This window comes from Castor canadensis, chromosome 4, assembly GCF_047511655.1.
Source record: "Castor canadensis chromosome 4, mCasCan1.hap1v2, whole genome shotgun sequence".
NCBI classification, from domain to species: domain Eukaryota; kingdom Metazoa; phylum Chordata; class Mammalia; order Rodentia; family Castoridae; genus Castor; species Castor canadensis.
The window spans coordinates 71,509,868-71,581,956 of record NC_133389.1 but is presented as its reverse complement, the minus strand read 5'-3'; positions in this window follow the sequence as shown (position 1 = coordinate 71,581,956).

The following is a 72,089-nucleotide window of genomic DNA, read 5'->3' as shown; positions in this document are numbered from 1 at the left end:
GGTCTTATAAGAGAGACATTACTGTTAACAGGAAGAGGGCCTAGCACTCTGTTGAAGATTCTCAACTGAGTTAGCTGTTGAAGGACATACTGATACCTCTCGGTGTTTTTATGTGTGAGAACCTTCAACTTTGTGCAAACTCTCCTGTGTCAAGTGACTGCACCCAGCGCTGCAGGTGTTGTGAGAAAAGTATGAATGTTACAAGCAGGAGGGTGAAGCACCTTGTCTTTGGATGAGACTTCAGTAACTTGCTCCAAGGAATACTGCCTACCACTCAGTGTTTTCAAGGATGTGCAAAATCACCTTTGTGCAACATCACCCCTTTGAAGAGAATGGAAGAAGTTCTGAGGCCCTTCTCAGAAAATTCTTTAGGTTGGAAGCAAGTCGGTCCAGCAACTTGCGTAACAGTGTGAGTAGAGTGAAGTTTACAAGGAAGACCACCTACCTCTCACGGTTTGAAAGTGTGAGGAACTTGATTTTGGGTCAAAATTTCCTGTGTCCCGGCAAGGGAAGTATTACTGTATGTCTTGTAAGCCAACCACAAATGTTACAAGAAAGATGCTCTAGCACTTTGTTCAGCAGCTTCAAGTGATGTAGCATGCAAAAGGAACACTGCCTATCTGTCAGGGTTTGAAAGTGTGAGCAATTCCATCTTTGTGCCTATGGACCCTTTCCACTGAATGGAACAGGCTCTATGTCTCTTGCAAGCAGATGTCAGGGTTCGCAGCAGGAGTTGCTGGCACATTGTTTCCCTGTGAGAGTTGAATTAGAATGTGAAAGGATTGCTTGCCAAATGAAAGCCTTTGACAATGGAGAATCATTCACTCCTTGAAAAATACCCACTTCTGAGGAAATAGACCAACACTTGTAGCTCAGAGCAGGATGCAATGTGTGAGAGGCAGGAATAGTTTGCAACTTGTCTCCCTATGAGAAATGAGTTACCTGTTGAAAGGAATACTGGCTACGCCTGAGGTTTTTCATGTGTGAGGAACACCATAGTTCGGCCAAATAGCTGCATTCAACTGAATGGAACCAGAACAGTTGAGGATGCATGAAAACCATTCATTCCAGCAGCAAGAGGGTCTGGAATGTTGTTTAAAAGTGAGAATTGAGTGAGCTTTACAAAGGAATGCGACCTGTCTCTCAGGCTTTTACAGTGTGAAGAAGATTATCTTTGTGCAAAATAGATATTTCAATGGAAGGAAGAAGCACTGTTTCCCCTGTAAGAGAAGCATAAGTGTTACAAGCAAGAGGGTCAATCACCTTGTTAAGCATGGCGAATTGAGTTACCTGTTTAAGGCAATACTGCGTAACTCTCAGTGTTTTCAGGGGGAGGAACATCAATGTGCTGCTAAATATCTCCTTTCAAGTGAATGGAGGCATACTGTAGGTCTTCTAAGACAATCATTAATGGTAGAAGCAAGAGGGTCTAGCACCCTGTTAAGCATTGTGAATTGAGTTCCCTGTTGAAGGGCATAGTGCCTAACTCTCAGTGTTTTTATGGGTGGAGTAACCTCAAGCTTCAGCAAAATGACCTCTTTCAAGTCAAAGGAACCAGCACTACATCTCTTGGAAGAGAAGTATGAATATTAGAAGCAGGAGGGTCAAGCACCTTGTTCTCTAAGGCGAATTGATATACTGCTTTAAAGGAATAATGCCTACAACTCAGTGTTTGCAAGGATGTGGAAAATCACTTTTGTGCAACATCACCACTTTGAAGAGAATGGAAGAAGTTCTGAGGCCCTTCTCAGAAAATTCTTTAGGTTGGAAGCAAGTAGGTCCAGCAACTTGTGTAACAGTGTGAGTAGAGTGAAGTTTACAAGGAAGACCACCTACCTATCACGGTTTGAAAGTGTGAGGAACTTGATTTTGGGGCAAAATTGCCTGTGTCCATGAAGGGAAGGATTACTGTATGTGTTGTAGCACAACCAAAAATGTTACAAGAAAGATGCTCTAGCACTTTGTTCAGCAGCTTCAAGTGATGTAGCATGCAAAAGGAACACTGCCTATCTGTCAGGGTTTGACAGTGTGAGCAATTCCATCTTTGTGCCAATAGACCCTTTCCACTGAATGGAACAGGCACTGTGTCTCTTGCAAGCAGGTGTCAGGGTTCCCAGCAGGAGTTGCAAGCACATTGTTTCCCTGTTAGATTTGCATTAGCATGTGAGAGGAGTGCTTGCCAAATGAAAGCCTTTGACAAGGGAGAATCATTCACTCCTTGAAAAATGCCCACTTGTGAGGAAATAGACCAACACTTGTAGCTCAGAGCAGGATGCAATGATTGAGGGGCAGGAATAGTTTGCAACTTGTCTCCTTATGAGAAATGAGTTACCTGTTGAAGGGAATACTGACTACCCCTGAGTCTTTTCATGAGTGAAGAACACGACCGTTTGGCCAAATAGCTGCATTCAACTGAATGGAATCAGAACAGTTGAGGATGCATGAAAACCATTCATTCCAGCAGCAAGAGGGTCTGGAATGTTGTTTAAAAGTGAGAATTGTGTGAGCTTTACAAAGGAATGCTACCTGTCTCTCATGCTTTTACAGTGTGAAGAAGATTATCTTTGTGCAAAATAGCCGTTTCAACGGAACGAAGAAGCACTGTTTCCCCTGTAAGAGAAGCATAAGTGTTACAAGCAAGAGGGTCAAGCACCTTGTTAAGCATGGCGAATTGAGTTACCTGTTTAAGGCAATACTGCCTAACTCTCAGTGTTTTCAGGGGGAGGAACATCAATGTGCTGCTAAATAGCTCCTTTCAAGTGAATGGAGGCATACTGTAGGTCTTCTAAGACAATCATTAATGGTAGAAGCAAGAGGGTCTAGCACCCTGTTAAGCATTGTGAATTGAGTTACCTGTTGAAGGGCATAGTGCCTAACTCTCAGTGTTTTTATGGGTGGAGGAACCTCAAGCTTGAGCAAAATGACCTCTTTCAAGTCAATGGAACCAGCACTACATCTCTTGGAAGAGAAGTATGAATGTTAGAAGCAGGAGGGTCAAGCACCTTGTTTTCTAAGGCGAATTGATATACTGCTTTAAAGGAATAATGCCTACAACTCAGTGTTTTCATGGGTGAGGAATACCACCTTTCTGCAAAATAACCCAATTAGACACAATGTTGATGTCATTAGAAAATCATTAACGTTAGAAAGAAAAGGGTCTACCACCTTGTTTAGCATTGTGTACTGAGTTAGGTGGGTAAAGGAATACTGTCTACCTCTTAGCGTTTTCATGGGTGAGGAACACAACTGTTGCAAAATATCCCATGCAATCGAATTTAAGATTCCTGGTAGCTCTTGTAAAAGAGTCATGAATGTTTGAAGCAACGGGGTCTAGCAAGTTGTTTAGCATTGTGAATTTACTTAGCTGTTTAAAGGAATATGGCCTACTTCTCAGAGTTTTCGAGCTCAGGAACCTCACCTTTGTGCAAAATTGCCTCTGTGAAGTGAATGGGCAAACACTGTACCTCTTGTAAGAAAACCATTAATGTTACAATGAAGAGGGACAAGCACCTTCTTCAGCTTTGGGAATTGAGTGAGTTATTTAATGGAATACCACCTACCTCTCAGCTTTTTCAGGGATGAGGACTACCAGGTGTTTTCAAAATTGTCCCATTCGAGTGAATGGAAGCTGCACTGTAGGTCTTACAAGAGAGACATTACTGTTAACAGGAAGAGGACCTAGCACTCTGTTGAGGATTCTCAACTGAGTTAGCTGTTGAAGGACATACTGATACCTCTCGGTGTTTTAATGTGTGATAACCTTCAACTTTGTGCAAACTCTCCTGTGTCAAGTGACTGCACCCAGCGCTGCAGGTGTTGTGAGAAAAGTATGAATGTTACAAGCAGGAGGGTGAAGCACCTTGTCTTTGGATGAGACTTGAGTAACTTGCTTCAAGGAATACTGCCTACCACTCAGTGTTTTCAAGGATGTGGAAAATCACCTTTGTGCAACACCACCCCTTTGAAGAGAATGGAAGAAGTTCTGAGGCCCTTCTCAGAAAATTCTTTAGGTTGGAAGCAAGTCGGTCCAGCAACTTGTCTAACAGTGTGAGTAGAGTGAAGTTTACAAGGAAGACCACCTACCTCTCACGGTTTGAAAGTGTGAGGAAATTGATTTTGGGGCAAAATGGTCTGTGTCAATGAAGTTAAGTATTACTGTATGTCTGTAGGACAACCACAAATGTTACAAAAAAGATGCTCTAGCACTTTCTTCAGCAGCTTGAAGTGATTTAGCATGCAAAAGGAACACTGCATATCTGTCAGGGTTTGACAGTGTGAGCAATACCATCTTTGTGCCAATGGACCCTTTTCACTTAATAGAACAGGCACTATGTCTCTTGCAAGCAGATGTCAGAGATCGCAGCAGGAGTTGAAAGCACATTGATTCCCTGTGACAGTTGATTTAGCATGTGCAAGGAGTGCTTGCCAAGTGAAAGCCTTGACAATGGAGAATCATTCACTCTTTGAAAAATACCCACTTGTGAGGAAATAACCAACACTTGTAGCTCAGAGCAGGATGCAATGTGTGAGAGGCAGGAATAATTTGCAACTTGTCTCCCTAGGAGAAATGAGTTACCTGTTGAAAGGAATACTGGGTACCCCTGAGGTTTTTCATGTGTGAGGAACACCACCGTTCGGCCAAATAGCTGCATTCAACTGAATAGTAGCAGAACAGTTGAGGATGCATGAAAACCATTCATTCCAGCAGCAAGAGGGTCTGTAATGTTGTTTAAAAGTGAGAATTGAGTGAGCTTTACAAAGGAATGCTACTTGTCTCTCAGGCTTTTACAGTGTGAACAAGATTATCTTTGTGCAAAATAGCCGTTTCAATGGAAGGAAGAAGCACTGTTTCCCTGTAAGAGAAGCATAAGTGTTACAAGCAAGAGGGTCAAACACCTTTTAAGCATGGCGAATTGAGTTACCTGTTTAAGGCAATACTGCCTAACACTCAGTGTTTTCAGGGGGAGGAACATCAATGTGCTGCTAAATAGCTCCTTTCAAGTGAATGGAGGCATACTGTAGGTCCTCTAAGACAATCATTAATGGTAGAAGCAAGAGGGTCTAGCACCCTGTTAAGCATTGTGAATTGAGTTCCCTGTTGAAGGGTATAGTGCCTAACTCTCAGTGTTTTTATGGGTGGAGGAACCTCAAGCTTGAGCAAAATGACCTCTTTCAAGTCAATGGAACCAGCACTACATCTCTTGGAAGAGAAGTATGAATGTTAGAAACAGGAGGGTCAAGCACCTTGTTTTCTAAGGCGAATTGATATACTGCTTTAAAGGAATAAAGCCTACAACTCAGTGTTTTCAAGGATGTAAAAAATCACCTTTGTGCAACACCACCCCTTTGAAGAGAATGGAAGAAGTTCTGAGGCCCTTCTCAGAAAATTCTTTAGGTTGGAAGTAAGTCGGTCCAGCAACTTGTGTAACAGTGTGAGTAGAGTGAAGTTTACAAGGAAGACCACCTACCTCTCACGGTTTGAATGTGTGAGGAACATGATTTTCGGGCAAAATGGCCTGTGTCCATGAAGGGAAGTATTACTGTATGTCTTGTAGCACAACCAAAAATGTTACAAGAAAGATGCTCTAGCACTTTGTTCAGCAGCTTCAAGTGATGTAGCATGCAAAAGGTACACTGCCTATCTGTCAGGGTTTGACAGTGTGAGCAATTCCATCTTTGTGCCAATAGACCCTTTCCACTGAATGGAACAGGCACTGTGTCTCTTGCAAGCAGGTGTCAGGGGTCCCAGCAGGAGTTGCAAGCACATTGTTTCCCTGTGAGGGATGAATTAGATTTGAAAGTAATACTTCCTGCAAATCAGACTTTTAAAGGTGGGGAAAAGATCATTTTGTTCCAGATAGGCCTATTCAGCTGAGTTTAAGAAGCACATTCAATTGCCCAAAAACAACCATCAGTGTTAGAAGCAGGAGCACCTAGCACATACTTTCCCTGTGACAGTTGAGTTACTTTTGGAAAGGAATACTTCCTGCAACGTGGAGTTTTCAAAGTGGTGATAAGCTCTCTTCATTCCAAATAGGCTTATTCAGCTGAGTTGAAGAAATGTATCTCTCCAAAGAAAGCCATCTATGTTCGAAGCTGCAGCATCTAGTACATTGTTTCTCTGTGAGAGTTGAGTTCGTTTTGGAAAGGAATACTTCCTGCAAATCACAGTTTTCAAGGTGGAGGAAGGCTTATGTTGCTCCAAGTAGGCCTATTCAGCTGAGTTGAAGAAGCCCATGTATATCCTGAGAGAAAAGTAACTGTGTTAGAAGCAGGAGCATCTAGCTCGTTGTTCACTGTGAGAATTGAGTTAGTTTTTGAAAGAAATACTTCCTATAAATCATAGTTTTCAAGGTGGAGTAAGCCTCCTGTTGCTCTAAAGGAGCTTATTCTGCTGAAGTAAAGAAAGACATGTATCTCTCTGAAGAAAACTATTTATGTTAGAAGCTGCAGCTTGTGGCAGATTGATTCCCTATGAGAAGTGAGTAAGTGTTGGAAAGGAATACACCCTGCAAATGTAGTTTTCATGTTGGAGAATGGTTCATTTTCTTCCAACAAGGAGTAGTCAGCTGAGTTGTGGAATCTCATCAATCTGTCCAGAGAAGCTATTGATGTTCGAAGATGCAGCATGTTGCAGATTGATTCCCTGGGCGAATTGAGTTAGTTTTCGAAAGGAATGTTTCCTGGAAAACATTGTTTTCATGGTGGAGAAAGGCTCATGTGAACCAAATAGGACTATTCAGCTAAGTTGAAGAAACACATGTATCTCTCGAAAGAAATCCATCAGGGCTAGAAGCCGGAGCATCTAGCACATTGTTTCACTGTGAGAGTTGAGTTACTTTTTGAAAGGAATACTTCCTTCAATGTGGGTTTTGAAAGTGGACAACCAAATAAGCCTATTCATCTGAGTTGAGGACACACAGGCATCTCTCCAACGAAAACCATCTGTGTTAGAAGCAGGAGCATCTAGAACATTTCCTCCATGTGAGAATTTAGTTAGATTTTGAAAAATTGCTTTTGGGAACTTAGGTGTTTCAAGGTGGAGATAGGCTCTGTTTTCTAAAAACACGCCTCTTCAGCAGAGATAAAGTGACACACGTATCTCTCCAAAGAATACCATCTGCATTAGTAGGTGCAGCGTGTAGTACTATGTTTCCCTGTGAGAACTGAGTTAGTTTTTGAAAGGAACACTTCATGCAAGTCATAGTTTCCAAGATGGACATAGGCTCCATTTGCTCCAAATAGTCCTATTCAGCTCTGTTCAAAGAAACACATGTATATCTCTAAAGAAAAGCATCTATTTTAGAAGGTGGAGCATTTAGTGCATTATGTCCCTGTGAAAACCAAGTTAGTTTTGGAAAGGAATACTTCTTGCAACTTAGATGTTTCGTCATGGAGATAGGCTCAGGTTGCTCAAAACAGGCCTATGCAAGTGAGTTGAAGAAATACATGTATCTTTCCAAAGGAAACCATCTACGTTACTAGCTGGAGCATGTAACACTTTCTTTCCCTGTGAGTATTGAGTTAGGTTTTGAGAGAAGTACATCATGCAAATCACCGTTTTCAAGGTGGAGATAGTCTCTGTTTGCTCTGAATAGGCCTATGACATGAGTGAAGGAATACATGTATCTCTCAGAAGAAATGCATCCATGTTAGAAGCTTCCTGAATCAAATACTTGTTTCGGTATGAGAATTGAGTTAGTTTTTCAAAGTCATACTTAAGCCAATCATAGTTTTCAAGGTGGAGATAACTTTGATCCAAAAAGGCCTACTCAGCTAAGTAATGAAATATGTGTATCTGTGGAAGAAAACCTTCAGAGTGAAAAGAATGAGCATCTAGTGCATTGTTTCCCTGTGAGAACTGAGTTACTTTTCAAAAACTATCCATCCTGCAAATGATGGTTTTCAAAGTGGAGTAAAGCTCATGTAGTTCCAAATAAGCCTATTCAACTGAGATGAAGAAACGCATGTATCTCTTGAAAGAAACTCATGTGTTGTAGAAGCAGGAACATCTAGCACATTGTTTCCCTAGGAGAACTGAGTTAGTTTTGGAAAGAAATGTTTCCCGCAAATTACAGTTTTCAAGGTGGAAAAAGCCTCATCTTCTTCCAAAGAGGCCTATACAGAGAAGTTGACAAAACACATGTATCCCTTGAAAGAGAACCCTTTGGGTTAGAAGCAGGAGCATCTAGCACATGGTTTCCCTGTGAGAATTGAGTTAGTTTTTCAAAGGAATACTTCCTACAACTAGATATTTCAAGGGGGAAGTAGGTTCTGTTTGCTCCAAGTAGGACAATTCAACTAACTTGAAGAAAGACATGTATCTCTCCAAAGAAAACCATCTATGTTACTTGAAGGATCCCTTAGCACATTGTTTCCCTGGGAGAATTGAGTTACTTTTTGAAAGGAATACTTCCTGCAAATCACAGTTCTCATTGTGGAGATAAGCAGCGTTTGCTCGAAATAGGCCTAAAAAGCTGAATTGAAGAAACACATGTACCTCTCCAAAGAAAATCATCTATGCTAGATGCTGCAACATGTAGCACTTTGTTTCACTGTGAGAACTGAGTTAAGTTTTGAAAGGAATAATTCATTCAACTTAGGCGTTTCTAGGGGTAGATACGCTCTCTTTGTTTCAAATAGGCCTATTGAGCTATGTTGAAGAAACACACGTAACTCTATAAGGTCTACGATCTGTGTTAGAAGCAGGAGAATCTAGCACATTGTTTCCCTGTGAGAATGGAATTAGTTTGTGAAAGGAATATCTCCTGCAAATCACACTTTCCTGTTGGAGAATGGAAACGTTTGCTCCAATAGGCCTAATTCAGCTAAGTTGAACAAAAACAAGAATCACTCCCAAGGAAATAATCTATGCTGGAAGCTGCCAAATCTAGTACATTGTTTCCCTGTGAGAAATGAGTTAGTTTTTGAAAGGAATATTTCCTGCAAGGTGTGTTTTTGAAACTGGTGGTGGACTCTGTTCGTTCCAAATAGGCCTGTTCAGCTGAGTTGAAAGAAACACAAGTATCTGTCCAAAGACAAGCATCAGTGGTAGAAGCAGGATCATCTAGAACAGTTTTCCCCTGTGAGAATTCAGCTAGTTTTGGAACGGAGTGCTTATTGAAAATCATAGTTCTCAAGGTGGAGATAGGCTCTGTTTGCTCCAAAGAGGAATGTTCAGCTGAGTGCAGGAAACACATGTACCCCGCAAAAGAAAACCATCAATGTTAGAAGCTGCAGCAGGTAGCACATTGTTTCTCTGTGAGAGCTGAGTTACTTTTTGAAAGGAATAGTTCCTACAAATCATAGATTTCATGGTGTAAAAAGGCTTATTTTGTTCCAAATAGGCCTCTTCAGCTGAGATGAAGAAACACATGTATCTCTCCAAAGAAATCCATGCGTGTTATAAACCGCAGCCTCCAGCACAGTGTTTCCCTGTGAGGGATGAGTTAGATTTGAAAGTAATACTTCCTGCAAATCAGACTTTTAAAGGTGGGGAAAAGATCATTTTGTTCCAGATAGGCCTATTCAGCTGAGTTTAAGAAGCACATTCAACTGTCCAAAAACAACCATCAGTGTTAGAAGCAGGAGCACCTAGCACATACTTTCCCTGTGAGAGTTGAGTTACTTTTGGAAAGGAATACTTCCTGCAACGTGGAGTTTTCAAAGTGGTGATAAGCTCTCTTCATTCCAAATAGGCTTATTCAGCTGAGTTGAAGAAATGTATCTCTCCAAAGAAAGCCATCTATGTTCGAAGCTGCAGCACCTAGTACATTGTTTCTCTGTGGGAGTTGAGTTCGTTTTGGAAAGGAATACTTCCTGCAAATCACAGTTTTCAAGGTGGAGGAAGGCTTATGTTGCTCCAAGTAGGCCTATTCAGCTGAGTTGAAGAAGCCCATGTATATCCTGAGAGAAAAGTAACTGTGTTAGAAGCAGGAGCATCTAGCTCGTTGTTCACTGTGAGAATTGAGTTAGTTTTTGAAAGAAATACTTCCTATAAATCATAGTTTTCAAGGTGGAGTAAGCCTCCTGTTGCTCTAAAGGAGCTTATTCTGCTGAAGTAAAGAAAGACATGTATCTCTCTGAAGAAAACTATTTATGTTAGAAGCTGCAGCTTGTGGCAGATTGATTCCCTATGAGAAGTGAGTAAGTGTTGGAAAGGAATACACCCTGCAAATGTAGTTTTCATGTTGGAGAATGGTTCATTTTCTTCCAATAAGGAGTAGTCAGCTGAGTTGTGGAATCTCATGAATCTGTCCAGAGAAGCTATTGATGTTCGAAGATGCAGCATGTTGCAGATTGATTCCCTGGGCGAATTGAGTTAGTTTTCGAAAGGAATGTTTCCTGGAAAACATTGTGTTCATGGTGGAGAAAGGCTCATGTGAACCAAATAGGCCTATTCAGCTAAGTTGAAGAAACACATGTATCCCTCGAAAGAAATCCATCAGGGCTAGAAGCCGGAGCATCTAGCACATTGTTTCACTGTGAGAGTTGAGTTACTTTTTGAAAGGAATACTTCCTTCAATGTGGGTTTTGAAAGTGGACAACCAAATAAGCCTATTCATCTGAGTTGAGGACACACAGGCATCTCTCCAACGAAAACCATCTGTGTTAGAAGCAGGAGCATCTAGAACATTTCCTCCATGTGAGAATTTAGTTAGATTTTGAAAAATTGCTTTTGGGAACTTAGGTGTTTCAAGGTGGAGATAGGCTCTGTTTTCTAAAAACACGCCTCTTCAGCAGAGATAAAGTGACACACGTATCTCTCCAAAGAATACCATCTGCATTAGTAGGTGCAGCGTGTAGTACTATGTTTCCCTGTGAGAACTGAGTTAGTTTTTGAAAGGAACACTTCATGCAAGTCATAGTTTCCAAGATGGACATAGGCTCCATTTGCTCCAAATAGTCCTATTCAGCTCTGTTCAAAGAAACACATGTATATCTCTAAAGAAAAGCATCTATTTTAGAAGGTGGAGCATTTAGTGCATTATGTCCCTGTGAAAACCAAGTTAGTTTTGGAAAGGAATACTTCTTGCAACTTAGATGTTTCGTCATGGAGATAGGCTCAGGTTGCTCAAAACAGGCCTATGCAAGTGAGTTGAAGAAATACATGTATCTTTCCAAAGGAAACCATCTACGTTACTAGCTGGAGCATGTAACACTTTCTTTCCCTGTGAGTATTGAGTTAGGTTTTGAGAGAAGTACATCATGCAAATCACCGTTTTCAAGGTGGAGATAGTCTCTGTTTGCTCTGAATAGGCCTATGACATGAGTGAAGGAATACATGTATCTCTCAGAAGAAATGCCTCCATGTTAGAAGCTTCCTGAATCAAATACTTGTTTCGGTATGAGAATTGAGTTAGTTTTTCAAAGTCATACTTAAGCCAATCATAGTTTTCAAGGTGGAGATAACTTTGATCCAAAAAGGCCTATTCAGCTAAGTGATGAAATATGTGTATCTGTGGAAGAAAACCTTCAGAGTGAAAAGAATGAGCATCTAGTGCATTGTTTCCCTGTGAGAACTGAGTTACTTTTCAAAAACTATCCATCCTGCAAATGATGGTTTTCAAAGTGGAGTAAAGCTCATGTAGTTCCAAATAAGCCTATTCAACTGAGATGAAGAAACGCATGTATCTCTTGAAAGAAACTCATGTGTTGTAGAAGCAGGAACATCTAGCACATTGTTTCCCTAGGAGAACTGAGTTAGTTTTGGAAAGAAATGTTTCCCGCAAATTACAGTTTTCAAGGTGGAAAAAGCCTCATCTTCTTCCAAAGAGGCCTATACAGAGAAGTTGACAAAACACATGTATCCCTTGAAAGAGAACCCTTTGGGTTAGAAGCAGGAGCATCTAGCACATGGTTTCCCTGTGAGAATTGAGTTAGTTTTTCAAAGGAATACTTCCTACAACTAGATATTTCAAGGGGGAAGTAGGTTCTGTTTGCTCCAAGTAGGACAATTCAACTAACTTGAAGAAAGACATGTATCTCTCCAAAGAAAACCATCTATGTTACTTGAAGGATCCCTTAGCACATTGTTTCCCTGGGAGAATTGAGTTACTTTTTGAAAGGAATACTTCCTGCAAATCACAGTTCTCATTGTGGAGATAAGCAGCGTTTGCTCGAAATAGGCCTAAAAAGCTGAATTGAAGAAACACATGTACCTCTCCAAAGAAAATCATCTATGCTAGATGCTGCAACATGTAGCACTTTGTTTCACTGTGAGAACTGAGTTAAGTTTTGAAAGGAATAATTCATTCAACTTAGGCGTTTCTAGGGGTAGATACGCTCTCTTTGTTTCAAATAGGCCTATTGAGCTATGTTGAAGAAACACACGTAACTCTATAAGGTCTACGATCTGTGTTAGAAGCAGGAGAATCTAGCACATTGTTTCCCTGTGAGAATGGAATTAGTTTGTGAAAGGAATATCTCCTGCAAATCACACTTTCCTGTTGGAGAATGGAAACGTTTGCTCCAATAGGCCTAATTCAGCTAAGTTGAACAAAAACAAGAATCACTCCCAAGGAAATAATCTATGCTGGAAGCTGCCGAATCTAGTACATTGTTTCCCTGTGAGAAATGAGTTAGTTTTTGAAAGGAATATTTCCTGCAAGGTGTGTTTTTGAAACTGGTGGTGGACTCTGTTCGTTCCAAATAGGCCTGTTCAGCTGAGTTGAAAGAAACACAAGTATCTGTCCAAAGACAAGCATCAGTGGTAGAAGCAGGATCATCTAGAACAGTTTTCCCCTGTGAGAATTCAGCTAGTTTTGGAACGGAGTGCTTATTGAAAATCATAGTTCTCAAGGTGGAGATAGGCTCTGTTTGCTCCAAAGAGGAATGTTCAGCTGAGTGCAAGAAACACATGTACCCCGCAAAAGAACACCATCAATGTTAGAAGCTGCAGCAGGTAGCACATTGTTTCTCTGTGAGAGCTGAGTTACTTTTTGAAAGGAATAGCTCCTACAAATCATAGATTTCATGGTGTAAAAAGGCTTATTTTGTTCCAAATAGGCCTCTTCAGCTGAGATGAAGAAACACATGTATCTCTCCAAAGAAATCCATGCGTGTTATAAACCGCAGCCTCCAGCACAGTGTTTCCCTGTGAGGGATGAGTTAGATTTGAAAGTAATACTTCCTGCAAATCAGACTTTTAAAGGTGGGGAAAAGATCATTTTGTTCCAGATAGGCCTATTCAGCTGAGTTTAAGAAGCACATTCAACTGTCCAAAAACAACCATCAGTGTTAGAAGCAGGAGCACCTAGCACATACTTTCCCTGTGAGAGTTGAGTTACTTTTGGAAAGGAATACTTCCTGCAACGTGGAGTTTTCAAAGTGGTGATAAGCTCTCTTCATTCCAAATAGGCTTATTCAGCTGAGTTGAAGAAATGTATCTCTCCAAAGAAAGCCATCTATGTTCGAAGCTGCAGCATCTACTACATTGTTTCTCTGTGGGAGTTGAGTTCGTTTTGGAAAGGAATACTTCCTGCAAATCACAGTTTTCAAGGTGGAGGAAGGCTTATGTTGCTCCAAGTAGGCCTATTCAGCTGAGTTGAAGAAGCCCATGTATATCCTGAGAGAAAAGTAACTGTGTTAGAAGCAGGAGCATCTAGCTCGTTGTTCACTGTGAGAATTGAGTTAGTTTTTGAAAGAAATACTTCCTATAAATCATAGTTTTCAAGGTGGAGTAAGCCTCCTGTTGCTCTAAAGGAGCTTATTCTTCTGAAGTAAAGAAAGACATGTATCTCTCTGAAGAAAACTATTTATGTTAGAAGCTGCAGCTTGTGGCAGATTGATTCCCTATGAGAAGTGAGTAAGTGTTGGAAAGGAATACACCCTGCAAATGTAGTTTTCATGTTGGAGAATGGTTCATTTTCTTCCAATAAGGAGTAGTCAGCTGAGTTGTGGAATCTCATGAATCTGTCCAGAGAAGCTATTGATGTTCGAAGATGCAGCATGTTGCAGATTGATTCCCTGGGCGAATTGAGTTAGTTTTCGAAAGGAATGTTTCCTGGAAAACATTGTGTTCATGGTGGAGAAAGGCTCATGTGAACCAAATAGGCCTATTCAGCTAAGTTGAAGAAACACATGTATCTCTCGAAAGAAATCCATCAGGGCTAGAAGCCGGAGCATCTAGCAAATTGTTTCACTGTGAGAGTTGAGTTACTTTTTGAAAGGAATACTTCCTTCAATGTGGGTTTTGAAAGTGGACAACCAAATAAGCCTATTCATCTGAGTTGAGGACACACAGGCATCTCTCTAAAGAAAACCATCTGTGTTAGAAGCAGGAGCATCTAGAACATTTCCTCCATGTGAGAATTTAGTTAGATTTTGAAAAATTGCTTTTGGGAACTTAGGTGTTTCAAGGTGGAGATAGGCTCTGTTTTCTAAAAACACGCCTCTTCAGCAGAGATAAAGTGACACACGTATCTCTCCAAAGAATACCATCTGCATTAGTAGGTGCAGCGTGTAGTACTATGTTTCCCTGTGAGAACTGAGTTAGTTTTTGAAAGGAACACTTCATGCAAGTCATAGTTTCCAAGATGGACATAGGCTCCATTTGCTCCAAATAGTCCTATTCAGCTCTGTTCAAAGAAACACATGTATATCTCTAAAGAAAAGCATCTATTTTAGAAGGTGGAGCATTTAGTGCATTATGTCCCTGTGAAAACCAAGTTAGTTTTGGAAAGGAATACTTCTTGCAACTTAGATGTTTCGTCATGGAGATAGGCTCAGGTTGCTCAAAACAGGCCTATGCAAGTGAGTTGAAGAAATACATGTATCTTTCCAAAGGAAACCATCTACGTTACTAGCTGGAGCATGTAACACTTTCTTTCCCTGTGAGTATTGAGTTAGGTTTTGAGAGAAGTACATCATGCAAATCACCGTTTTCAAGGTGGAGATAGTCTCTGTTTGCTCTGAATAGGCCTATGACATGAGTGAAGGAATACATGTATCTCTCAGAAGAAATGCATCCATGTTAGAAGCTTCCTGAATCAAATAGTTGTTTCGGTATGAGAATTGAGTTAGTTTTTCAAAGTCATACTTAAGCCAATCATAGTTTTCAAGGTGGAGATAACTTTGATCCAAAAAGGCCTATTCAGCTAAGTGATGAAATATGTGTATCTGTGGAAGAAAACCTTCAGAGTGAAAAGAATGAGCATCTAGTGCATTGTTTCCCTGTGAGAACTGAGTTACTTTTCAAAAACTATCCATCCTGCAAATGATGGTTTTCAAAGTGGAGTAAAGCTCATGTAGTTCCAAATAAGCCTATTCAACTGAGATGAAGAAACGCATGTATCTCTTGAAAGAAACTCATGTGTTGTAGAAGCAGGAACATCTAGCACATTGTTTCCCTAGGAGAACTGAGTTAGTTTTGGAAAGAAATGTTTCCCGCAAATTACAGTTTTCAAGGTGGAAAAAGCCTCATCTTCTTCCAAAGAGGCCTATACAGAGAAGTTGACAAAACACATGTATCCCTTGAAAGAGAACCCTTTGGGTTAGAAGCAGGAGCATCTAGCACATGGTTTCCCTGTGAGAATTGAGTTAGTTTTTCAAAGGAATACTTCCTACAACTAGATATTTCAAGGGGGAAGTAGGTTCTGTTTGCTCCAAGTAGGACAATTCAACTAACTTGAAGAAAGACATGTATCTCTCCAAAGAAAACCATCTATGTTACTTGAAGGATCCCTTAGCACATTGTTTCCCTGGGAGAATTGAGTTACTTTTTGAAAGGAATACTTCCTGCAAATCACAGTTCTCATTGTGGAGATAAGCAGCGTTTGCTCGAAATAGGCCTAAAAAGCTGAATTGAAGAAACACATGTACCTCTCCAAAGAAAATCATCTATGCTAGATGCTGCAACATGTAGCACTTTGTTTCACTGTGAGAACTGAGTTAAGTTTTGAAAGGAATAATTCATTCAACTTAGGCGTTTCTAGGGGTAGATACGCTCTCTTTGTTTCAAATAGGCCTATTGAGCTATGTTGAAGAAACACACGTAACTCTATAAGGTCTACGATCTGTGTTAGAAGCAGGAGAATCTAGCACATTGTTTCCCTGTGAGAATGGAATTAGTTTGTGAAAGGAATATCTCCTGCAAATCACACTTTCCTGTTGGAGAATGGAAACGTTTGCTCCAATAGGCCTAATTCAGCTAAGTTGAACAAAAACAAGAATCACTCCCAAGGAAATAATCTATGCTGGAAGCTGCCGAATCTAGTACATTGTTTCCCTGTGAGAAATGAGTTAGTTTTTGAAAGGAATATTTCCTGCAAGGTGTGTTTTTGAAACTGGTGGTGGACTCTGTTCGTTCCAAATAGGCCTGTTCAGCTGAGTTGAAAGAAACACAAGTATCTGTCCAAAGACAAGCATCAGTGGTAGAAGCAGGATCATCTAGAACAGTTTTCCCCTGTGAGAATTCAGCTAGTTTTGGAACGGAGTGCTTATTGAAAATCATAGTTCTCAAGGTGGAGATAGGCTCTGTTTGCTCCAAAGAGGAATGTTCAGCTGAGTGCAAGAAACACATGTACCCCGCAAAAGAAAACCATCAATGTTAGAAGCTGCAGCAGGTAGCACATTGTTTCTCTGTGAGAGCTGAGTTACTTTTTGAAAGGAATAGCTCCTACAAATCATAGATTTCATGGTGTAAAAAGGCTTATTTTGTTCCAAATAGGCCTCTTCAGCTGAGATGAAGAAACACATGTATCTCTCCAAAGAAATCCATGCGTGTTATAAACCGCAGCCTCCAGCACAGTGTTTCCCTGTGAGGGATGAGTTAGATTTGAAAGTAATACTTCCTGCAAATCAGACTTTTAAAGGTGGGGAAAAGATCATTTTGTTCCAGATAGGCCTATTCAGCTGAGTTTAAGAAGCACATTCAACTGTCCAAAAACAACCATCAGTGTTAGAAGCAGGAGCACCTAGCACATACTTTCCCTGTGAGAGTTGAGTTACTTTTGGAAAGGAATACTTCCTGCAACGTGGAGTTTTCAAAGTGGTGATAAGCTCTCTTCATTCCAAATAGGCTTATTCAGCTGAGTTGAAGAAATGTATCTCTCCAAAGAAAGCCATCTATGTTCGAAGCTGCAGCATCTACTACATTGTTTCTCTGTGGGAGTTGAGTTCGTTTTGGAAAGGAATACTTCCTGCAAATCACAGTTTTCAAGGTGGAGGAAGGCTTATGTTGCTCCAAGTAGGCCTATTCAGCTGAGTTGAAGAAGCCCATGTATATCCTGAGAGAAAAGTAACTGTGTTAGAAGCAGGAGCATCTAGCTCGTTGTTCACTGTGAGAATTGAGTTAGTTTTTGAAAGAAATACTTCCTATAAATCATAGTTTTCAAGGTGGAGTAAGCCTCCTGTTGCTCTAAAGGAGCTTATTCTGCTGAAGTAAAGAAAGACATGTATCTCTCTGAAGAAAACTATTTATGTTAGAAGCTGCAGCTTGTGGCAGATTGATTCCCTATGAGAAGTGAGTAAGTGTTGGAAAGGAATACACCCTGCAAATGTAGTTTTCATGTTGGAGAATGGTTCATTTTCTTCCAATAAGGAGTAGTCAGCTGAGTTGTGGAATCTCATGAATCTGTCCAGAGAAGCTATTGATGTTCGAAGATGCAGCATGTTGCAGATTGATTCCCTGGGCGAATTGAGTTAGTTTTCGAAAGGAATGTTTCCTGGAAAACATTGTGTTCATGGTGGAGAAAGGCTCATGTGAACCAAATAGGCCTATTCAGCTAAGTTGAAGAAACACATGTATCTCTCGAAAGAAATCCATCAGGGCTAGAAGCCGGAGCATCTAGCACATTGTTTCACTGTGAGAGTTGAGTTACTTTTTGAAAGGAATACTTCCTTCAATGTGGGTTTTGAAAGTGGACAACCAAATAAGCCTATTCATCTGAGTTGAGGACACACAGGCATCTCTCCAACGAAAACCATCTGTGTTAGAAGCAGGAGCATCTAGAACATTTCCTCCATGTGAGAATTTAGTTAGATTTTGAAAAATTGCTTTTGGGAACTTAGGTGTTTCAAGGTGGAGATAGGCTCTGTTTTCTAAAAACACGCCTCTTCAGCAGAGATAAAGTGACACACGTATCTCTCCAAAGAATACCATCTGCATTAGTAGGTGCAGCGTGTAGTACTATGTTTCCCTGTGAGAACTGAGTTAGTTTTTGAAAGGAACACTTCATGCAAGTCATAGTTTCCAAGATGGACATAGGCTCCATTTGCTCCAAATAGTCCTATTCAGCTCTGTTCAAAGAAACACATGTATATCTCTAAAGAAAAGCATCTATTTTAGAAGGTGGAGCATTTAGTGCATTATGTCCCTGTGAAAACCAAGTTAGTTTTGGAAAGGAATACTTCTTGCAACTTAGATGTTTCGTCATGGAGATAGGCTCAGGTTGCTCAAAACAGGCCTATGCAAGTGAGTTGAAGAAATACATGTATCTTTCCAAAGGAAACCATCTACGTTACTAGCTGGAGCATGTAACACTTTCTTTCCCTGTGAGTATTGAGTTAGGTTTTGAGAGAAGTACATCATGCAAATCACCGTTTTCAAGGTGGAGATAGTCTCTGTTTGCTCTGAATAGGCCTATGACATGAGTGAAGGAATACATGTATCTCTCAGAAGAAATGCCTCCATGTTAGAAGCTTCCTGAATCAAATACTTGTTTCGGTATGAGAATTGAGTTAGTTTTTCAAAGTCATACTTAAGCCAATCATAGTTTTCAAGGTGGAGATAACTTTGATCCAAAAAGGCCTATTCAGCTAAGTGATGAAATATGTGTATCTGTGGAAGAAAACCTTCAGAGTGAAAAGAATGAGCATCTAGTGCATTGTTTCCCTGTGAGAACTGAGTTACTTTTCAAAAACTATCCATCCTGCAAATGATGGTTTTCAAAGTGGAGTAAAGCTCATGTAGTTCCAAATAAGCCTATTCAACTGAGATGAAGAAACGCATGTATCTCTTGAAAGAAACTCATGTGTTGTAGAAGCAGGAACATCTAGCACATTGTTTCCCTAGGAGAACTGAGTTAGTTTTGGAAAGAAATGTTTCCCGCAAATTACAGTTTTCAAGGTGGAAAAAGCCTCATCTTCTTCCAAAGAGGCCTATACAGAGAAGTTGACAAAACACATGTATCCCTTGAAAGAGAACCCTTTGGGTTAGAAGCAGGAGCATCTAGCACATGGTTTCCCTGTGAGAATTGAGTTAGTTTTTCAAAGGAATACTTCCTACAACTAGATATTTCAAGGGGGAAGTAGGTTCTGTTTGCTCCAAGTAGGACAATTCAACTAACTTGAAGAAAGACATGTATCTCTCCAAAGAAAACCATCTATGTTACTTGAAGGATCCCTTAGCACATTGTTTCCCTGGGAGAATTGAGTTACTTTTTGAAAGGAATACTTCCTGCAAATCACAGTTCTCATTGTGGAGATAAGCAGCGTTTGCTCGAAATAGGCCTAAAAAGCTGAATTGAAGAAACACATGTACCTCTCCAAAGAAAATCATCTATGCTAGATGCTGCAACATGTAGCACTTTGTTTCACTGTGAGAACTGAGTTAAGTTTTGAAAGGAATAATTCATTCAACTTAGGCGTTTCTAGGGGTAGATACGCTCTCTTTGTTTCAAATAGGCCTATTGAGCTATGTTGAAGAAACACACGTAACTCTATAAGGTCTACGATCTGTGTTAGAAGCAGGAGAATCTAGCACATTGTTTCCCTGTGAGAATGGAATTAGTTTGTGAAAGGAATATCTCCTGCAAATCACACTTTCCTGTTGGAGAATGGAAACGTTTGCTCCAATAGGCCTAATTCAGCTAAGTTGAACAAAAACAAGAATCACTCCCAAGGAAATAATCTATGCTGGAAGCTGCCGAATCTAGTACATTGTTTCCCTGTGAGAAATGAGTTAGTTTTTGAAAGGAATATTTCCTGCAAGGTGTGTTTTTGAAACTGGTGGTGGACTCTGTTCGTTCCAAATAGGCCTGTTCAGCTGAGTTGAAAGAAACACAAGTATCTGTCCAAAGACAAGCATCAGTGGTAGAAGCAGGATCATCTAGAACAGTTTTCCCCTGTGAGAATTCAGCTAGTTTTGGAACGGAGTGCTTATTGAAAATCATAGTTCTCAAGGTGGAGATAGGCTCTGTTTGCTCCAAAGAGGAATGTTCAGCTGAGTGCAAGAAACACATGTACCCCGCAAAAGAAAACCATCAATGTTAGAAGCTGCAGCAGGTAGCACATTGTTTCTCTGTGAGAGCTGAGTTACTTTTTGAAAGGAATAGCTCCTACAAATCATAGATTTCATGGTGTAAAAAGGCTTATTTTGTTCCAAATAGGCCTCTTCAGCTGAGATGAAGAAACACATGTATCTCTCCAAAGAAATCCATGCGTGTTATAAACTGCAGCCTCCAGCACAGTGTTTCCCTGTGAGGGATGAGTTAGATTTGAAAGTAATACTTCCTGCAAATCAGACTTTTAAAGGTGGGGAAAAGATCATTTTGTTCCAGATAGGCCTATTCAGCTGAGTTTAAGAAGCACATTCAACTGTCCAAAAACAACCATCAGTGTTAGAAGCAGGAGCACCTAGCACATACTTTCCCTGTGAGAGTTGAGTTACTTTTGGAAAGGAATACTTCCTGCAACGTGGAGTTTTCAAAGTGGTGATAAGCTCTCTTCATTCCAAATAGGCTTATTCAGCTGAGTTGAAGAAATGTATCTCTCCAAAGAAAGCCATCTATGTTCGAAGCTGCAGCATCTACTACATTGTTTCTCTGTGGGAGTTGAGTTCGTTTTGGAAAGGAATACTTCCTGCAAATCACAGTTTTCAAGGTGGAGGAAGGCTTATGTTGCTCCAAGTAGGCCTATTCAGCTGAGTTGAAGAAGCCCATGTATATCCTGAGAGAAAAGTAACTGTGTTAGAAGCAGGAGCATCTAGCTCGTTGTTCACTGTGAGAATTGAGTTAGTTTTTGAAAGAAATACTTCCTATAAATCATAGTTTTCAAGGTGGAGTAAGCCTCCTGTTGCTCTAAAGGAGCTTATTCTGCTGAAGTAAAGAAAGACATGTATCTCTCTGAAGAAAACTATTTATGTTAGAAGCTGCAGCTTGTGGCAGATTGATTCCCTATGAGAAGTGAGTAAGTGTTGGAAAGGAATACACCCTGCAAATGTAGTTTTCATGTTGGAGAATGGTTCATTTTCTTCCAATAAGGAGTAGTCAGCTGAGTTGTGGAATCTCATGAATCTGTCCAGAGAAGCTATTGATGTTCGAAGATGCAGCATGTTGCAGATTGATTCCCTGGGCGAATTGAGTTAGTTTTCGAAAGGAATGTTTCCTGGAAAACATTGTGTTCATGGTGGAGAAAGGCTCATGTGAACCAAATAGGCCTATTCAGCTAAGTTGAAGAAACACATGTATCTCTCGAAAGAAATCCATCAGGGCTAGAAGCCGGAGCATCTAGCACATTGTTTCACTGTGAGAGTTGAGTTACTTTTTGAAAGGAATACTTCCTTCAATGTGGGTTTTGAAAGTGGACAACCAAATAAGCCTATTCATCTGAGTTGAGGACACACAGGCATCTCTCCAACGAAAACCATCTGTGTTAGAAGCAGGAGCATCTAGAACATTTCCTCCATGTGAGAATTTAGTTAGATTTTGAAAAATTGCTTTTGGGAACTTAGGTGTTTCAAGGTGGAGATAGGCTCTGTTTTCTAAAAACACGCCTCTTCAGCAGAGATAAAGTGACACACGTATCTCTCCAAAGAATACCATCTGCATTAGTAGGTGCAGCGTGTAGTACTATGTTTCCCTGTGAGAACTGAGTTAGTTTTTGAAAGGAACACTTCATGCAAGTCATAGTTTCCAAGATGGACATAGGCTCCATTTGCTCCAAATAGTCCTATTCAGCTCTGTTCAAAGAAACACATGTATATCTCTAAAGAAAAGCATCTATTTTAGAAGGTGGAGCATTTAGTGCATTATGTCCCTGTGAAAACCAAGTTAGTTTTGGAAAGGAATACTTCTTGCAACTTAGATGTTTCGTCATGGAGATAGGCTCAGGTTGCTCAAAACAGGCCTATGCAAGTGAGTTGAAGAAATACATGTATCTTTCCAAAGGAAACCATCTACGTTACTAGCTGGAGCATGTAACACTTTCTTTCCCTGTGAGTATTGAGTTAGGTTTTGAGAGAAGTACATCATGCAAATCACCGTTTTCAAGGTGGAGATAGTCTCTGTTTGCTCTGAATAGGCCTATGACATGAGTGAAGGAATACATGTATCTCTCAGAAGAAATGCCTCCATGTTAGAAGCTTCCTGAATCAAATACTTGTTTCGGTATGAGAATTGAGTTAGTTTTTCAAAGTCATACTTAAGCCAATCATAGTTTTCAAGGTGGAGATAACTTTGATCCAAAAAGGCCTATTCAGCTAAGTGATGAAATATGTGTATCTGTGGAAGAAAACCTTCAGAGTGAAAAGAATGAGCATCTAGTGCATTGTTTCCCTGTGAGAACTGAGTTACTTTTCAAAAACTATCCATCCTGCAAATGATGGTTTTCAAAGTGGAGTAAAGCTCATGTAGTTCCAAATAAGCCTATTCAACTGAGATGAAGAAACGCATGTATCTCTTGAAAGAAACTCATGTGTTGTAGAAGCAGGAACATCTAGCACATTGTTTCCCTAGGAGAACTGAGTTAGTTTTGGAAAGAAATGTTTCCCGCAAATTACAGTTTTCAAGGTGGAAAAAGCCTCATCTTCTTCCAAAGAGGCCTATACAGAGAAGTTGACAAAACACATGTATCCCTTGAAAGAGAACCCTTTGGGTTAGAAGCAGGAGCATCTAGCACATGGTTTCCCTGTGAGAATTGAGTTAGTTTTTCAAAGGAATACTTCCTACAACTAGATATTTCAAGGGGGAAGTAGGTTCTGTTTGCTCCAAGTAGGACAATTCAACTAACTTGAAGAAAGACATGTATCTCTCCAAAGAAAACCATCTATGTTACTTGAAGGATCCCTTAGCACATTGTTTCCCTGGGAGAATTGAGTTACTTTTTGAAAGGAATACTTCCTGCAAATCACAGTTCTCATTGTGGAGATAAGCAGCGTTTGCTCGAAATAGGCCTAAAAAGCTGAATTGAAGAAACACATGTACCTCTCCAAAGAAAATCATCTATGCTAGATGCTGCAACATGTAGCACTTTGTTTCACTGTGAGAACTGAGTTAAGTTTTGAAAGGAATAATTCATTCAACTTAGGCGTTTCTAGGGGTAGATACGCTCTCTTTGTTTCAAATAGGCCTATTGAGCTATGTTGAAGAAACACACGTAACTCTATAAGGTCTACGATCTGTGTTAGAAGCAGGAGAATCTAGCACATTGTTTCCCTGTGAGAATGGAATTAGTTTGTGAAAGGAATATCTCCTGCAAATCACACTTTCCTGTTGGAGAATGGAAACGTTTGCTCCAATAGGCCTAATTCAGCTAAGTTGAACAAAAACAAGAATCACTCCCAAGGAAATAATCTATGCTGGAAGCTGCCGAATCTAGTACATTGTTTCCCTGTGAGAAATGAGTTAGTTTTTGAAAGGAATATTTCCTGCAAGGTGTGTTTTTGAAACTGGTGGTGGACTCTGTTCGTTCCAAATAGGCCTGTTCAGCTGAGTTGAAAGAAACACAAGTATCTGTCCAAAGACAAGCATCAGTGGTAGAAGCAGGATCATCTAGAACAGTTTTCCCCTGTGAGAATTCAGCTAGTTTTGGAACGGAGTGCTTATTGAAAATCATAGTTCTCAAGGTGGAGATAGGCTCTGTTTGCTCCAAAGAGGAATGTTCAGCTGAGTGCAAGAAACACATGTACCCCGCAAAAGAAAACCATCAATGTTAGAAGCTGCAGCAGGTAGCACATTGTTTCTCTGTGAGAGCTGAGTTACTTTTTGAAAGGAATAGCTCCTACAAATCATAGATTTCATGGTGTAAAAAGGCTTATTTTGTTCCAAATAGGCCTCTTCAGCTGAGATGAAGAAACACATGTATCTCTCCAAAGAAATCCATGCGTGTTATAAACTGCAGCCTCCAGCACAGTGTTTCCCTGTGAGGGATGAGTTAGATTTGAAAGTAATACTTCCTGCAAATCAGACTTTTAAAGGTGGGGAAAAGATCATTTTGTTCCAGATAGGCCTATTCAGCTGAGTTTAAGAAGCACATTCAACTGTCCAAAAACAACCATCAGTGTTAGAAGCAGGAGCACCTAGCACATACTTTCCCTGTGAGAGTTGAGTTACTTTTGGAAAGGAATACTTCCTGCAACGTGGAGTTTTCAAAGTGGTGATAAGCTCTCTTCATTCCAAATAGGCTTATTCAGCTGAGTTGAAGAAATGTATCTCTCCAAAGAAAGCCATCTATGTTCGAAGCTGCAGCATCTACTACATTGTTTCTCTGTGGGAGTTGAGTTCGTTTTGGAAAGGAATACTTCCTGCAAATCACAGTTTTCAAGGTGGAGGAAGGCTTATGTTGCTCCAAGTAGGCCTATTCAGCTGAGTTGAAGAAGCCCATGTATATCCTGAGAGAAAAGTAACTGTGTTAGAAGCAGGAGCATCTAGCTCGTTGTTCACTGTGAGAATTGAGTTAGTTTTTGAAAGAAATACTTCCTATAAATCATAGTTTTCAAGGTGGAGTAAGCCTCCTGTTGCTCTAAAGGAGCTTATTCTGCTGAAGTAAAGAAAGACATGTATCTCTCTGAAGAAAACTATTTATGTTAGAAGCTGCAGCTTGTGGCAGATTGATTCCCTATGAGAAGTGAGTAAGTGTTGGAAAGGAATACACCCTGCAAATGTAGTTTTCATGTTGGAGAATGGTTCATTTTCTTCCAATAAGGAGTAGTCAGCTGAGTTGTGGAATCTCATGAATCTGTCCAGAGAAGCTATTGATGTTCGAAGATGCAGCATGTTGCAGATTGATTCCCTGGGCGAATTGAGTTAGTTTTCGAAAGGAATGTTTCCTGGAAAACATTGTGTTCATGGTGGAGAAAGGCTCATGTGAACCAAATAGGCCTATTCAGCTAAGTTGAAGAAACACATGTATCTCTCGAAAGAAATCCATCAGGGCTAGAAGCCGGAGCATCTAGCACATTGTTTCACTGTGAGAGTTGAGTTACTTTTTGAAAGGAATACTTCCTTCAATGTGGGTTTTGAAAGTGGACAACCAAATAAGCCTATTCATCTGAGTTGAGGACACACAGGCATCTCTCCAACGAAAACCATCTGTGTTAGAAGCAGGAGCATCTAGAACATTTCCTCCATGTGAGAATTTAGTTAGATTTTGAAAAATTGCTTTTGGGAACTTAGGTGTTTCAAGGTGGAGATAGGCTCTGTTTTCTAAAAACACGCCTCTTCAGCAGAGATAAAGTGACACACGTATCTCTCCAAAGAATACCATCTGCATTAGTAGGTGCAGCGTGTAGTACTATGTTTCCCTGTGAGAACTGAGTTAGTTTTTGAAAGGAACACTTCATGCAAGTCATAGTTTCCAAGATGGACATAGGCTCCATTTGCTCCAAATAGTCCTATTCAGCTCTGTTCAAAGAAACACATGTATATCTCTAAAGAAAAGCATCTATTTTAGAAGGTGGAGCATTTAGTGCATTATGTCCCTGTGAAAACCAAGTTAGTTTTGGAAAGGAATACTTCTTGCAACTTAGATGTTTCGTCATGGAGATAGGCTCAGGTTGCTCAAAACAGGCCTATGCAAGTGAGTTGAAGAAATACATGTATCTTTCCAAAGGAAACCATCTACGTTACTAGCTGGAGCATGTAACACTTTCTTTCCCTGTGAGTATTGAGTTAGGTTTTGAGAGAAGTACATCATGCAAATCACCGTTTTCAAGGTGGAGATAGTCTCTGTTTGCTCTGAATAGGCCTATGACATGAGTGAAGGAATACATGTATCTCTCAGAAGAAATGCCTCCATGTTAGAAGCTTCCTGAATCAAATACTTGTTTCGGTATGAGAATTGAGTTAGTTTTTCAAAGTCATACTTAAGCCAATCATAGTTTTCAAGGTGGAGATAACTTTGATCCAAAAAGGCCTATTCAGCTAAGTGATGAAATATGTGTATCTGTGGAAGAAAACCTTCAGAGTGAAAAGAATGAGCATCTAGTGCATTGTTTCCCTGTGAGAACTGAGTTACTTTTCAAAAACTATCCATCCTGCAAATGATGGTTTTCAAAGTGGAGTAAAGCTCATGTAGTTCCAAATAAGCCTATTCAACTGAGATGAAGAAACGCATGTATCTCTTGAAAGAAACTCATGTGTTGTAGAAGCAGGAACATCTAGCACATTGTTTCCCTAGGAGAACTGAGTTAGTTTTGGAAAGAAATGTTTCCCGCAAATTACAGTTTTCAAGGTGGAAAAAGCCTCATCTTCTTCCAAAGAGGCCTATACAGAGAAGTTGACAAAACACATGTATCCCTTGAAAGAGAACCCTTTGGGTTAGAAGCAGGAGCATCTAGCACATGGTTTCCCTGTGAGAATTGAGTTAGTTTTTCAAAGGAATACTTCCTACAACTAGATATTTCAAGGGGGAAGTAGGTTCTGTTTGCTCCAAGTAGGACAATTCAACTAACTTGAAGAAAGACATGTATCTCTCCAAAGAAAACCATCTATGTTACTTGAAGGATCCCTTAGCACATTGTTTCCCTGGGAGAATTGAGTTACTTTTTGAAAGGAATACTTCCTGCAAATCACAGTTCTCATTGTGGAGATAAGCAGCGTTTGCTCGAAATAGGCCTAAAAAGCTGAATTGAAGAAACACATGTACCTCTCCAAAGAAAATCATCTATGCTAGATGCTGCAACATGTAGCACTTTGTTTCACTGTGAGAACTGAGTTAAGTTTTGAAAGGAATAATTCATTCAACTTAGGCGTTTCTAGGGGTAGATACGCTCTCTTTGTTTCAAATAGGCCTATTGAGCTATGTTGAAGAAACACACGTAACTCTATAAGGTCTACGATCTGTGTTAGAAGCAGGAGAATCTAGCACATTGTTTCCCTGTGAGAATGGAATTAGTTTGTGAAAGGAATATCTCCTGCAAATCACACTTTCCTGTTGGAGAATGGAAACGTTTGCTCCAATAGGCCTAATTCAGCTAAGTTGAACAAAAACAAGAATCACTCCCAAGGAAATAATCTATGCTGGAAGCTGCCGAATCTAGTACATTGTTTCCCTGTGAGAAATGAGTTAGTTTTTGAAAGGAATATTTCCTGCAAGGTGTGTTTTTGAAACTGGTGGTGGACTCTGTTCGTTCCAAATAGGCCTGTTCAGCTGAGTTGAAAGAAACACAAGTATCTGTCCAAAGACAAGCATCAGTGGTAGAAGCAGGATCATCTAGAACAGTTTTCCCCTGTGAGAATTCAGCTAGTTTTGGAACGGAGTGCTTATTGAAAATCATAGTTCTCAAGGTGGAGATAGGCTCTGTTTGCTCCAAAGAGGAATGTTCAGCTGAGTGCAAGAAACACATGTACCCCGCAAAAGAAAACCATCAATGTTAGAAGCTGCAGCAGGTAGCACATTGTTTCTCTGTGAGAGCTGAGTTACTTTTTGAAAGGAATAGCTCCTACAAATCATAGATTTCATGGTGTAAAAAGGCTTATTTTGTTCCAAATAGGCCTCTTCAGCTGAGATGAAGAAACACATGTATCTCTCCAAAGAAATCCATGCGTGTTATAAACCGCAGCCTCCAGCACAGTGTTTCCCTGTGAGGGATGAGTTAGATTTGAAAGTAATACTTCCTGCAAATCAGACTTTTAAAGGTGGGGAAAAGATCATTTTGTTCCAGATAGGCCTATTCAGCTGAGTTTAAGAAGCACATTCAACTGTCCAAAAACAACCATCAGTGTTAGAAGCAGGAGCACCTAGCACATACTTTCCCTGTGAGAGTTGAGTTACTTTTGGAAAGGAATACTTCCTGCAACGTGGAGTTTTCAAAGTGGTGATAAGCTCTCTTCATTCCAAATAGGCTTATTCAGCTGAGTTGAAGAAATGTATCTCTCCAAAGAAAGCCATCTATGTTCGAAGCTGCAGCATCTACTACATTGTTTCTCTGTGGGAGTTGAGTTCGTTTTGGAAAGGAATACTTCCTGCAAATCACAGTTTTCAAGGTGGAGGAAGGCTTATGTTGCTCCAAGTAGGCCTATTCAGCTGAGTTGAAGAAGCCCATGTATATCCTGAGAGAAAAGTAACTGTGTTAGAAGCAGGAGCATCTAGCTCGTTGTTCACTGTGAGAATTGAGTTAGTTTTTGAAAGAAATACTTCCTATAAATCATAGTTTTCAAGGTGGAGTAAGCCTCCTGTTGCTCTAAAGGAGCTTATTCTGCTGAAGTAAAGAAAGACATGTATCTCTCTGAAGAAAACTATTTATGTTAGAAGCTGCAGCTTGTGGCAGATTGATTCCCTATGAGAAGTGAGTAAGTGTTGGAAAGGAATACACCCTGCAAATGTAGTTTTCATGTTGGAGAATGGTTCATTTTCTTCCAATAAGGAGTAGTCAGCTGAGTTGTGGAATCTCATGAATCTGTCCAGAGAAGCTATTGATGTTCGAAGATGCAGCATGTTGCAGATTGATTCCCTGGGCGAATTGAGTTAGTTTTCGAAAGGAATGTTTCCTGGAAAACATTGTGTTCATGGTGGAGAAAGGCTCATGTGAACCAAATAGGCCTATTCAGCTAAGTTGAAGAAACACATGTATCTCTCGAAAGAAATCCATCAGGGCTAGAAGCCGGAGCATCTAGCACATTGTTTCACTGTGAGAGTTGAGTTACTTTTTGAAAGGAATACTTCCTTCAATGTGGGTTTTGAAAGTGGACAACCAAATAAGCCTATTCATCTGAGTTGAGGACACACAGGCATCTCTCCAACGAAAACCATCTGTGTTAGAAGCAGGAGCATCTAGAACATTTCCTCCATGTGAGAATTTAGTTAGATTTTGAAAAATTGCTTTTGGGAACTTAGGTGTTTCAAGGTGGAGATAGGCTCTGTTTTCTAAAAACACGCCTCTTCAGCAGAGATAAAGTGACACACGTATCTCTCCAAAGAATACCATCTGCATTAGTAGGTGCAGCGTGTAGTACTATGTTTCCCTGTGAGAACTGAGTTAGTTTTTGAAAGGAACACTTCATGCAAGTCATAGTTTCCAAGATGGACATAGGCTCCATTTGCTCCAAATAGTCCTATTCAGCTCTGTTCAAAGAAACACATGTATATCTCTAAAGAAAAGCATCTATTTTAGAAGGTGGAGCATTTAGTGCATTATGTCCCTGTGAAAACCAAGTTAGTTTTGGAAAGGAATACTTCTTGCAACTTAGATGTTTCGTCATGGAGATAGGCTCAGGTTGCTCAAAACAGGCCTATGCAAGTGAGTTGAAGAAATACATGTATCTTTCCAAAGGAAACCATCTACGTTACTAGCTGGAGCATGTAACACTTTCTTTCCCTGTGAGTATTGAGTTAGGTTTTGAGAGAAGTACATCATGCAAATCACCGTTTTCAAGGTGGAGATAGTCTCTGTTTGCTCTGAATAGGCCTATGACATGAGTGAAGGAATACATGTATCTCTCAGAAGAAATGCCTCCATGTTAGAAGCTTCCTGAATCAAATACTTGTTTCGGTATGAGAATTGAGTTAGTTTTTCAAAGTCATACTTAAGCCAATCATAGTTTTCAAGGTGGAGATAACTTTGATCCAAAAAGGCCTATTCAGCTAAGTGATGAAATATGTGTATCTGTGGAAGAAAACCTTCAGAGTGAAAAGAATGAGCATCTAGTGCATTGTTTCCCTGTGAGAACTGAGTTACTTTTCAAAAACTATCCATCCTGCAAATGATGGTTTTCAAAGTGGAGTAAAGCTCATGTAGTTCCAAATAAGCCTATTCAACTGAGATGAAGAAACGCATGTATCTCTTGAAAGAAACTCATGTGTTGTAGAAGCAGGAACATCTAGCACATTGTTTCCCTAGGAGAACTGAGTTAGTTTTGGAAAGAAATGTTTCCCCCAAATTACAGTTTTCAAGGTGGAAAAAGCCTCATCTTCTTCCAAAGAGGCCTATACAGAGAAGTTGACAAAACACATGTATCCCTTGAAAGAGAACCCTTTGGGTTAGAAGCAGGAGCATCTAGCACATGGTTTCCCTGTGAGAATTGAGTTAGTTTTTCAAAGGAATACTTCCTACAACTAGATATTTCAAGGGGGAAGTAGGTTCTGTTTGCTCCAAGTAGGACAATTCAACTAACTTGAAGAAAGACATGTATCTCTCCAAAGAAAACCATCTATGTTACTTGAAGGATCCCTTAGCACATTGTTTCCCTGGGAGAATTGAGTTACTTTTTGAAAGGAATACTTCCTGCAAATCACAGTTCTCATTGTGGAGATAAGCAGCGTTTGCTCGAAATAGGCCTAAAAAGCTGAATTGAAGAAACACATGTACCTCTCCAAAGAAAATCATCTATGCTAGATGCTGCAACATGTAGCACTTTGTTTCACTGTGAGAACTGAGTTAAGTTTTGAAAGGAATAATTCATTCAACTTAGGCGTTTCTAGGGGTAGATACGCTCTCTTTGTTTCAAATAGGCCTATTGAGCTATGTTGAAGAAACACACGTAACTCTATAAGGTCTACGATCTGTGTTAGAAGCAGGAGAATCTAGCACATTGTTTCCCTGTGAGAATGGAATTAGTTTGTGAAAGGAATATCTCCTGCAAATCACACTTTCCTGTTGGAGAATGGAAACGTTTGCTCCAATAGGCCTAATTCAGCTAAGTTGAACAAAAACAAGAATCACTCCCAAGGAAATAATCTATGCTGGAAGCTGCCGAATCTAGTACATTGTTTCCCTGTGAGAAATGAGTTAGTTTTTGAAAGGAATATTTCCTGCAAGGTGTGTTTTTGAAACTGGTGGTGGACTCTGTTCGTTCCAAATAGGCCTGTTCAGCTGAGTTGAAAGAAACACAAGTATCTGTCCAAAGACAAGCATCAGTGGTAGAAGCAGGATCATCTAGAACAGTTTTCCCCTGTGAGAATTCAGCTAGTTTTGGAACGGAGTGCTTATTGAAAATCATAGTTCTCAAGGTGGAGATAGGCTCTGTTTGCTCCAAAGAGGAATGTTCAGCTGAGTGCAAGAAACACATGTACCCCGCAAAAGAAAACCATCAATGTTAGAAGCTGCAGCAGGTAGCACATTGTTTCTCTGTGAGAGCTGAGTTACTTTTTGAAAGGAATAGCTCCTACAAATCATAGATTTCATGGTGTAAAAAGGCTTATTTTGTTCCAAATAGGCCTCTTCAGCTGAGATGAAGAAACACATGTATCTCTCCAAAGAAATCCATGCGTGTTATAAACCGCAGCCTCCAGCACAGTGTTTCCCTGTGAGGGATGAGTTAGATTTGAAAGTAATACTTCCTGCAAATCAGACTTTTAAAGGTGGGGAAAAGATCATTTTGTTCCAGATAGGCCTATTCAGCTGAGTTTAAGAAGCACATTCAACTGTCCAAAAACAACCATCAGTGTTAGAAGCAGGAGCACCTAGCACATACTTTCCTTGTGAGAGTTGAGTTACTTTTGGAAAGGAATACTTCCTGCAACGTGGAGTTTTCAAAGTGGTGATAAGCTCTCTTCATTCCAAATAGGCTTATTCAGCTGAGTTGAAGAAATGTATCTCTCCAAAGAAAGCCATCTATGTTCGAAGCTGCAGCATCTACTACATTGTTTCTCTGTGGGAGTTGAGTTCGTTTTGGAAAGGAATACTTCCTGCAAATCACAGTTTTCAAGGTGGAGGAAGGCTTATGTTGCTCCAAGTAGGCCTATTCAGCTGAGTTGAAGAAGCCCATGTATATCCTGAGAGAAAAGTAACTGTGTTAGAAGCAGGAGCATCTAGCTCGTTGTTCACTGTGAGAATTGAGTTAGTTTTTGAAAGAAATACTTCCTATAAATCATAGTTTTCAAGGTGGAGTAAGCCTCCTGTTGCTCTAAAGGAGCTTATTCTGCTGAAGTAAAGAAAGACATGTATCTCTCTGAAGAAAACTATTTATGTTAGAAGCTGCAGCTTGTGGCAGATTGATTCCCTATGAGAAGTGAGTAAGTGTTGGAAAGGAATACACCCTGCAAATGTAGTTTTCATGTTGGAGAATGGTTCATTTTCTTCCAATAAGGAGTAGTCAGCTGAGTTGTGGAATCTCATGAATCTGTCCAGAGAAGCTATTGATGTTCGAAGATGCAGCATGTTGCAGATTGATTCCCTGGGCGAATTGAGTTAGTTTTCGAAAGGAATGTTTCCTGGAAAACATTGTGTTCATGGTGGAGAAAGGCTCATGTGAACCAAATAGGCCTATTCAGCTAAGTTGAAGAAACACATGTATCTCTCGAAAGAAATCCATCAGGGCTAGAAGCCGGAGCATCTAGCACATTGTTTCACTGTGAGAGTTGAGTTACTTTTTGAAAGGAATACTTCCTTCAATGTGGGTTTTGAAAGTGGACAACCAAATAAGCCTATTCATCTGAGTTGAGGACACACAGGCATCTCTCCAACGAAAACCATCTGTGTTAGAAGCAGGAGCATCTAGAACATTTCCTCCATGTGAGAATTTAGTTAGATTTTGAAAAATTGCTTTTGGGAACTTAGGTGTTTCAAGGTGGAGATAGGCTCTGTTTTCTAAAAACACGCCTCTTCAGCAGAGATAAAGTGACACACGTATCTCTCCAAAGAATACCATCTGCATTAGTAGGTGCAGCGTGTAGTACTATGTTTCCCTGTGAGAACTGAGTTAGTTTTTGAAAGGAACACTTCATGCAAGTCATAGTTTCCAAGATGGACATAGGCTCCATTTGCTCCAAATAGTCCTATTCAGCTCTGTTCAAAGAAACACATGTATATCTCTAAAGAAAAGCATCTATTTTAGAAGGTGGAGCATTTAGTGCATTATGTCCCTGTGAAAACCAAGTTAGTTTTGGAAAGGAATACTTCTTGCAACTTAGATGTTTCGTCATGGAGATAGGCTCAGGTTGCTCAAAACAGGCCTATGCAAGTGAGTTGAAGAAATACATGTATCTTTCCAAAGGAAACCATCTACGTTACTAGCTGGAGCATGTAACACTTTCTTTCCCTGTGAGTATTGAGTTAGGTTTTGAGAGAAGTACATCATGCAAATCACCGTTTTCAAGGTGGAGATAGTCTCTGTTTGCTCTGAATAGGCCTATGACATGAGTGAAGGAATACATGTATCTCTCAGAAGAAATGCCTCCATGTTAGAAGCTTCCTGAATCAAATACTTGTTTCGGTATGAGAATTGAGTTAGTTTTTCAAAGTCATACTTAAGCCAATCATAGTTTTCAAGGTGGAGATAACTTTGATCCAAAAAGGCCTATTCAGCTAAGTGATGAAATATGTGTATCTGTGGAAGAAAACCTTCAGAGTGAAAAGAATGAGCATCTAGTGCATTGTTTCCCTGTGAGAACTGAGTTACTTTTCAAAAACTATCCATCCTGCAAATGATGGTTTTCAAAGTGGAGTAAAGCTCATGTAGTTCCAAATAAGCCTATTCAACTGAGATGGAGAAACGCATGTATCTCTTGAAAGAAACTCATGTGTTGTAGAAGCAGGAACATCTAGCACATTGTTTCCCTAGGAGAACTGAGTTAGTTTTGGAAAGAAATGTTTCCCGCAAATTACAGTTTTCAAGGTGGAAAAAGCCTCATCTTCTTCCAAAGAGGCCTATACAGAGAAGTTGACAAAACACATGTATCCCTTGAAAGAGAACCCTTTGGGTTAGAAGCAGGAGCATCTAGCACATGGTTTCCCTGTGAGAATTGAGTTAGTTTTTCAAAGGAATACTTCCTACAACTAGATATTTCAAGGGGGAAGTAGGTTCTGTTTGCTCCAAGTAGGACAATTCAACTAACTTGAAGAAAGACATGTATCTCTCCAAAGAAAACCATCTATGTTACTTGAAGGATCCCTTAGCACATTGTTTCCCTGGGAGAATTGAGTTACTTTTTGAAAGGAATACTTCCTGCAAATCACAGTTCTCATTGTGGAGATAAGCAGCGTTTGCTCGAAATAGGCCTAAAAAGCTGAATTGAAGAAACACATGTACCTCTCCAAAGAAAATCATCTATGCTAGATGCTGCAACATGTAGCACTTTGTTTCACTGTGAGAACTGAGTTAAGTTTTGAAAGGAATAATTCATTCAACTTAGGCGTTTCTAGGGGTAGATACGCTCTCTTTGTTTCAAATAGGCCTATTGAGCTATGTTGAAGAAACACACGTAACTCTATAAGGTCTACGATCTGTGTTAGAAGCAGGAGAATCTAGCACATTGTTTCCCTGTGAGAATGGAATTAGTTTGTGAAAGGAATATCTCCTGCAAATCACACTTTCCTGTTGGAGAATGGAAACGTTTGCTCCAATAGGCCTAATTCAGCTAAGTTGAACAAAAACAAGAATCACTCCCAAGGAAATAATCTATGCTGGAAGCTGCCGAATCTAGTACATTGTTTCCCTGTGAGAAATGAGTTAGTTTTTGAAAGGAATATTTCCTGCAAGGTGTGTTTTTGAAACTGGTGGTGGACTCTGTTCGTTCCAAATAGGCCTGTTCAGCTGAGTTGAAAGAAACACAAGTATCTGTCCAAAGACAAGCATCAGTGGTAGAAGCAGGATCATCTAGAACAGTTTTCCCCTGTGAGAATTCAGCTAGTTTTGGAACGGAGTGCTTATTGAAAATCATAGTTCTCAAGGTGGAGATAGGCTCTGTTTGCTCCAAAGAGGAATGTTCAGCTGAGTGCAAGAAACACATGTACCCCGCAAAAGAAAACCATCAATGTTAGAAGCTGCAGCAGGTAGCACATTGTTTCTCTGTGAGAGCTGAGTTACTTTTTGAAAGGAATAGCTCCTACAAATCATAGATTTCATGGTGTAAAAAGGCTTATTTTGTTCCAAATAGGCCTCTTCAGCTGAGATGAAGAAACACATGTATCTCTCCAAAGAAATCCATGCGTGTTATAAACCGCAGCCTCCAGCACAGTGTTTCCCTGTGAGGGATGAGTTAGATTTGAAAGTAATACTTCCTGCAAATCAGACTTTTAAAGGTGGGGAAAAGATCATTTTGTTCCAGATAGGCCTATTCAGCTGAGTTTAAGAAGCACATTCAACTGTCCAAAAACAACCATCAGTGTTAGAAGCAGGAGCACCTAGCACATACTTTCCCTGTGAGAGTTGAGTTACTTTTGGAAAGGAATACTTCCTGCAACGTGGAGTTTTCAAAGTGGTGATAAGCTCTCTTCATTCCAAATAGGCTTATTCAGCTGAGTTGAAGAAATGTATCTCTCCAAAGAAAGCCATCTATGTTCGAAGCTGCAGCATCTACTACATTGTTTCTCTGTGGGAGTTGAGTTCGTTTTGGAAAGGAATACTTCCTGCAAATCACAGTTTTCAAGGTGGAGGAAGGCTTATGTTGCTCCAAGTAGGCCTATTCAGCTGAGTTGAAGAAGCCCATGTATATCCTGAGAGAAAAGTAACTGTGTTAGAAGCAGGAGCATCTAGCTCGTTGTTCACTGTGAGAATTGAGTTAGTTTTTGAAAGAAATACTTCCTATAAATCATAGTTTTCAAGGTGGAGTAAGCCTCCTGTTGCTCTAAAGGAGCTTATTCTGCTGAAGTAAAGAAAGACATGTATCTCTCTGAAGAAAACTATTTATGTTAGAAGCTGCAGCTTGTGGCAGATTGATTCCCTATGAGAAGTGAGTAAGTGTTGGAAAGGAATACACCCTGCAAATGTAGTTTTCATGTTGGAGAATGGTTCATTTTCTTCCAATAAGGAGTAGTCAGCTGAGTTGTGGAATCTCATGAATCTGTCCAGAGAAGCTATTGATGTTCGAAGATGCAGCATGTTGCAGATTGATTCCCTGGGCGAATTGAGTTAGTTTTCGAAAGGAATGTTTCCTGGAAAACATTGTGTTCATGGTGGAGAAAGGCTCATGTGAACCAAATAGGCCTATTCAGCTAAGTTGAAGAAACACATGTATCTCTCGAAAGAAATCCATCAGGGCTAGAAGCCGGAGCATCTAGCACATTGTTTCACTGTGAGAGTTGAGTTACTTTTTGAAAGGAATACTTCCTTCAATGTGGGTTTTGAAAGTGGACAACCAAATAAGCCTATTCATCTGAGTTGAGGACACACAGGCATCTCTCCAACGAAAACCATCTGTGTTAGAAGCAGGAGCATCTAGAACATTTCCTCCATGTGAGAATTTAGTTAGATTTTGAAAAATTGCTTTTGGGAACTTAGGTGTTTCAAGGTGGAGATAGGCTCTGTTTTCTAAAAACACGCGTCTTCAGCAGAGATAAAGTGACACACGTATCTCTCCAAAGAATACCATCTGCATTAGTAGGTGCAGCGTGTAGTACTATGTTTCCCTGTGAGAACTGAGTTAGTTTTTGAAAGGAACACTTCATGCAAGTCATAGTTTCCAAGATGGACATAGGCTCCATTTGCTCCAAATAGTCCTATTCAGCTCTGTTCAAAGAAACACATGTATATCTCTAAAGAAAAGCATCTATTTTAGAAGGTGGAGCATTTAGTGCATTATGTCCCTGTGAAAACCAAGTTAGTTTTGGAAAGGAATACTTCTTGCAACTTAGATGTTTCGTCATGGAGATAGGCTCAGGTTGCTCAAAACAGGCCTATGCAAGTGAGTTGAAGAAATACATGTATCTTTCCAAAGGAAACCATCTACGTTACTAGCTGGAGCATGTAACACTTTCTTTCCCTGTGAGTATTGAGTTAGGTTTTGAGAGAAGTACATCATGCAAATCACCGTTTTCAAGGTGGAGATAGTCTCTGTTTGCTCTGAATAGGCCTATGACATGAGTGAAGGAATACATGTATCTCTCAGAAGAAATGCCTCCATGTTAGAAGCTTCCTGAATCAAATACTTGTTTCGGTATGAGAATTGAGTTAGTTTTTCAAAGTCATACTTAAGCCAATCATAGTTTTCAAGGTGGAGATAACTTTGATCCAAAAAGGCCTATTCAGCTAAGTGATGAAATATGTGTATCTGTGGAAGAAAACCTTCAGAGTGAAAAGAATGAGCATCTAGTGCATTGTTTCCCTGTGAGAACTGAGTTACTTTTCAAAAACTATCCATCCTGCAAATGATGGTTTTCAAAGTGGAGTAAAGCTCATGTAGTTCCAAATAAGCCTATTCAACTGAGATGAAGAAACGCATGTATCTCTTGAAAGAAACTCATGTGTTGTAGAAGCAGGAACATCTAGCACATTGTTTCCCTAGGAGAACTGAGTTAGTTTTGGAAAGAAATGTTTCCCGCAAATTACAGTTTTCAAGGTGGAAAAAGCCTCATCTTCTTCCAAAGAGGCCTATACAGAGAAGTTGACAAAACACATGTATCCCTTGAAAGAGAACCCTTTGGGTTAGAAGCAGGAGCATCTAGCACATGGTTTCCCTGTGAGAATTGAGTTAGTTTTTCAAAGGAATACTTCCTACAACTAGATATTTCAAGGGGGAAGTAGGTTCTGTTTGCTCCAAGTAGGACAATTCAACTAACTTGAAGAAAGACATGTATCTCTCCAAAGAAAACCATCTATGTTACTTGAAGGATCCCTTAGCACATTGTTTCCCTGGGAGAATTGAGTTACTTTTTGAAAGGAATACTTCCTGCAAATCACAGTTCTCATTGTGGAGATAAGCAGCGTTTGCTCGAAATAGGCCTAAAAAGCTGAATTGAAGAAACACATGTACCTCTCCAAAGAAAATCATCTATGCTAGATGCTGCAACATGTAGCACTTTGTTTCACTGTGAGAACTGAGTTAAGTTTTGAAAGGAATAATTCATTCAACTTAGGCGTTTCTAGGGGTAGATACGCTCTCTTTGTTTCAAATAGGCCTATTGAGCTATGTTGAAGAAACACACGTAACTCTATAAGGTCTACGATCTGTGTTAGAAGCAGGAGAATCTAGCACATTGTTTCCCTGTGAGAATGGAATTAGTTTGTGAAAGGAATATCTCCTGCAAATCACACTTTCCTGTTGGAGAATGGAAACGTTTGCTCCAATAGGCCTAATTCAGCTAAGTTGAACAAAAACAAGAATCACTCCCAAGGAAATAATCTATGCTGGAAGCTGCCGAATCTAGTACATTGTTTCCCTGTGAGAAATGAGTTAGTTTTTGAAAGGAATATTTCCTGCAAGGTGTGTTTTTGAAACTGGTGGTGGACTCTGTTCATTCCAAATAGGCCTGTTCAGCTGAGTTGAAAGAAACACAAGTATCTGTCCAAAGACAAGCATCAGTGGTAGAAGCAGGATCATCTAGAACAGTTTTCCCCTGTGAGAATTCAGCTAGTTTTGGAACGGAGTGCTTATTGAAAATCATAGTTCTCAAGGTGGAGATAGGCTCTGTTTGCTCCAAAGAGGAATGTTCAGCTGAGTGCAAGAAACACATGTACCCCGCAAAAGAAAACCATCAATGTTAGAAGCTGCAGCAGGTAGCACATTGTTTCTCTGTGAGAGCTGAGTTACTTTTTGAAAGGAATAGCTCCTACAAATCATAGATTTCATGGTGTAAAAAGGCTTATTTTGTTCCAAATAGGCCTCTTCAGCTGAGATGAAGAAACACATGTATCTCTCCAAAGAAATCCATGCGTGTTATAAACCGCAGCCTCCAGCACAGTGTTTCCCTGTGAGGGATGAGTTAGATTTGAAAGTAATACTTCCTGCAAATCAGACTTTTAAAGGTGGGGAAAAGATCATTTTGTTCCAGATAGGCCTATTCAGCTGAGTTTAAGAAGCACATTCAACTGTCCAAAAACAACCATCAGTGTTAGAAGCAGGAGCACCTAGCACATACTTTCCCTGTGAGAGTTGAGTTACTTTTGGAAAGGAATACTTCCTGCAACGTGGAGTTTTCAAAGTGGTGATAAGCTCTCTTCATTCCAAATAGGCTTATTCAGCTGAGTTGAAGAAATGTATCTCTCCAAAGAAAGCCATCTATGTTCGAAGCTGCAGCATCTACTACATTGTTTCTCTGTGGGAGTTGAGTTCGTTTTGGAAAGGAATACTTCCTGCAAATCACAGTTTTCAAGGTGGAGGAAGGCTTATGTTGCTCCAAGTAGGCCTATTCAGCTGAGTTGAAGAAGCCCATGTATATCCTGAGAGAAAAGTAACTGTGTTAGAAGCAGGAGCATCTAGCTCGTTGTTCACTGTGAGAATTGAGTTAGTTTTTGAAAGAAATACTTCCTATAAATCATAGTTTTCAAGGTGGAGTAAGCCTCCTGTTGCTCTAAAGGAGCTTATTCTGCTGAAGTAAAGAAAGACATGTATCTCTCTGAAGAAAACTATTTATGTTAGAAGCTGCAGCTTGTGGCAGATTGATTCCCTATGAGAAGTGAGTAAGTGTTGGAAAGGAATACACCCTGCAAATGTAGTTTTCATGTTGGAGAATGGTTCATTTTCTTCCAATAAGGAGTAGTCAGCTGAGTTGTGGAATCTCATGAATCTGTCCAGAGAAGCTATTGATGTTCGAAGATGCAGCATGTTGCAGATTGATTCCCTGGGCGAATTGAGTTAGTTTTCGAAAGGAATGTTTCCTGGAAAACATTGTGTTCATGGTGGAGAAAGGCTCATGTGAACCAAATAGGCCTATTCAGCTAAGTTGAAGAAACACATGTATCTCTCGAAAGAAATCCATCAGGGCTAGAAGCCGGAGCATCTAGCACATTGTTTCACTGTGAGAGTTGAGTTACTTTTTGAAAGGAATACTTCCTTCAATGTGGGTTTTGAAAGTGGACAACCAAATAAGCCTATTCATCTGAGTTGAGGACACACAGGCATCTCTCCAACGAAAACCATCTGTGTTAGAAGCAGGAGCATCTAGAACATTTCCTCCATGTGAGAATTTAGTTAGATTTTGAAAAATTGCTTTTGGGAACTTAGGTGTTTCAAGGTGGAGATAGGCTCTGTTTTCTAAAAACACGCCTCTTCAGCAGAGATAAAGTGACACACGTATCTCTCCAAAGAATACCATCTGCATTAGTAGGTGCAGCGTGTAGTACTATGTTTCCCTGTGAGAACTGAGTTAGTTTTTGAAAGGAACACTTCATGCAAGTCATAGTTTCCAAGATGGACATAGGCTCCATTTGCTCCAAATAGTCCTATTCAGCTCTGTTCAAAGAAACACATGTATATCTCTAAAGAAAAGCATCTATTTTAGAAGGTGGAGCATTTAGTGCATTATGTCCCTGTGAAAACCAAGTTAGTTTTGGAAAGGAATACTTCTTGCAACTTAGATGTTTCGTCATGGAGATAGGCTCAGGTTGCTCAAAACAGGCCTATGCAAGTGAGTTGAAGAAATACATGTATCTTTCCAAAGGAAACCATCTACGTTACTAGCTGGAGCATGTAACACTTTCTTTCCCTGTGAGTATTGAGTTAGGTTTTGAGAGAAGTACATCATGCAAATCACCGTTTTCAAGGTGGAGATAGTCTCTGTTTGCTCTGAATAGGCCTATGACATGAGTGAAGGAATACATGTATCTCTCAGAAGAAATGCCTCCATGTTAGAAGCTTCCTGAATCAAATACTTGTTTCGGTATGAGAATTGAGTTAGTTTTTCAAAGTCATACTTAAGCCAATCATAGTTTTCAAGGTGGAGATAACTTTGATCCAAAAAGGCCTATTCAGCTAAGTGATGAAATATGTGTATCTGTGGAAGAAAACCTTCAGAGTGAAAAGAATGAGCATCTAGTGCATTGTTTCCCTGTGAGAACTGAGTTACTTTTCAAAAACTATCCATCCTGCAAATGATGGTTTTCAAAGTGGAGTAAAGCTCATGTAGTTCCAAATAAGCCTATTCAACTGAGATGAAGAAACGCATGTATCTCTTGAAAGAAACTCATGTGTTGTAGAAGCAGGAACATCTAGCACATTGTTTCCCTAGGAGAACTGAGTTAGTTTTGGAAAGAAATGTTTCCCGCAAATTACAGTTTTCAAGGTGGAAAAAGCCTCATCTTCTTCCAAAGAGGCCTATACAGAGAAGTTGACAAAACACATGTATCCCTTGAAAGAGAACCCTTTGGGTTAGAAGCAGGAGCATCTAGCACATGGTTTCCCTGTGAGAATTGAGTTAGTTTTTCAAAGGAATACTTCCTACAACTAGATATTTCAAGGGGGAAGTAGGTTCTGTTTGCTCCAAGTAGGACAATTCAACTAACTTGAAGAAAGACATGTATCTCTCCAAAGAAAACCATCTATGTTACTTGAAGGATCCCTTAGCACATTGTTTCCCTGGGAGAATTGAGTTACTTTTTGAAAGGAATACTTCCTGCAAATCACAGTTCTCATTGTGGAGATAAGCAGCGTTTGCTCGAAATAGGCCTAAAAAGCTGAATTGAAGAAACACATGTACCTCTCCAAAGAAAATCATCTATGCTAGATGCTGCAACATGTAGCACTTTGTTTCACTGTGAGAACTGAGTTAAGTTTTGAAAGGAATAATTCATTCAACTTAGGCGTTTCTAGGGGTAGATACGCTCTCTTTGTTTCAAATAGGCCTATTGAGCTATGTTGAAGAAACACACGTAACTCTATAAGGTCTACGATCTGTGTTAGAAGCAGGAGAATCTAGCACATTGTTTCCCTGTGAGAATGGAATTAGTTTGTGAAAGGAATATCTCCTGCAAATCACACTTTCCTGTTGGAGAATGGAAACGTTTGCTCCAATAGGCCTAATTCAGCTAAGTTGAACAAAAACAAGAATCACTCCCAAGGAAATAATCTATGCTGGAAGCTGCCGAATCTAGTACATTGTTTCCCTGTGAGAAATGAGTTAGTTTTTGAAAGGAATATTTCCTGCAAGGTGTGTTTTTGAAACTGGTGGTGGACTCTGTTCGTTCCAAATAGGCCTGTTCAGCTGAGTTGAAAGAAACACAAGTATCTGTCCAAAGACAAGCATCAGTGGTAGAAGCAGGATCATCTAGAACAGTTTTCCCCTGTGAGAATTCAGCTAGTTTTGGAACGGAGTGCTTATTGAAAATCATAGTTCTCAAGGTGGAGATAGGCTCTGTTTGCTCCAAAGAGGAATGTTCAGCTGAGTGCAAGAAACACATGTACCCCGCAAAAGAAAACCATCAATGTTAGAAGCTGCAGCAGGTAGCACATTGTTTCTCTGTGAGAGCTGAGTTACTTTTTGAAAGGAATAGCTCCTACAAATCATAGATTTCATGGTGTAAAAAGGCTTATTTTGTTCCAAATAGGCCTCTTCAGCTGAGATGAAGAAACACATGTATCTCTCCAAAGAAATCCATGCGTGTTATAAACCGCAGCCTCCAGCACAGTGTTTCCCTGTGAGGGATGAGTTAGATTTGAAAGTAATACTTCCTGCAAATCAGACTTTTAAAGGTGGGGAAAAGATCATTTTGTTCCAGATAGGCCTATTCAGCTGAGTTTAAGAAGCACATTCAACTGTCCAAAAACAACCATCAGTGTTAGAAGCAGGAGCACCTAGCACATACTTTCCCTGTGAGAGTTGAGTTACTTTTGGAAAGGAATACTTCCTGCAACGTGGAGTTTTCAAAGTGGTGATAAGCTCTCTTCATTCCAAATAGGCTTATTCAGCTGAGTTGAAGAAATGTATCTCTCCAAAGAAAGCCATCTATGTTCGAAGCTGCAGCATCTACTACATTGTTTCTCTGTGGGAGTTGAGTTCGTTTTGGAAAGGAATACTTCCTGCAAATCACAGTTTTCAAGGTGGAGGAAGGCTTATGTTGCTCCAAGTAGGCCTATTCAGCTGAGTTGAAGAAGCCCATGTATATCCTGAGAGAAAAGTAACTGTGTTAGAAGCAGGAGCATCTAGCTCGTTGTTCACTGTGAGAATTGAGTTAGTTTTTGAAAGAAATACTTCCTATAAATCATAGTTTTCAAGGTGGAGTAAGCCTCCTGTTGCTCTAAAGGAGCTTATTCTGCTGAAGTAAAGAAAGACATGTATCTCTCTGAAGAAAACTATTTATGTTAGAAGCTGCAGCTTGTGGCAGATTGATTCCCTATGAGAAGTGAGTAAGTGTTGGAAAGGAATACACCCTGCAAATGTAGTTTTCATGTTGGAGAATGGTTCATTTTCTTCCAATAAGGAGTAGTCAGCTGAGTTGTGGAATCTCATGAATCTGTCCAGAGAAGCTATTGATGTTCGAAGATGCAGCATGTTGCAGATTGATTCCCTGGGCGAATTGAGTTAGTTTTCGAAAGGAATGTTTCCTGGAAAACATTGTGTTCATGGTGGAGAAAGGCTCATGTGAACCAAATAGGCCTATTCAGCTAAGTTGAAGAAACACATGTATCTCTCGAAAGAAATCCATCAGGGCTAGAAGCCGGAGCATCTAGCACATTGTTTCACTGTGAGAGTTGAGTTACTTTTTGAAAGGAATACTTCCTTCAATGTGGGTTTTGAAAGTGGACAACCAAATAAGCCTATTCATCTGAGTTGAGGACACACAGGCATCTCTCCAACGAAAACCATCTGTGTTAGAAGCAGGAGCATCTAGAACATTTCCTCCATGTGAGAATTTAGTTAGATTTTGAAAAATTGCTTTTGGGAACTTAGGTGTTTCAAGGTGGAGATAGGCTCTGTTTTCTAAAAACACGCCTCTTCAGCAGAGATAAAGTGACACACGTATCTCTCCAAAGAATACCATCTGCATTAGTAGGTGCAGCGTGTAGTACTATGTTTCCCTGTGAGAACTGAGTTAGTTTTTGAAAGGAACACTTCATGCAAGTCATAGTTTCCAAGATGGACATAGGCTCCATTTGCTCCAAATAGTCCTATTCAGCTCTGTTCAAAGAAACACATGTATATCTCTAAAGAAAAGCATCTATTTTAGAAGGTGGAGCATTTAGTGCATTATGTCCCTGTGAAAACCAAGTTAGTTTTGGAAAGGAATACTTCTTGCAACTTAGATGTTTCGTCATGGAGATAGGCTCAGGTTGCTCAAAACAGGCCTATGCAAGTGAGTTGAAGAAATACATGTATCTTTCCAAAGGAAACCATCTACGTTACTAGCTGGAGCATGTAACACTTTCTTTCCCTGTGAGTATTGAGTTAGGTTTTGAGAGAAGTACATCATGCAAATCACCGTTTTCAAGGTGGAGATAGTCTCTGTTTGCTCTGAATAGGCCTATGACATGAGTGAAGGAATACATGTATCTCTCAGAAGAAATGCCTCCATGTTAGAAGCTTCCTGAATCAAATACTTGTTTCGGTATGAGAATTGAGTTAGTTTTTCAAAGTCATACTTAAGCCAATCATAGTTTTCAAGGTGGAGATAACTTTGATCCAAAAAGGCCTATTCAGCTAAGTGATGAAATATGTGTATCTGTGGAAGAAAACCTTCAGAGTGAAAAGAATGAGCATCTAGTGCATTGTTTCCCTGTGAGAACTGAGTTACTTTTCAAAAACTATCCATCCTGCAAATGATGGTTTTCAAAGTGGAGTAAAGCTCATGTAGTTCCAAATAAGCCTATTCAACTGAGATGAAGAAACGCATGTATCTCTTGAAAGAAACTCATGTGTTGTAGAAGCAGGAACATCTAGCACATTGTTTCCCTAGGAGAACTGAGTTAGTTTTGGAAAGAAATGTTTCCCCCAAATTACAGTTTTCAAGGTGGAAAAAGCCTCATCTTCTTCCAAAGAGGCCTATACAGAGAAGTTGACAAAACACATGTATCCCTTGAAAGAGAACCCTTTGGGTTAGAAGCAGGAGCATCTAGCACATGGTTTCCCTGTGAGAATTGAGTTAGTTTTTCAAAGGAATACTTCCTACAACTAGATATTTCAAGGGGGAAGTAGGTTCTGTTTGCTCCAAGTAGGACAATTCAACTAACTTGAAGAAAGACATGTATCTCTCCAAAGAAAACCATCTATGTTACTTGAAGGATCCCTTAGCACATTGTTTCCCTGGGAGAATTGAGTTACTTTTTGAAAGGAATACTTCCTGCAAATCACAGTTCTCATTGTGGAGATAAGCAGCGTTTGCTCGAAATAGGCCTAAAAAGCTGAATTGAAGAAACACATGTACCTCTCCAAAGAAAATCATCTATGCTAGATGCTGCAACATGTAGCACTTTGTTTCACTGTGAGAACTGAGTTAAGTTTTGAAAGGAATAATTCATTCAACTTAGGCGTTTCTAGGGGTAGATACGCTCTCTTTGTTTCAAATAGGCCTATTGAGCTATGTTGAAGAAACACACGTAACTCTATAAGGTCTACGATCTGTGTTAGAAGCAGGAGAATCTAGCACATTGTTTCCCTGTGAGAATGGAATTAGTTTGTGAAAGGAATATCTCCTGCAAATCACACTTTCCTGTTGGAGAATGGAAACGTTTGCTCCAATAGGCCTAATTCAGCTAAGTTGAACAAAAACAAGAATCACTCCCAAGGAAATAATCTATGCTGGAAGCTGCCGAATCTAGTACATTGTTTCCCTGTGAGAAATGAGTTAGTTTTTGAAAGGAATATTTCCTGCAAGGTGTGTTTTTGAAACTGGTGGTGGACTCTGTTCGTTCCAAATAGGCCTGTTCAGCTGAGTTGAAAGAAACACAAGTATCTGTCCAAAGACAAGCATCAGTGGTAGAAGCAGGATCATCTAGAACAGTTTTCCCCTGTGAGAATTCAGCTAGTTTTGGAACGGAGTGCTTATTGAAAATCATAGTTCTCAAGGTGGAGATAGGCTCTGTTTGCTCCAAAGAGGAATGTTCAGCTGAGTGCAAGAAACACATGTACCCCGCAAAAGAAAACCATCAATGTTAGAAGCTGCAGCAGGTAGCACATTGTTTCTCTGTGAGAGCTGAGTTACTTTTTGAAAGGAATAGCTCCTACAAATCATAGATTTCATGGTGTAAAAAGGCTTATTTTGTTCCAAATAGGCCTCTTCAGCTGAGATGAAGAAACACATGTATCTCTCCAAAGAAATCCATGCGTGTTATAAACCGCAGCCTCCAGCACAGTGTTTCCCTGTGAGGGATGAGTTAGATTTGAAAGTAATACTTCCTGCAAATCAGACTTTTAAAGGTGGGGAAAAGATCATTTTGTTCCAGATAGGCCTATTCAGCTGAGTTTAAGAAGCACATTCAACTGTCCAAAAACAACCATCAGTGTTAGAAGCAGGAGCACCTAGCACATACTTTCCTTGTGAGAGTTGAGTTACTTTTGGAAAGGAATACTTCCTGCAACGTGGAGTTTTCAAAGTGGTGATAAGCTCTCTTCATTCCAAATAGGCTTATTCAGCTGAGTTGAAGAAATGTATCTCTCCAAAGAAAGCCATCTATGTTCGAAGCTGCAGCATCTACTACATTGTTTCTCTGTGGGAGTTGAGTTCGTTTTGGAAAGGAATACTTCCTGCAAATCACAGTTTTCAAGGTGGAGGAAGGCTTATGTTGCTCCAAGTAGGCCTATTCAGCTGAGTTGAAGAAGCCCATGTATATCCTGAGAGAAAAGTAACTGTGTTAGAAGCAGGAGCATCTAGCTCGTTGTTCACTGTGAGAATTGAGTTAGTTTTTGAAAGAAATACTTCCTATAAATCATAGTTTTCAAGGTGGAGTAAGCCTCCTGTTGCTCTAAAGGAGCTTATTCTGCTGAAGTAAAGAAAGACATGTATCTCTCTGAAGAAAACTATTTATGTTAGAAGCTGCAGCTTGTGGCAGATTGATTCCCTATGAGAAGTGAGTAAGTGTTGGAAAGGAATACACCCTGCAAATGTAGTTTTCATGTTGGAGAATGGTTCATTTTCTTCCAATAAGGAGTAGTCAGCTGAGTTGTGGAATCTCATGAATCTGTCCAGAGAAGCTATTGATGTTCGAAGATGCAGCATGTTGCAGATTGATTCCCTGGGCGAATTGAGTTAGTTTTCGAAAGGAATGTTTCCTGGAAAACATTGTGTTCATGGTGGAGAAAGGCTCATGTGAACCAAATAGGCCTATTCAGCTAAGTTGAAGAAACACATGTATCTCTCGAAAGAAATCCATCAGGGCTAGAAGCCGGAGCATCTAGCACATTGTTTCACTGTGAGAGTTGAGTTACTTTTTGAAAGGAATACTTCCTTCAATGTGGGTTTTGAAAGTGGACAACCAAATAAGCCTATTCATCTGAGTTGAGGACACACAGGCATCTCTCCAACGAAAACCATCTGTGTTAGAAGCAGGAGCATCTAGAACATTTCCTCCATGTGAGAATTTAGTTAGATTTTGAAAAATTGCTTTTGGGAACTTAGGTGTTTCAAGGTGGAGATAGGCTCTGTTTTCTAAAAACACGCCTCTTCAGCAGAGATAAAGTGACACACGTATCTCTCCAAAGAATACCATCTGCATTAGTAGGTGCAGCGTGTAGTACTATGTTTCCCTGTGAGAACTGAGTTAGTTTTTGAAAGGAACACTTCATGCAAGTCATAGTTTCCAAGATGGACATAGGCTCCATTTGCTCCAAATAGTCCTATTCAGCTCTGTTCAAAGAAACACATGTATATCTCTAAAGAAAAGCATCTATTTTAGAAGGTGGAGCATTTAGTGCATTATGTCCCTGTGAAAACCAAGTTAGTTTTGGAAAGGAATACTTCTTGCAACTTAGATGTTTCGTCATGGAGATAGGCTCAGGTTGCTCAAAACAGGCCTATGCAAGTGAGTTGAAGAAATACATGTATCTTTCCAAAGGAAACCATCTACGTTACTAGCTGGAGCATGTAACACTTTCTTTCCCTGTGAGTATTGAGTTAGGTTTTGAGAGAAGTACATCATGCAAATCACCGTTTTCAAGGTGGAGATAGTCTCTGTTTGCTCTGAATAGGCCTATGACATGAGTGAAGGAATACATGTATCTCTCAGAAGAAATGCCTCCATGTTAGAAGCTTCCTGAATCAAATACTTGTTTCGGTATGAGAATTGAGTTAGTTTTTCAAAGTCATACTTAAGCCAATCATAGTTTTCAAGGTGGAGATAACTTTGATCCAAAAAGGCCTATTCAGCTAAGTGATGAAATATGTGTATCTGTGGAAGAAAACCTTCAGAGTGAAAAGAATGAGCATCTAGTGCATTGTTTCCCTGTGAGAACTGAGTTACTTTTCAAAAACTATCCATCCTGCAAATGATGGTTTTCAAAGTGGAGTAAAGCTCATGTAGTTCCAAATAAGCCTATTCAACTGAGATGAAGAAACGCATGTATCTCTTGAAAGAAACTCATGTGTTGTAGAAGCAGGAACATCTAGCACATTGTTTCCCTAGGAGAACTGAGTTAGTTTTGGAAAGAAATGTTTCCCGCAAATTACAGTTTTCAAGGTGGAAAAAGCCTCATCTTCTTCCAAAGAGGCCTATACAGAGAAGTTGACAAAACACATGTATCCCTTGAAAGAGAACCCTTTGGGTTAGAAGCAGGAGCATCTAGCACATGGTTTCCCTGTGAGAATTGAGTTAGTTTTTCAAAGGAATACTTCCTACAACTAGATATTTCAAGGGGGAAGTAGGTTCTGTTTGCTCCAAGTAGGACAATTCAACTAACTTGAAGAAAGACATGTATCTCTCCAAAGAAAACCATCTATGTTACTTGAAGGATCCCTTAGCACATTGTTTCCCTGGGAGAATTGAGTTACTTTTTGAAAGGAATACTTCCTGCAAATCACAGTTCTCATTGTGGAGATAAGCAGCGTTTGCTCGAAATAGGCCTAAAAAGCTGAATTGAAGAAACACATGTACCTCTCCAAAGAAAATCATCTATGCTAGATGCTGCAACATGTAGCACTTTGTTTCACTGTGAGAACTGAGTTAAGTTTTGAAAGGAATAATTCATTCAACTTAGGCGTTTCTAGGGGTAGATACGCTCTCTTTGTTTCAAATAGGCCTATTGAGCTATGTTGAAGAAACACACGTAACTCTATAAGGTCTACGATCTGTGTTAGAAGCAGGAGAATCTAGCACATTGTTTCCCTGTGAGAATGGAATTAGTTTGTGAAAGGAATATCTCCTGCAAATCACACTTTCCTGTTGGAGAATGGAAACGTTTGCTCCAATAGGCCTAATTCAGCTAAGTTGAACAAAAACAAGAATCACTCCCAAGGAAATAATCTATGCTGGAAGCTGCCGAATCTAGTACATTGTTTCCCTGTGAGAAATGAGTTAGTTTTTGAAAGGAATATTTCCTGCAAGGTGTGTTTTTGAAACTGGTGGTGGACTCTGTTCGTTCCAAATAGGCCTGTTCAGCTGAGTTGAAAGAAACACAAGTATCTGTCCAAAGACAAGCATCAGTGGTAGAAGCAGGATCATCTAGAACAGTTTTCCCCTGTGAGAATTCAGCTAGTTTTGGAACGGAGTGCTTATTGAAAATCATAGTTCTCAAGGTGGAGATAGGCTCTGTTTGCTCCAAAGAGGAATGTTCAGCTGAGTGCAAGAAACACATGTACCCCGCAAAAGAAAACCATCAATGTTAGAAGCTGCAGCAGGTAGCACATTGTTTCTCTGTGAGAGCTGAGTTACTTTTTGAAAGGAATAGCTCCTACAAATCATAGATTTCATGGTGTAAAAAGGCTTATTTTGTTCCAAATAGGCCTCTTCAGCTGAGATGAAGAAACACATGTATCTCTCCAAAGAAATCCATGCGTGTTATAAACCGCAGCCTCCAGCACAGTGTTTCCCTGTGAGGGATGAGTTAGATTTGAAAGTAATACTTCCTGCAAATCAGACTTTTAAAGGTGGGGAAAAGATCATTTTGTTCCAGATAGGCCTATTCAGCTGAGTTTAAGAAGCACATTCAACTGTCCAAAAACAACCATCAGTGTTAGAAGCAGGAGCACCTAGCACATACTTTCCCTGTGAGAGTTGAGTTACTTTTGGAAAGGAATACTTCCTGCAACGTGGAGTTTTCAAAGTGGTGATAAGCTCTCTTCATTCCAAATAGGCTTATTCAGCTGAGTTGAAGAAATGTATCTCTCCAAAGAAAGCCATCTATGTTCGAAGCTGCAGCATCTACTACATTGTTTCTCTGTGGGAGTTGAGTTCGTTTTGGAAAGGAATACTTCCTGCAAATCACAGTTTTCAAGGTGGAGGAAGGCTTATGTTGCTCCAAGTAGGCCTATTCAGCTGAGTTGAAGAAGCCCATGTATATCCTGAGAGAAAAGTAACTGTGTTAGAAGCAGGAGCATCTAGCTCGTTGTTCACTGTGAGAATTGAGTTAGTTTTTGAAAGAAATACTTCCTATAAATCATAGTTTTCAAGGTGGAGTAAGCCTCCTGTTGCTCTAAAGGAGCTTATTCTGCTGAAGTAAAGAAAGACATGTATCTCTCTGAAGAAAACTATTTATGTTAGAAGCTGCAGCTTGTGGCAGATTGATTCCCTATGAGAAGTGAGTAAGTGTTGGAAAGGAATACACCCTGCAAATGTAGTTTTCATGTTGGAGAATGGTTCATTTTCTTCCAATAAGGAGTAGTCAGCTGAGTTGTGGAATCTCATGAATCTGTCCAGAGAAGCTATTGATGTTCGAAGATGCAGCATGTTGCAGATTGATTCCCTGGGCGAATTGAGTTAGTTTTCGAAAGGAATGTTTCCTGGAAAACATTGTGTTCATGGTGGAGAAAGGCTCATGTGAACCAAATAGGCCTATTCAGCTAAGTTGAAGAAACACATGTATCTCTCGAAAGAAATCCATCAGGGCTAGAAGCCGGAGCATCTAGCACATTGTTTCACTGTGAGAGTTGAGTTACTTTTTGAAAGGAATACTTCCTTCAATGTGGGTTTTGAAAGTGGACAACCAAATAAGCCTATTCATCTGAGTTGAGGACACACAGGCATCTCTCCAAAGAAAACCATCTGTGTTAGAAGCAGGAGCATCTAGAACATTTCCTCCATGTGAGAATTTAGTTAGATTTTGAAAAATTGCTTTTGGGAACTTAGGTGTTTCAAGGTGGAGATAGGCTCTGTTTTCTAAAAACACGCGTCTTCAGCAGAGATAAAGTGACACACGTATCTCTCCAAAGAATACCATCTGCATTAGTAGGTGCAGCGTGTAGTACTATGTTTCCCTGTGAGAACTGAGTTAGTTTTTGAAAGGAACACTTCATGCAAGTCATAGTTTCCAAGATGGACATAGGCTCCATTTGCTCCAAATAGTCCTATTCAGCTCTGTTCAAAGAAACACATGTATATCTCTAAAGAAAAGCATCTATTTTAGAAGGTGGAGCATTTAGTGCATTATGTCCCTGTGAAAACCAAGTTAGTTTTGGAAAGGAATACTTCTTGCAACTTAGATGTTTCGTCATGGAGATAGGCTCAGGTTGCTCAAAACAGGCCTATGCAAGTGAGTTGAAGAAATACATGTATCTTTCCAAAGGAAACCATCTACGTTACTAGCTGGAGCATGTAACACTTTCTTTCCCTGTGAGTATTGAGTTAGGTTTTGAGAGAAGTACATCATGCAAATCACCGTTTTCAAGGTGGAGATAGTCTCTGTTTGCTCTGAATAGGCCTATGACATGAGTGAAGGAATACATGTATCTCTCAGAAGAAATGCCTCCATGTTAGAAGCTTCCTGAATCAAATACTTGTTTCGGTATGAGAATTGAGTTAGTTTTTCAAAGTCATACTTAAGCCAATCATAGTTTTCAAGGTGGAGATAACTTTGATCCAAAAAGGCCTATTCAGCTAAGTGATGAAATATGTGTATCTGTGGAAGAAAACCTTCAGAGTGAAAAGAATGAGCATCTAGTGCATTGTTTCCCTGTGAGAACTGAGTTACTTTTCAAAAACTATCCATCCTGCAAATGATGGTTTTCAAAGTGGAGTAAAGCTCATGTAGTTCCAAATAAGCCTATTCAACTGAGATGAAGAAACGCATGTATCTCTTGAAAGAAACTCATGTGTTGTAGAAGCAGGAACATCTAGCACATTGTTTCCCTAGGAGAACTGAGTTAGTTTTGGAAAGAAATGTTTCCCGCAAATTACAGTTTTCAAGGTGGAAAAAGCCTCATCTTCTTCCAAAGAGGCCTATACAGAGAAGTTGACAAAACACATGTATCCCTTGAAAGAGAACCCTTTGGGTTAGAAGCAGGAGCATCTAGCACATGGTTTCCCTGTGAGAATTGAGTTAGTTTTTCAAAGGAATACTTCCTACAACTAGATATTTCAAGGGGGAAGTAGGTTCTGTTTGCTCCAAGTAGGACAATTCAACTAACTTGAAGAAAGACATGTATCTCTCCAAAGAAAACCATCTATGTTACTTGAAGGATCCCTTAGCACATTGTTTCCCTGGGAGAATTGAGTTACTTTTTGAAAGGAATACTTCCTGCAAATCACAGTTCTCATTGTGGAGATAAGCAGCGTTTGCTCGAAATAGGCCTAAAAAGCTGAATTGAAGAAACACATGTACCTCTCCAAAGAAAATCATCTATGCTAGATGCTGCAACATGTAGCACTTTGTTTCACTGTGAGAACTGAGTTAAGTTTTGAAAGGAATAATTCATTCAACTTAGGCGTTTCTAGGGGTAGATACGCTCTCTTTGTTTCAAATAGGCCTATTGAGCTATGTTGAAGAAACACACGTAACTCTATAAGGTCTACGATCTGTGTTAGAAGCAGGAGAATCTAGCACATTGTTTCCCTGTGAGAATGGAATTAGTTTGTGAAAGGAATATCTCCTGCAAATCACACTTTCCTGTTGGAGAATGGAAACGTTTGCTCCAATAGGCCTAATTCAGCTAAGTTGAACAAAAACAAGAATCACTCCCAAGGAAATAATCTATGCTGGAAGCTGCCGAATCTAGTACATTGTTTCCCTGTGAGAAATGAGTTAGTTTTTGAAAGGAATATTTCCTGCAAGGTGTGTTTTTGAAACTGGTGGTGGACTCTGTTCGTTCCAAATAGGCCTGTTCAGCTGAGTTGAAAGAAACACAAGTATCTGTCCAAAGACAAGCATCAGTGGTAGAAGCAGGATCATCTAGAACAGTTTTCCCCTGTGAGAATTCAGCTAGTTTTGGAACGGAGTGCTTATTGAAAATCATAGTTCTCAAGGTGGAGATAGGCTCTGTTTGCTCCAAAGAGGAATGTTCAGCTGAGTGCAAGAAACACATGTACCCCGCAAAAGAAAACCATCAATGTTAGAAGCTGCAGCAGGTAGCACATTGTTTCTCTGTGAGAGCTGAGTTACTTTTTGAAAGGAATAGCTCCTACAAATCATAGATTTCATGGTGTAAAAAGGCTTATTTTGTTCCAAATAGGCCTCTTCAGCTGAGATGAAGAAACACATGTATCTCTCCAAAGAAATCCATGCGTGTTATAAACCGCAGCCTCCAGCACAGTGTTTCCCTGTGAGGGATGAGTTAGATTTGAAAGTAATACTTCCTGCAAATCAGACTTTTAAAGGTGGGGAAAAGATCATTTTGTTCCAGATAGGCCTATTCAGCTGAGTTTAAGAAGCACATTCAACTGTCCAAAAACAACCATCAGTGTTAGAAGCAGGAGCACCTAGCACATACTTTCCCTGTGAGAGTTGAGTTACTTTTGGAAAGGAATACTTCCTGCAACGTGGAGTTTTCAAAGTGGTGATAAGCTCTCTTCATTCCAAATAGGCTTATTCAGCTGAGTTGAAGAAATGTATCTCTCCAAAGAAAGCCATCTATGTTCGAAGCTGCAGCATCTACTACATTGTTTCTCTGTGGGAGTTGAGTTCGTTTTGGAAAGGAATACTTCCTGCAAATCACAGTTTTCAAGGTGGAGGAAGGCTTATGTTGCTCCAAGTAGGCCTATTCAGCTGAGTTGAAGAAGCCCATGTATATCCTGAGAGAAAAGTAACTGTGTTAGAAGCAGGAGCATCTAGCTCGTTGTTCACTGTGAGAATTGAGTTAGTTTTTGAAAGAAATACTTCCTATAAATCATAGTTTTCAAGGTGGAGTAAGCCTCCTGTTGCTCTAAAGGAGCTTATTCTGCTGAAGTAAAGAAAGACATGTATCTCTCTGAAGAAAACTATTTATGTTAGAAGCTGCAGCTTGTGGCAGATTGATTCCCTATGAGAAGTGAGTAAGTGTTGGAAAGGAATACACCCTGCAAATGTAGTTTTCATGTTGGAGAATGGTTCATTTTCTTCCAATAAGGAGTAGTCAGCTGAGTTGTGGAATCTCATGAATCTGTCCAGAGAAGCTATTGATGTTCGAAGATGCAGCATGTTGCAGATTGATTCCCTGGGCGAATTGAGTTAGTTTTCGAAAGGAATGTTTCCTGGAAAACATTGTGTTCATGGTGGAGAAAGGCTCATGTGAACCAAATAGGCCTATTCAGCTAAGTTGAAGAAACACATGTATCTCTCGAAAGAAATCCATCAGGGCTAGAAGCCGGAGCATCTAGCACATTGTTTCACTGTGAGAGTTGAGTTACTTTTTGAAAGGAATACTTCCTTCAATGTGGGTTTTGAAAGTGGACAACCAAATAAGCCTATTCATCTGAGTTGAGGACACACAGGCATCTCTCCAACGAAAACCATCTGTGTTAGAAGCAGGAGCATCTAGAACATTTCCTCCATGTGAGAATTTAGTTAGATTTTGAAAAATTGCTTTTGGGAACTTAGGTGTTTCAAGGTGGAGATAGGCTCTGTTTTCTAAAAACACGCCTCTTCAGCAGAGATAAAGTGACACACGTATCTCTCCAAAGAATACCATCTGCATTAGTAGGTGCAGCGTGTAGTACTATGTTTCCCTGTGAGAACTGAGTTAGTTTTTGAAAGGAACACTTCATGCAAGTCATAGTTTCCAAGATGGACATAGGCTCCATTTGCTCCAAATAGTCCTATTCAGCTCTGTTCAAAGAAACACATGTATATCTCTAAAGAAAAGCATCTATTTTAGAAGGTGGAGCATTTAGTGCATTATGTCCCTGTGAAAACCAAGTTAGTTTTGGAAAGGAATACTTCTTGCAACTTAGATGTTTCGTCATGGAGATAGGCTCAGGTTGCTCAAAACAGGCCTATGCAAGTGAGTTGAAGAAATACATGTATCTTTCCAAAGGAAACCATCTACGTTACTAGCTGGAGCATGTAACACTTTCTTTCCCTGTGAGTATTGAGTTAGGTTTTGAGAGAAGTACATCATGCAAATCACCGTTTTCAAGGTGGAGATAGTCTCTGTTTGCTCTGAATAGGCCTATGACATGAGTGAAGGAATACATGTATCTCTCAGAAGAAATGCCTCCATGTTAGAAGCTTCCTGAATCAAATACTTGTTTCGGTATGAGAATTGAGTTAGTTTTTCAAAGTCATACTTAAGCCAATCATAGTTTTCAAGGTGGAGATAACTTTGATCCAAAAAGGCCTATTCAGCTAAGTGATGAAATATGTGTATCTGTGGAAGAAAACCTTCAGAGTGAAAAGAATGAGCATCTAGTGCATTGTTTCCCTGTGAGAACTGAGTTACTTTTCAAAAACTATCCATCCTGCAAATGATGGTTTTCAAAGTGGAGTAAAGCTCATGTAGTTCCAAATAAGCCTATTCAACTGAGATGAAGAAACGCATGTATCTCTTGAAAGAAACTCATGTGTTGTAGAAGCAGGAACATCTAGCACATTGTTTCCCTAGGAGAACTGAGTTAGTTTTGGAAAGAAATGTTTCCCGCAAATTACAGTTTTCAAGGTGGAAAAAGCCTCATCTTCTTCCAAAGAGGCCTATACAGAGAAGTTGACAAAACACATGTATCCCTTGAAAGAGAACCCTTTGGGTTAGAAGCAGAAGCATCTAGCACATGGTTTCCCTGTGAGAATTGAGTTAGTTTTTCAAAGGAATACTTCCTACAACTAGATATTTCAAGGGGGAAGTAGGTTCTGTTTGCTCCAAGTAGGACAATTCAACTAACTTGAAGAAAGACATGTATCTCTCCAAAGAAAACCATCTATGTTACTTGAAGGATCCCTTAGCACATTGTTTCCCTGGGAGAATTGAGTTACTTTTTGAAAGGAATACTTCCTGCAAATCACAGTTCTCATTGTGGAGATAAGCAGCGTTTGCTCGAAATAGGCCTAAAAAGCTGAATTGAAGAAACACATGTACCTCTCCAAAGAAAATCATCTATGCTAGATGCTGCAACATGTAGCACTTTGTTTCACTGTGAGAACTGAGTTAAGTTTTGAAAGGAATAATTCATTCAACTTAGGCGTTTCTAGGGGTAGATACGCTCTCTTTGTTTCAAATAGGCCTATTGAGCTATGTTGAAGAAACACACATAACTCTATAAGGTCTACGATCTGTGTTAGAAGCAGGAGAATCTAGCACATTGTTTCCCTGTGAGAATGGAATTAGTTTGTGAAAGGAATATCTCCTGCAAATCACACTTTCCTGTTGGAGAATGGAAACGTTTGCTCCAATAGGCCTAATTCAGCTAAGTTGAACAAAAACAAGAATCACTCCCAAGGAAATAATCTATGCTGGAAGCTGCCGAATCTAGTACATTGTTTCCCTGTGAGAAATGAGTTAGTTTTTGAAAGGAATATTTCCTGCAAGGTGTGTTTTTGAAACTGGTGGTGGACTCTGTTCGTTCCAAATAGGCCTGTTCAGCTGAGTTGAAAGAAACACAAGTATCTGTCCAAAGACAAGCATCAGTGGTAGAAGCAGGATCATCTAGAACAGTTTTCCCCTGTGAGAATTCAGCTAGTTTTGGAACGGAGTGCTTATTGAAAATCATAGTTCTCAAGGTGGAGATAGGCTCTGTTTGCTCCAAAGAGGAATGTTCAGCTGAGTGCAAGAAACACATGTACCCCGCAAAAGAAAACCATCAATGTTAGAAGCTGCAGCAGGTAGCACATTGTTTCTCTGTGAGAGCTGAGTTACTTTTTGAAAGGAATAGCTCCTACAAATCATAGATTTCATGGTGTAAAAAGGCTTATTTTGTTCCAAATAGGCCTCTTCAGCTGAGATGAAGAAACACATGTATCTCTCCAAAGAAATCCATGCGTGTTATAAACCGCAGCCTCCAGCACAGTGTTTCCCTGTGAGGGATGAGTTAGATTTGAAAGTAATACTTCCTGCAAATCAGACTTTTAAAGGTGGGGAAAAGATCATTTTGTTCCAGATAGGCCTATTCAGCTGAGTTTAAGAAGCACATTCAACTGTCCAAAAACAACCATCAGTGTTAGAAGCAGGAGCACCTAGCACATACTTTCCCTGTGAGAGTTGAGTTACTTTTGGAAAGGAATACTTCCTGCAACGTGGAGTTTTCAAAGTGGTGATAAGCTCTCTTCATTCCAAATAGGCTTATTCAGCTGAGTTGAAGAAATGTATCTCTCCAAAGAAAGCCATCTATGTTCGAAGCTGCAGCATCTACTACATTGTTTCTCTGTGGGAGTTGAGTTCGTTTTGGAAAGGAATACTTCCTGCAAATCACAGTTTTCAAGGTGGAGGAAGGCTTATGTTGCTCCAAGTAGGCCTATTCAGCTGAGTTGAAGAAGCCCATGTATATCCTGAGAGAAAAGTAACTGTGTTAGAAGCAGGAGCATCTAGCTCGTTGTTCACTGTGAGAATTGAGTTAGTTTTTGAAAGAAATACTTCCTATAAATCATAGTTTTCAAGGTGGAGTAAGCCTCCTGTTGCTCTAAAGGAGCTTATTCTGCTGAAGTAAAGAAAGACATGTATCTCTCTGAAGAAAACTATTTATGTTAGAAGCTGCAGCTTGTGGCAGATTGATTCCCTATGAGAAGTGAGTAAGTGTTGGAAAGGAATACACCCTGCAAATGTAGTTTTCATGTTGGAGAATGGTTCATTTTCTTCCAATAAGGAGTAGTCAGCTGAGTTGTGGAATCTCATGAATCTGTCCAGAGAAGCTATTGATGTTCGAAGATGCAGCATGTTGCAGATTGATTCCCTGGGCGAATTGAGTTAGTTTTCGAAAGGAATGTTTCCTGGAAAACATTGTGTTCATGGTGGAGAAAGGCTCATGTGAACCAAATAGGCCTATTCAGCTAAGTTGAAGAAACACATGTATCTCTCGAAAGAAATCCATCAGGGCTAGAAGCCGGAGCATCTAGCACATTGTTTCACTGTGAGAGTTGAGTTACTTTTTGAAAGGAATACTTCCTTCAATGTGGGTTTTGAAAGTGGACAACCAAATAAGCCTATTCATCTGAGTTGAGGACACACAGGCATCTCTCCAACGAAAACCATCTGTGTTAGAAGCAGGAGCATCTAGAACATTTCCTCCATGTGAGAATTTAGTTAGATTTTGAAAAATTGCTTTTGGGAACTTAGGTGTTTCAAGGTGGAGATAGGCTCTGTTTTCTAAAAACACGCCTCTTCAGCAGAGATAAAGTGACACACGTATCTCTCCAAAGAATACCATCTGCATTAGTAGGTGCAGCGTGTAGTACTATGTTTCCCTGTGAGAACTGAGTTAGTTTTTGAAAGGAACACTTCATGCAAGTCATAGTTTCCAAGATGGACATAGGCTCCATTTGCTCCAAATAGTCCTATTCAGCTCTGTTCAAAGAAACACATGTATATCTCTAAAGAAAAGCATCTATTTTAGAAGGTGGAGCATTTAGTGCATTATGTCCCTGTGAAAACCAAGTTAGTTTTGGAAAGGAATACTTCTTGCAACTTAGATGTTTCGTCATGGAGATAGGCTCAGGTTGCTCAAAACAGGCCTATGCAAGTGAGTTGAAGAAATACATGTATCTTTCCAAAGGAAACCATCTACGTTACTAGCTGGAGCATGTAACACTTTCTTTCCCTGTGAGTATTGAGTTAGGTTTTGAGAGAAGTACATCATGCAAATCACCGTTTTCAAGGTGGAGATAGTCTCTGTTTGCTCTGAATAGGCCTATGACATGAGTGAAGGAATACATGTATCTCTCAGAAGAAATGCCTCCATGTTAGAAGCTTCCTGAATCAAATACTTGTTTCGGTATGAGAATTGAGTTAGTTTTTCAAAGTCATACTTAAGCCAATCATAGTTTTCAAGGTGGAGATAACTTTGATCCAAAAAGGCCTATTCAGCTAAGTGATGAAATATGTGTATCTGTGGAAGAAAACCTTCAGAGTGAAAAGAATGAGCATCTAGTGCATTGTTTCCCTGTGAGAACTGAGTTACTTTTCAAAAACTATCCATCCTGCAAATGATGGTTTTCAAAGTGGAGTAAAGCTCATGTAGTTCCAAATAAGCCTATTCAACTGAGATGAAGAAACGCATGTATCTCTTGAAAGAAACTCATGTGTTGTAGAAGCAGGAACATCTAGCACATTGTTTCCCTAGGAGAACTGAGTTAGTTTTGGAAAGAAATGTTTCCCGCAAATTACAGTTTTCAAGGTGGAAAAAGCCTCATCTTCTTCCAAAGAGGCCTATACAGAGAAGTTGACAAAACACATGTATCCCTTGAAAGAGAACCCTTTGGGTTAGAAGCAGGAGCATCTAGCACATGGTTTCCCTGTGAGAATTGAGTTAGTTTTTCAAAGGAATACTTCCTACAACTAGATATTTCAAGGGGGAAGTAGGTTCTGTTTGCTCCAAGTAGGACAATTCAACTAACTTGAAGAAAGACATGTATCTCTCCAAAGAAAACCATCTATGTTACTTGAAGGATCCCTTAGCACATTGTTTCCCTGGGAGAATTGAGTTACTTTTTGAAAGGAATACTTCCTGCAAATCACAGTTCTCATTGTGGAGATAAGCAGCGTTTGCTCGAAATAGGCCTAAAAAGCTGAATTGAAGAAACACATGTACCTCTCCAAAGAAAATCATCTATGCTAGATGCTGCAACATGTAGCACTTTGTTTCACTGTGAGAACTGAGTTAAGTTTTGAAAGGAATAATTCATTCAACTTAGGCGTTTCTAGGGGTAGATACGCTCTCTTTGTTTCAAATAGGCCTATTGAGCTATGTTGAAGAAACACACGTAACTCTATAAGGTCTACGATCTGTGTTAGAAGCAGGAGAATCTAGCACATTGTTTCCCTGTGAGAATGGAATTAGTTTGTGAAAGGAATATCTCCTGCAAATCACACTTTCCTGTTGGAGAATGGAAACGTTTGCTCCAATAGGCCTAATTCAGCTAAGTTGAACAAAAACAAGAATCACTCCCAAGGAAATAATCTATGCTGGAAGCTGCCGAATCTAGTACATTGTTTCCCTGTGAGAAATGAGTTAGTTTTTGAAAGGAATATTTCCTGCAAGGTGTGTTTTTGAAACTGGTGGTGGACTCTGTTCGTTCCAAATAGGCCTGTTCAGCTGAGTTGAAAGAAACACAAGTATCTGTCCAAAGACAAGCATCAGTGGTAGAAGCAGGATCATCTAGAACAGTTTTCCCCTGTGAGAATTCAGCTAGTTTTGGAACGGAGTGCTTATTGAAAATCATAGTTCTCAAGGTGGAGATAGGCTCTGTTTGCTCCAAAGAGGAATGTTCAGCTGAGTGCAAGAAACACATGTACCCCGCAAAAGAAAACCATCAATGTTAGAAGCTGCAGCAGGTAGCACATTGTTTCTCTGTGAGAGCTGAGTTACTTTTTGAAAGGAATAGCTCCTACAAATCATAGATTTCATGGTGTAAAAAGGCTTATTTTGTTCCAAATAGGCCTCTTCAGCTGAGATGAAGAAACACATGTATCTCTCCAAAGAAATCCATGCGTGTTATAAACCGCAGCCTCCAGCACAGTGTTTCCCTGTGAGGGATGAGTTAGATTTGAAAGTAATACTTCCTGCAAATCAGACTTTTAAAGGTGGGGAAAAGATCATTTTGTTCCAGATAGGCCTATTCAGCTGAGTTTAAGAAGCACATTCAACTGTCCAAAAACAACCATCAGTGTTAGAAGCAGGAGCACCTAGCACATACTTTCCCTGTGAGAGTTGAGTTACTTTTGGAAAGGAATACTTCCTGCAACGTGGAGTTTTCAAAGTGGTGATAAGCTCTCTTCATTCCAAATAGGCTTATTCAGCTGAGTTGAAGAAATGTATCTCTCCAAAGAAAGCCATCTATGTTCGAAGCTGCAGCATCTACTACATTGTTTCTCTGTGGGAGTTGAGTTCGTTTTGGAAAGGAATACTTCCTGCAAATCACAGTTTTCAAGGTGGAGGAAGGCTTATGTTGCTCCAAGTAGGCCTATTCAGCTGAGTTGAAGAAGCCCATGTATATCCTGAGAGAAAAGTAACTGTGTTAGAAGCAGGAGCATCTAGCTCGTTGTTCACTGTGAGAATTGAGTTAGTTTTTGAAAGAAATACTTCCTATAAATCATAGTTTTCAAGGTGGAGTAAGCCTCCTGTTGCTCTAAAGGAGCTTATTCTGCTGAAGTAAAGAAAGACATGTATCTCTCTGACGAAAACTATTTATGTTAGAAGCTGCAGCTTGTGGCAGATTGATTCCCTATGAGAAGTGAGTAAGTGTTGGAAAGGAATACACCCTGCAAATGTAGTTTTCATGTTGGAGAATGGTTCATTTTCTTCCAATAAGGAGTAGTCAGCTGAGTTGTGGAATCTCATGAATCTGTCCAGAGAAGCTATTGATGTTCGAAGATGCAGCATGTTGCAGATTGATTCCCTGGGCGAATTGAGTTAGTTTTCGAAAGGAATGTTTCCTGGAAAACATTGTGTTCATGGTGGAGAAAGGCTCATGTGAACCAAATAGGCCTATTCAGCTAAGTTGAAGAAACACATGTATCTCTCGAAAGAAATCCATCAGGGCTAGAAGCCGGAGCATCTAGCACATTGTTTCACTGTGAGAGTTGAGTTACTTTTTGAAAGGAATACTTCCTTCAATGTGGGTTTTGAAAGTGGACAACCAAATAAGCCTATTCATCTGAGTTGAGGACACACAGGCATCTCTCCAACGAAAACCATCTGTGTTAGAAGCAGGAGCATCTAGAACATTTCCTCCATGTGAGAATTTAGTTAGATTTTGAAAAATTGCTTTTGGGAACTTAGGTGTTTCAAGGTGGAGATAGGCTCTGTTTTCTAAAAACACGCCTCTTCAGCAGAGATAAAGTGACACACGTATCTCTCCAAAGAATACCATCTGCATTAGTAGGTGCAGCGTGTAGTACTATGTTTCCCTGTGAGAACTGAGTTAGTTTTTGAAAGGAACACTTCATGCAAGTCATAGTTTCCAAGATGGACATAGGCTCCATTTGCTCCAAATAGTCCTATTCAGCTCTGTTCAAAGAAACACATGTATATCTCTAAAGAAAAGCATCTATTTTAGAAGGTGGAGCATTTAGTGCATTATGTCCCTGTGAAAACCAAGTTAGTTTTGGAAAGGAATACTTCTTGCAACTTAGATGTTTCGTCATGGAGATAGGCTCAGGTTGCTCAAAACAGGCCTATGCAAGTGAGTTGAAGAAATACATGTATCTTTCCAAAGGAAACCATCTACGTTACTAGCTGGAGCATGTAACACTTTCTTTCCCTGTGAGTATTGAGTTAGGTTTTGAGAGAAGTACATCATGCAAATCACCGTTTTCAAGGTGGAGATAGTCTCTGTTTGCTCTGAATAGGCCTATGACATGAGTGAAGGAATACATGTATCTCTCAGAAGAAATGCCTCCATGTTAGAAGCTTCCTGAATCAAATACTTGTTTCGGTATGAGAATTGAGTTAGTTTTTCAAAGTCATACTTAAGCCAATCATAGTTTTCAAGGTGGAGATAACTTTGATCCAAAAAGGCCTATTCAGCTAAGTGATGAAATATGTGTATCTGTGGAAGAAAACCTTCAGAGTGAAAAGAATGAGCATCTAGTGCATTGTTTCCCTGTGAGAACTGAGTTACTTTTCAAAAACTATCCATCCTGCAAATGATGGTTTTCAAAGTGGAGTAAAGCTCATGTAGTTCCAAATAAGCCTATTCAACTGAGATGAAGAAACGCATGTATCTCTTGAAAGAAACTCATGTGTTGTAGAAGCAGGAACATCTAGCACATTGTTTCCCTAGGAGAACTGAGTTAGTTTTGGAAAGAAATGTTTCCCGCAAATTACAGTTTTCAAGGTGGAAAAAGCCTCATCTTCTTCCAAAGAGGCCTATACAGAGAAGTTGACAAAACACATGTATCCCTTGAAAGAGAACCCTTTGGGTTAGAAGCAGGAGCATCTAGCACATGGTTTCCCTGTGAGAATTGAGTTAGTTTTTCAAAGGAATACTTCCTACAACTAGATATTTCAAGGGGGAAGTAGGTTCTGTTTGCTCCAAGTAGGACAATTCAACTAACTTGAAGAAAGACATGTATCTCTCCAAAGAAAACCATCTATGTTACTTGAAGGATCCCTTAGCACATTGTTTCCCTGGGAGAATTGAGTTACTTTTTGAAAGGAATACTTCCTGCAAATCACAGTTCTCATTGTGGAGATAAGCAGCGTTTGCTCGAAATAGGCCTAAAAAGCTGAATTGAAGAAACACATGTACCTCTCCAAAGAAAATCATCTATGCTAGATGCTGCAACATGTAGCACTTTGTTTCACTGTGAGAACTGAGTTAAGTTTTGAAAGGAATAATTCATTCAACTTAGGCGTTTCTAGGGGTAGATACGCTCTCTTTGTTTCAAATAGGCCTATTGAGCTATGTTGAAGAAACACACGTAACTCTATAAGGTCTACGATCTGTGTTAGAAGCAGGAGAATCTAGCACATTGTTTCCCTGTGAGAATGGAATTAGTTTGTGAAAGGAATATCTCCTGCAAATCACACTTTCCTGTTGGAGAATGGAAACGTTTGCTCCAATAGGCCTAATTCAGCTAAGTTGAACAAAAACAAGAATCACTCCCAAGGAAATAATCTATGCTGGAAGCTGCCGAATCTAGTACATTGTTTCCCTGTGAGAAATGAGTTAGTTTTTGAAAGGAATATTTCCTGCAAGGTGTGTTTTTGAAACTGGTGGTGGACTCTGTTCGTTCCAAATAGGCCTGTTCAGCTGAGTTGAAAGAAACACAAGTATCTGTCCAAAGACAAGCATCAGTGGTAGAAGCAGGATCATCTAGAACAGTTTTCCCCTGTGAGAATTCAGCTAGTTTTGGAACGGAGTGCTTATTGAAAATCATAGTTCTCAAGGTGGAGATAGGCTCTGTTTGCTCCAAAGAGGAATGTTCAGCTGAGTGCAAGAAACACATGTACCCCGCAAAAGAAAACCATCAATGTTAGAAGCTGCAGCAGGTAGCACATTGTTTCTCTGTGAGAGCTGAGTTACTTTTTGAAAGGAATAGCTCCTACAAATCATAGATTTCATGGTGTAAAAAGGCTTATTTTGTTCCAAATAGGCCTCTTCAGCTGAGATGAAGAAACACATGTATCTCTCCAAAGAAATCCATGCGTGTTATAAACCGCAGCCTCCAGCACAGTGTTTCCCTGTGAGGGATGAGTTAGATTTGAAAGTAATACTTCCTGCAAATCAGACTTTTAAAGGTGGGGAAAAGATCATTTTGTTCCAGATAGGCCTATTCAGCTGAGTTTAAGAAGCACATTCAACTGTCCAAAAACAACCATCAGTGTTAGAAGCAGGAGCACCTAGCACATACTTTCCCTGTGAGAGTTGAGTTACTTTTGGAAAGGAATACTTCCTGCAACGTGGAGTTTTCAAAGTGGTGATAAGCTCTCTTCATTCCAAATAGGCTTATTCAGCTGAGTTGAAGAAATGTATCTCTCCAAAGAAAGCCATCTATGTTCGAAGCTGCAGCATCTACTACATTGTTTCTCTGTGGGAGTTGAGTTCGTTTTGGAAAGGAATACTTCCTGCAAATCACAGTTTTCAAGGTGGAGGAAGGCTTATGTTGCTCCAAGTAGGCCTATTCAGCTGAGTTGAAGAAGCCCATGTATATCCTGAGAGAAAAGTAACTGTGTTAGAAGCAGGAGCATCTAGCTCGTTGTTCACTGTGAGAATTGAGTTAGTTTTTGAAAGAAATACTTCCTATAAATCATAGTTTTCAAGGTGGAGTAAGCCTCCTGTTGCTCTAAAGGAGCTTATTCTGCTGAAGTAAAGAAAGACATGTATCTCTCTGAAGAAAACTATTTATGTTAGAAGCTGCAGCTTGTGGCAGATTGATTCCCTATGAGAAGTGAGTAAGTGTTGGAAAGGAATACACCCTGCAAATGTAGTTTTCATGTTGGAGAATGGTTCATTTTCTTCCAATAAGGAGTAGTCAGCTGAGTTGTGGAATCTCATGAATCTGTCCAGAGAAGCTATTGATGTTCGAAGATGCAGCATGTTGCAGATTGATTCCCTGGGCGAATTGAGTTAGTTTTCGAAAGGAATGTTTCCTGGAAAACATTGTGTTCATGGTGGAGAAAGGCTCATGTGAACCAAATAGGCCTATTCAGCTAAGTTGAAGAAACACATGTATCTCTCGAAAGAAATCCATCAGGGCTAGAAGCCGGAGCATCTAGCACATTGTTTCACTGTGAGAGTTGAGTTACTTTTTGAAAGGAATACTTCCTTCAATGTGGGTTTTGAAAGTGGACAACCAAATAAGCCTATTCATCTGAGTTGAGGACACACAGGCATCTCTCCAAAGAAAACCATCTGTGTTAGAAGCAGGAGCATCTAGAACATTTCCTCCATGTGAGAATTTAGTTAGATTTTGAAAAATTGCTTTTGGGAACTTAGGTGTTTCAAGGTGGAGATAGGCTCTGTTTTCTAAAAACACGCCTCTTCAGCAGAGATAAAGTGACACACGTATCTCTCCAAAGAATACCATCTGCATTAGTAGGTGCAGCGTGTAGTACTATGTTTCCCTGTGAGAACTGAGTTAGTTTTTGAAAGGAACACTTCATGCAAGTCATAGTTTCCAAGATGGACATAGGCTCCATTTGCTCCAAATAGTCCTATTCAGCTCTGTTCAAAGAAACACATGTATATCTCTAAAGAAAAGCATCTATTTTAGAAGGTGGAGCATTTAGTGCATTATGTCCCTGTGAAAACCAAGTTAGTTTTGGAAAGGAATACTTCTTGCAACTTAGATGTTTCGTCATGGAGATAGGCTCAGGTTGCTCAAAACAGGCCTATGCAAGTGAGTTGAAGAAATACATGTATCTTTCCAAAGGAAACCATCTACGTTACTAGCTGGAGCATGTAACACTTTCTTTCCCTGTGAGTATTGAGTTAGGTTTTGAGAGAAGTACATCATGCAAATCACCGTTTTCAAGGTGGAGATAGTCTCTGTTTGCTCTGAATAGGCCTATGACATGAGTGAAGGAATACATGTATCTCTCAGAAGAAATGCCTCCATGTTAGAAGCTTCCTGAATCAAATACTTGTTTCGGTATGAGAATTGAGTTAGTTTTTCAAAGTCATACTTAAGCCAATCATAGTTTTCAAGGTGGAGATAACTTTGATCCAAAAAGGCCTATTCAGCTAAGTGATGAAATATGTGTATCTGTGGAAGAAAACCTTCAGAGTGAAAAGAATGAGCATCTAGTGCATTGTTTCCCTGTGAGAACTGAGTTACTTTTCAAAAACTATCCATCCTGCAAATGATGGTTTTCAAAGTGGAGTAAAGCTCATGTAGTTCCAAATAAGCCTATTCAACTGAGATGAAGAAACGCATGTATCTCTTGAAAGAAACTCATGTGTTGTAGAAGCAGGAACATCTAGCACATTGTTTCCCTAGGAGAACTGAGTTAGTTTTGGAAAGAAATGTTTCCCGCAAATTACAGTTTTCAAGGTGGAAAAAGCCTCATCTTCTTCCAAAGAGGCCTATACAGAGAAGTTGACAAAACACATGTATCCCTTGAAAGAGAACCCTTTGGGTTAGAAGCAGGAGCATCTAGCACATGGTTTCCCTGTGAGAATTGAGTTAGTTTTTCAAAGGAATACTTCCTACAACTAGATATTTCAAGGGGGAAGTAGGTTCTGTTTGCTCCAAGTAGGACAATTCAACTAACTTGAAGAAAGACATGTATCTCTCCAAAGAAAACCATCTATGTTACTTGAAGGATCCCTTAGCACATTGTTTCCCTGGGAGAATTGAGTTACTTTTTGAAAGGAATACTTCCTGCAAATCACAGTTCTCATTGTGGAGATAAGCAGCGTTTGCTCGAAATAGGCCTAAAAAGCTGAATTGAAGAAACACATGTACCTCTCCAAAGAAAATCATCTATGCTAGATGCTGCAACATGTAGCACTTTGTTTCACTGTGAGAACTGAGTTAAGTTTTGAAAGGAATAATTCATTCAACTTAGGCGTTTCTAGGGGTAGATACGCTCTCTTTGTTTCAAATAGGCCTATTGAGCTATGTTGAAGAAACACACGTAACTCTATAAGGTCTACGATCTGTGTTAGAAGCAGGAGAATCTAGCACATTGTTTCCCTGTGAGAATGGAATTAGTTTGTGAAAGGAATATCTCCTGCAAATCACACTTTCCTGTTGGAGAATGGAAACGTTTGCTCCAATAGGCCTAATTCAGCTAAGTTGAACAAAAACAAGAATCACTCCCAAGGAAATAATCTATGCTGGAAGCTGCCGAATCTAGTACATTGTTTCCCTGTGAGAAATGAGTTAGTTTTTGAAAGGAATATTTCCTGCAAGGTGTGTTTTTGAAACTGGTGGTGGACTCTGTTCGTTCCAAATAGGCCTGTTCAGCTGAGTTGAAAGAAACACAAGTATCTGTCCAAAGACAAGCATCAGTGGTAGAAGCAGGATCATCTAGAACAGTTTTCCCCTGTGAGAATTCAGCTAGTTTTGGAACGGAGTGCTTATTGAAAATCATAGTTCTCAAGGTGGAGATAGGCTCTGTTTGCTCCAAAGAGGAATGTTCAGCTGAGTGCAAGAAACACATGTACCCCGCAAAAGAAAACCATCAATGTTAGAAGCTGCAGCAGGTAGCACATTGTTTCTCTGTGAGAGCTGAGTTACTTTTTGAAAGGAATAGCTCCTACAAATCATAGATTTCATGGTGTAAAAAGGCTTATTTTGTTCCAAATAGGCCTCTTCAGCTGAGATGAAGAAACACATGTATCTCTCCAAAGAAATCCATGCGTGTTATAAACCGCAGCCTCCAGCACAGTGTTTCCCTGTGAGGGATGAGTTAGATTTGAAAGTAATACTTCCTGCAAATCAGACTTTTAAAGGTGGGGAAAAGATCATTTTGTTCCAGATAGGCCTATTCAGCTGAGTTTAAGAAGCACATTCAACTGTCCAAAAACAACCATCAGTGTTAGAAGCAGGAGCACCTAGCACATACTTTCCCTGTGAGAGTTGAGTTACTTTTGGAAAGGAATACTTCCTGCAACGTGGAGTTTTCAAAGTGGTGATAAGCTCTCTTCATTCCAAATAGGCTTATTCAGCTGAGTTGAAGAAATGTATCTCTCCAAAGAAAGCCATCTATGTTCGAAGCTGCAGCATCTACTACATTGTTTCTCTGTGGGAGTTGAGTTCGTTTTGGAAAGGAATACTTCCTGCAAATCACAGTTTTCAAGGTGGAGGAAGGCTTATGTTGCTCCAAGTAGGCCTATTCAGCTGAGTTGAAGAAGCCCATGTATATCCTGAGAGAAAAGTAACTGTGTTAGAAGCAGGAGCATCTAGCTCGTTGTTCACTGTGAGAATTGAGTTAGTTTTTGAAAGAAATACTTCCTATAAATCATAGTTTTCAAGGTGGAGTAAGCCTCCTGTTGCTCTAAAGGAGCTTATTCTGCTGAAGTAAAGAAAGACATGTATCTCTCTGAAGAAAACTATTTATGTTAGAAGCTGCAGCTTGTGGCAGATTGATTCCCTATGAGAAGTGAGTAAGTGTTGGAAAGGAATACACCCTGCAAATGTAGTTTTCATGTTGGAGAATGGTTCATTTTCTTCCAATAAGGAGTAGTCAGCTGAGTTGTGGAATCTCATGAATCTGTCCAGAGAAGCTATTGATGTTCGAAGATGCAGCATGTTGCAGATTGATTCCCTGGGCGAATTGAGTTAGTTTTCGAAAGGAATGTTTCCTGGAAAACATTGTGTTCATGGTGGAGAAAGGCTCATGTGAACCAAATAGGCCTATTCAGCTAAGTTGAAGAAACACATGTATCTCTCGAAAGAAATCCATCAGGGCTAGAAGCCGGAGCATCTAGCACATTGTTTCACTGTGAGAGTTGAGTTACTTTTTGAAAGGAATACTTCCTTCAATGTGGGTTTTGAAAGTGGACAACCAAATAAGCCTATTCATCTGAGTTGAGGACACACAGGCATCTCTCCAACGAAAACCATCTGTGTTAGAAGCAGGAGCATCTAGAACATTTCCTCCATGTGAGAATTTAGTTAGATTTTGAAAAATTGCTTTTGGGAACTTAGGTGTTTCAAGGTGGAGATAGGCTCTGTTTTCTAAAAACACGCCTCTTCAGCAGAGATAAAGTGACACACGTATCTCTCCAAAGAATACCATCTGCATTAGTAGGTGCAGCGTGTAGTACTATGTTTCCCTGTGAGAACTGAGTTAGTTTTTGAAAGGAACACTTCATGCAAGTCATAGTTTCCAAGATGGACATAGGCTCCATTTGCTCCAAATAGTCCTATTCAGCTCTGTTCAAAGAAACACATGTATATCTCTAAAGAAAAGCATCTATTTTAGAAGGTGGAGCATTTAGTGCATTATGTCCCTGTGAAAACCAAGTTAGTTTTGGAAAGGAATACTTCTTGCAACTTAGATGTTTCGTCATGGAGATAGGCTCAGGTTGCTCAAAACAGGCCTATGCAAGTGAGTTGAAGAAATACATGTATCTTTCCAAAGGAAACCATCTACGTTACTAGCTGGAGCATGTAACACTTTCTTTCCCTGTGAGTATTGAGTTAGGTTTTGAGAGAAGTACATCATGCAAATCACCGTTTTCAAGGTGGAGATAGTCTCTGTTTGCTCTGAATAGGCCTATGACATGAGTGAAGGAATACATGTATCTCTCAGAAGAAATGCCTCCATGTTAGAAGCTTCCTGAATCAAATACTTGTTTCGGTATGAGAATTGAGTTAGTTTTTCAAAGTCATACTTAAGCCAATCATAGTTTTCAAGGTGGAGATAACTTTGATCCAAAAAGGCCTATTCAGCTAAGTGATGAAATATGTGTATCTGTGGAAGAAAACCTTCAGAGTGAAAAGAATGAGCATCTAGTGCATTGTTTCCCTGTGAGAACTGAGTTACTTTTCAAAAACTATCCATCCTGCAAATGATGGTTTTCAAAGTGGAGTAAAGCTCATGTAGTTCCAAATAAGCCTATTCAACTGAGATGAAGAAACGCATGTATCTCTTGAAAGAAACTCATGTGTTGTAGAAGCAGGAACATCTAGCACATTGTTTCCCTAGGAGAACTGAGTTAGTTTTGGAAAGAAATGTTTCCCGCAAATTACAGTTTTCAAGGTGGAAAAAGCCTCATCTTCTTCCAAAGAGGCCTATACAGAGAAGTTGACAAAACACATGTATCCCTTGAAAGAGAACCCTTTGGGTTAGAAGCAGGAGCATCTAGCACATGGTTTCCCTGTGAGAATTGAGTTAGTTTTTCAAAGGAATACTTCCTACAACTAGATATTTCAAGGGGGAAGTAGGTTCTGTTTGCTCCAAGTAGGACAATTCAACTAACTTGAAGAAAGACATGTATCTCTCCAAAGAAAACCATCTATGTTACTTGAAGGATCCCTTAGCACATTGTTTCCCTGGGAGAATTGAGTTACTTTTTGAAAGGAATACTTCCTGCAAATCACAGTTCTCATTGTGGAGATAAGCAGCGTTTGCTCGAAATAGGCCTAAAAAGCTGAATTGAAGAAACACATGTACCTCTCCAAAGAAAATCATCTATGCTAGATGCTGCAACATGTAGCACTTTGTTTCACTGTGAGAACTGAGTTAAGTTTTGAAAGGAATAATTCATTCAACTTAGGCGTTTCTAGGGGTAGATACGCTCTCTTTGTTTCAAATAGGCCTATTGAGCTATGTTGAAGAAACACACGTAACTCTATAAGGTCTACGATCTGTGTTAGAAGCAGGAGAATCTAGCACATTGTTTCCCTGTGAGAATGGAATTAGTTTGTGAAAGGAATATCTCCTGCAAATCACACTTTCCTGTTGGAGAATGGAAACGTTTGCTCCAATAGGCCTAATTCAGCTAAGTTGAACAAAAACAAGAATCACTCCCAAGGAAATAATGTATGCTGGAAGCTGCCGAATCTAGTACATTGTTTCCCTGTGAGAAATGAGTTAGTTTTTGAAAGGAATATTTCCTGCAAGGTGTGTTTTTGAAACTGGTGGTGGACTCTGTTCGTTCCAAATAGGCCTGTTCAGCTGAGTTGAAAGAAACACAAGTATCTGTCCAAAGACAAGCATCAGTGGTAGAAGCAGGATCATCTAGAACAGTTTTCCCCTGTGAGAATTCAGCTAGTTTTGGAACGGAGTGCTTATTGAAAATCATAGTTCTCAAGGTGGAGATAGGCTCTGTTTGCTCCAAAGAGGAATGTTCAGCTGAGTGCAAGAAACACATGTACCCCGCAAAAGAAAACCATCAATGTTAGAAGCTGCAGCAGGTAGCACATTGTTTCTCTGTGAGAGCTGAGTTACTTTTTGAAAGGAATAGCTCCTACAAATCATAGATTTCATGGTGTAAAAAGGCTTATTTTGTTCCAAATAGGCCTCTTCAGCTGAGATGAAGAAACACATGTATCTCTCCAAAGAAATCCATGCGTGTTATAAACCGCAGCCTCCAGCACAGTGTTTCCCTGTGAGGGATGAGTTAGATTTGAAAGTAATACTTCCTGCAAATCAGACTTTTAAAGGTGGGGAAAAGATCATTTTGTTCCAGATAGGCCTATTCAGCTGAGTTTAAGAAGCACATTCAACTGTCCAAAAACAACCATCAGTGTTAGAAGCAGGAGCACCTAGCACATACTTTCCCTGTGAGAGTTGAGTTACTTTTGGAAAGGAATACTTCCTGCAACGTGGAGTTTTCAAAGTGGTGATAAGCTCTCTTCATTCCAAATAGGCTTATTCAGCTGAGTTGAAGAAATGTATCTCTCCAAAGAAAGCCATCTATGTTCGAAGCTGCAGCATCTACTACATTGTTTCTCTGTGGGAGTTGAGTTCGTTTTGGAAAGGAATACTTCCTGCAAATCACAGTTTTCAAGGTGGAGGAAGGC